Here is a 60,433-nt window from a genome sequence, read left to right on the forward strand (position 1 = left end):
AATCTATGGTCATAGAATTAAGCTGCTTACAGTGGCATTTGGATTTCAAATCTTTCAGATCTTTCACCAGGGGAGGAAGAGAAAGGAACTACTATACTCACTGAATATTGCAGGATCCAAGTGATATAATATGTTCAGCCAGTTTCTAACAGTGATGGCAGCTGAGTCAATAAATTATTGTCACCTAAATCCAAGGGAAAGTAGTCAACAGAGTTTATGAAAATGGGGCACTTTGTATTTCCCTGAGTTTTGCATGTCAGGCTGTATTACAGTTATCCTTTATTAGTAAGCATCTTCCTAATTCATCAAGAGCTCACCTGGTGTAAGAAGCATGGTGAAAGCACAAGTCTATCTTAAGGAATAATGTTTCATATAGAAAATACTTGGGAGTCAAGAAGGACTCACATGAGGCTGTTATATAGATATATATTTAATATAATATGTGTGATTGTGGTTACAGATACATATTTGGTGCTTTATTTATCCAGAAGCATGAGTCACATAAGTACATAATGTATTGAATACAAAATTCTAAAGATAAACACAATTGTTGTTGAATTTAAAATGTATGGGATAAATGCTTACAAATGGATTTATAAACCTTTCACTTCTACTTCATTCTCCTGGCTGTGTCTTCTGAAGATGAGTTGCTAGGTGCAACATTAAGAAGATAGCTCCTTCAAATCCTGACACTATATGACACAGAAAGAACTTTTGGCAAATATTTATTCAGCTTACTTGTCTCCAGTGGCAAATTTCTCAGCATTTCTCTTTGTTTTGTCTATGCCTTAGCCTGTACGTTTTTCTAGAAAGGAAGTTAAATGCTTTTAATGTATTAATTATTACATAATTGAAGTTAGACCCAAATATGTTAAATATTTCCTCTTGCAAAGGGAGAAGAGGAATGGAGAAACAGGGGTAAGGTGGGGAGGAAAAAATACCTCAGGTGAGAGAACAAGTAACTTGCAAGAGGCTTATTAAACTGTATGTAAATGTTGACGAGGCTGATTTGTAGTTTCTCTACTAGAAAAATAATAAGATCTATTATTAAACCGTGAGTTGAGAATAATATTCCAAATGTTTGTTGTTGTCGTTGTTGTTGTTGCCTATTACTCTCTGCTGTAAGTTTCCATTCAAAGCCAAGAGTGTTTTCTCAATTGGAAGAGTTGATCTTTTTAGATTCGGGATGGGTAAGTGATGCTGGGAAAGCCTTTCTTTAAATATTAATTGCTCTTGTTTGCCTTAGAATCTATTTGGTGAAAAGTGTGTTTAACATAACAGTAGCTGCTAAATTGTTAACTAAAGAGCCTTGTGCAAAGCAAGTGTTCAATACATCCTTGTCTGATAGAATGAAGAGACTATAAACCAGAGAGGTTTAATAGCAATTGAGCCAGGATAAACCAAGATGCACCAAACTTTATGTCCAAAACCTACATAGAGTTGCCTAGTCCTTGCATTTGGATGCTTGGATGTTGGAAATTGCATTTTCCATTCTCTGCTTTCTGGCACATGCAGCCAAATATGGACAGGAGACCCTCAATATTTATCCACTTTTCTGGTCAAGGCTTTCTAGGATGTTAAAATCAAATTTTACATCTAGCTGCATTGCAAGTCAGGAAGTACTTTCCTGCAAATATGGAAGATGACAAAAGCCAGTTTCAACCAAGATGAGCTGCTCTTAAATATTTCCTAGCAAAGGGATTAATTTCATAGGTCTGGGCACTTACTTTTTAACCACTTCCCTTCTCCCTTTCCTTTTCTTTTCATGACCATTCCCTCCTAAACTTGCTAAATTCCCAGGAAAAAGGAGAAATGACCTGCTAGGGGGAACAGTTTCAATAATGAAATCATTTCTCTGAAATATAACTGGCTTTTTCAATGATTCTCAAATTTGTTATTGGATAGGCAGTTTGGTAAACCTAGAAGGGAATGCTTATTAGTTTATCTATTTATTTGTTAATGGCCCAGTTTTTATTGAAATGTTTGCATGTCTGTTACTCTTTAGAAAATAATTAACAGCTCCATCCTATTCAAATGGCTTGTGTACAGAGCACACATCAACCAAATAAAATCCATGGCTTTGTAAAGGATAAAAATAAAAATAATTTCTTTCACCAAGTTCTCCTTGGCACTGAATTCTACTTAAAGCATAATTCATACAGTAGGGAATTGGAGTACATGGGGTATGGAGAGTAGGGCACAAAATGTTTCCATACATTTGACTTTATTGATTTGAAAGCAAAGTCACTGAAATGCCTCAGTTAGTTCTGCATTTTAAAAGGTGTATACCTGGAAGAAACAAAAAAAAAATGTGTACGTGTGTGCGTGTGTGTGTGTGTGTGTGTGTGTGTGTGTGTGTGTGTGGCGGGGAAGATGGAAGGTTATTCACATGCTTGAAGGCTATTCACACTGCTTTAACAAATAAACATGGAACATACCTCCTAATTAACTGTAGAGTTAATAGTCTGTCTCCTTGTCCTGATGTAATTTAGATCTTAATCTAACCCCAACTCTAAACTATATCAAACCCAGGCAGAAAAACTGAAGTTACAGGCAATCACCTGGGCTAATCTTAGTTTTTTTCTCAACAGTGAGAACCATATTCTCCTATTTCCATTGACCACAATTTGGTTCCACCACCTTTCTACATCCTCAATGCACTCCCAACTGTAGTTACATTTTCACAGGGGAGGAAAACTCCAGCACAACAGTGTTCTTGCATCAAGCTTCATGCTTTCCCAGACATTTATTTACTCAAGGGAACGTGGAGAGGAAGAGGAGGAGGGAGATGGAGTGATAAGTAGATGTTACACATGTTTTTCCTGGAAAGATCACCCCACTTTTTCTAATTTCCCAGAATTTAAAAAATGTATTTTATCTCTATTACCATGGAAATTACTAGTAACGGGATTTTTTTTTTCTCTTTTCTAAGTTTCCAAAAACTTTCAAAAGTGTTCAAAGAAATTTTCTAGAACAATTTTAATATGTTGGATTTCTCATTTGGGGCTGGAATGTTTGTATGCTTTTTAATTTTATTACTTCATATATTAGAAGAGTTTCTAATATGTGTATGAATACAATTTTAAATGTAAGATTATATAGATGTAGATACAGATAGATAGATATATGTAGATATATAGATATAATGTCACAATATCACTATAAGGCATTCCTTCTTCTATTCTTTCTATATCTCCACAGAACTGCTCTCATGGTGCCCTTTCCTGCCCTCTACCTCCCACATTCAGCTTATTAAAAGGTAAAAGCCCTTCTTATTTTCCACTGAAAAGTCTACCCACTTTCATAGGGTGTCCAGTCAATTTGTGAGTACAGTCCATTGGAGTCTTCATAACATCAGCCCTCTAGGTGAGATCTGTAATAGCTAGTTAATTATCTGGGAATTTTCAAACATTTGGATATTTCAAATAATGTGAATAAAATACTTGAATTTTAAATAATTGTTTCTTCAAATGTTTTCACATTAATGAAAAAATAATGCACCAAGATTTTGGATTTCTAGCTGTATGAGAGAGTAAAGGGTTGGCACTTTATTAACTTGGGGGCAATGTAGACAGATGTTGAAGCTGGTACTGGAAGTGCACTCTGGAAATTTTTGTCTGAGTTTCTCATCAATCCTACAGAATTGCATGCAATGAGAACGTCATGACTGCAATGTTGATCTGGCCTAGCTCTGGACTGCTTGATGAAGGAGTTTCTCTAAAGTGAGCAATACTGGCAAATATGAATGAATTCATACCACTAGCAATTGTTGGCAGAACACCCAGCCACTCTACCCATTTTCAGAATGTGAAATGGCAAGTATTCAGCAGGGCAAATTATCCTTGAAGTCACAAAAATAGGGAAAATCCAACAAGCACAGTCAGTGTTTACCTGAAGAATACAGTCTCATAGTTGCTTCACTTTCAACATTCTTAGGAAATAACCAAATAAATGAGCTACAAATATGGGAAACTAAGAGTGTGTGAATGAAAAAGAGCAACAGAAGGAGGAAATACAAGACTAGACAATGTAGTCTTCTACTTAACATTTCAGAATTTTATTAATCCTTTAAAAATCACCCTCTTTCTTTTGAGTTAATATCCTCATCTCGACTACCATCATACATGGTTTAGTTTGATTCTGTTACTAAATTCTGTGAATCATTATTTAAGCAAATCTACTAAATATTAGAAAAAATTCTAGCAAGACTTATAATCATGAAATACAGAATTAAAAGTTTAAACCTACCAAAACTCCTATGGCCTATCATTTAGCTGTGAATGAGGCATATCAGGAGTATAAATCTGCACTTTTGACTGTAAGTAAAATTTACTAATGCAGGAAGCAAAACAGTGAGGGAATACTGGGGTTGCTAAAAGGTTACTTTTTTTTTTTTTTTTTTTTGCAAAATGCAGTGTACCTTAAAAGTGTCTCACTTAGAAGGCCTCTACCTGTAGTCACATTTATTTTTCTAAAGACAATTTTGTGTTTTGAAGATAAATGTCATTAGTCTATGATAATAGCATGATAGGACAATTAGCCATTTTAAACTTGACCATATTTTCTCTTGTTAGTGTATAGCCGTCTTGATATTTAGGTGGGAGACTGCTCCAATCATTTTATATGATTGGATTTAGAAATTCATGAATTTTAAACACATAAGAATTTTAAATAATTTGAAAATGGAAACATTTGACCTATAGTCTAGGAGCATAAATACATTTATAAAATACTTCATTGTTCACCTTAGGTCATTGATTTAAAACAGAATTTGGTAACTATGGGCAGGCGGAGGGGGCCAGTGAGGAAGGTATAAAAGAGAAATCTATATGAATTGTGCTCAGATTGATTTTGTATAAACACAGTATATTCATGGTTGTATCTCTTATTAATAATACCCAGCTAACATGAAGGTGGTGCCAGGGAAGGATCAATATTTTAAATAACGTATTTGCTTAAAATACCATACAGTGGCTGCTTCATAAAAATCTTATAATCTTTTATTAACCAAGTTCAGAAATAATTAGAGGGGTGATCTCCCTGGATCAGAACTGAAACAAGTGAGATCAATTAAGCTCCTTTGAAATAGGTCTGTCCACACTTATATTCTGTTTTAGACCAATTTAGGTGGAAATCTATTACCTAAACCCACATTCACTGATATCATATTCTTGTCTTATATTTCTTTGCCTTAGGCAGGATTTGTCTGTGATTCTGACTGGGTCTGACTACAAACTGAAGATATCTTAATTAATAACAGGGCAGGAAGAATTGAGTAGGGAAACAAGGCCTTTGGACGGTAGATAAGTATCCAAATCTATGTGGGCAAAAAGAGTAAGCAACGTCCCCTGGGATTTTTCCATGTGGGTATCATTGAGCAAAGCTGCTGTGGGAAGATATGTAGATTAATGGGAAATGCAGGGTTATTATGGAGGAAATAACTCACAGGATGATTTCATAGCCTGGCTAGATTACTACTTGATTAACTCCTGATAAAACTCAGAGCGCACAAAGCGAGGCAGAGAATCCTTTTCCATCAGGGCATGGATTCTTTTCTGGGCCATGTCAAAGCTGCTCAGGGAAGGTTCCACCAGGTTCTTCATTGTGATGTCCTTAGTGAAGTGGTCAATATTCACCTGTGGGCCAGGAAACAGGGTCACTACATAAGCCTAGGTTATAGAATTTGACGAGGCATGAAGAAGGAGGTAGAATTTCTTGTCAATAAAACATAAGAGGGGAGGAAAGTCATTAAAAAGTGAGACATGTCACTTCTCACTTCATAGGCAATGGGTTAAGACAGCTGATGTTCCAACAGATGCATCCAACCGGTATTAGACACCCACCAGGTGTCAGACCTCCCATAGAAGCTAACACACACATTACTTATTTAATCCTTGACAACAATCCTGAGAATGATTCTTCTCTTTTATAGAAAAAAATACGTGTATGCAGAAGGTTAAGAGGCTTCCCCAAGATCACAGAACTGATATGTGTATTTGAATCTAGAGAATCAGAATTTGAATCCAGGTATCCTGGTGCCTTTTTTTTTTTCTTTTCTTTTCTTTTTTTTTCAGATAGAGTCTAGCTCTGTCACTCAGGCTGGAGTGCAGTGGTGCCATCTTGGCTAACTGCAACCCCTGCCTTCCGGGTTCAACTGATTTTCCTGCCAGAGCCTCCCGAGTAGCTGGGATTACAGGCATGTGCCACCACACTGGGTTAATTTTTGTATTTTTGGTAGAGACGGGGTTTGCCATGTTGGCCAGGCTGGTCTCGAACTTCTGACCTCAGGTGATCTGCCTGCCTCGGCCTCCCAGAGTGCTGGGATTACAGGTGTGAGCCACCGCATCCGGCCCTGGTGCCTAATTTTAAAATTCTAACACAATATTGGGTTTCACATCTAGTGGAGGAATTGAACAGAGAGAAGTAAATTCTCACTGGGGATCCAGGACCTTTTTCATGGCTCCAGAAGAACAAGAAAACTTGTTCTTTCCAAAAACAAACCAGGAAACAGTCATTCTGACAGAATAAGAATGAAAACAGCTAAGAGCAATTAACATTTATTGAGTGCTCGGTCTGTGCCAGGCACTTTGCAAGGATGAACTCATTTAATCTTATAACTCTATGAGGTATAATAGATGCTGTCATCTACGTTTTACAGTTGAGGAAACAGATGCACAGAAATGTTACATGATTTACTCAAGGTTCATCAATGGTAGAGAGAAGATTCAGAAACCCAGTGATGTGGCTCTAGTAGACTCCAGCACTGGGATGCGCTGTGGCTTACATGTCCTGAGTGCAGGGCCTGTACATTGCAACCATACTAGGGTCTATGTGAATGGTTCCCCTGGAGTTGTGCAAGGTACAGCCTGTTTGAACTTGGCTAACTATGAGTTTAAAGGAATCTTTATACTCCAAGTTGTAAGATTTAATGATTCTTAAGGATTTTGAGTGTAAAAGAGACAGAAATAGAATCCAAATCAGCCTATGGTTGTGAATTGAAATGTTGATAAAGGTTATGGGTCTCTCCTGGGCTGTTAGAGGTTCTTGGTACTGAATAGAGTTCTTTGGGCTCAGAGAATTATGAAGCAGCTATTAGTTAGAGTTGGAGACAAAATGCATGATTCCCTGAGGAGCCAGGACAGAACAGACAGCAGGAATGAACTGTGCTTCAAAGTCCAGGATGAAGGGCGTTGAGCTACAGTAAGATTTTCCAGAGGTGAAAGGGGTCAGTGTACTTTATGTAGGCCTGGTGGAAGACCAGACTGTCAGAATTGGGATCAGCGTCAGAGCCGATGAAGTCCAATGTCTGCCTTTAAATGTGAAGACCTCAAAGAGCTCAGATTACATGCCCACAAACAGCTAGTGCGAATTAGAGGTGAGACTGTAACATAGATTTCTCTGTTCTCAGTCTATTTTCTTCCCACCACACTGAAAGCAATGCTTCTTCCTTCTCTTATATTAAATATATATCTGCATTGAGCTGAGTAAACAGGCTTATTCCAAATGATTGAGGTTCTAAAAATTATAAAAGTAGCTCCTAATCTTATTTTTTAAAGGAGTGATGCATTTTAAAACCTCTAGGACATAGTATCCACCGGCAAATAGCAGCTATTTCTCTTATTATTTTTATGTGCTTAAGCCTTCTTTAATGAGTCATTCTGATACATATTTATCTGTTTAGTTATCCAGAAAAAATATTATTTCATTAATTTGAAATATAGTCAAATGATAATTTGCAATGTATAAATTATCTACTTATTGACCTCCACATGGCCATTTCTCTTGTTTAAATTTAGTTCCAGTTCTTATCATTGTATCTCTCAGTCAGTGTCTTGTATTAAAGAGTTGAGGTGAGTATTCAGAGAAACAAAACTCAGATTACTATTTGCCTGGGTAATTAATCTAGGTCTTATATAGGTCAATTTCACCAAAATTAAATAGTAAATATTTACGTCAAAATACAAAATTTGGAGAATTTTTTAAGTAATAAAGGCTATGATTTAACATACTTCAGGTGCACGTACATATATACAAGATGTTTACAGTTAGAAGAACTGAGGATTAGAGAGCTATAGCTAGAGACTTGCCCGAAGTCCCACATCTAAGAATGTCTGAAGTTGGATATTTTCATGCTTTCCTCTCAAAAATATTTCTTGAATGCTTTTCATGTGCTAGGAGTAGGATTCACATTCTCTCTAATGCCCAGCTCAGGATCATTATTCTACATAATCCTGGGATGCCTGTATTTGGGGTCTAATGTATCCTATTGTAACCTTGCATAAGCATAGATCATTTAGAATGAAGGGCGAGGCTATTTTAATTATAGTCTTGCCACTAGTCACCACAATTTATTTGTAACTCAGCGAGCCATGGTATTATTTATTTTAAAATTATATTTTAGATTAATGTCTCATATTTTCATAATAACCAATAATGTCTTCCCAGAGCTCAGAGTAACTAACAGTTATCTGAGTGGGGTTTCTACCATTTGTAGGTATTTCGGCAAATCCTAGAATTCTGTGAAGAGGAAGTCAAGTGATAGGAAGGTAAGTTGGAGAATCCTTTGAAATGGGGAAATGCATGTCCAATTTAATATTAAATTAATCTTCTTGTCAGTATATACAGAGAAATAACATGCTGACAGAAGAAAGGATGGCCCAGCACAAATGATAACAGAAGTAGGGTAGAGCTAACATATGTGCTTAGGGTGGAGGTTGAGGAGAAGAAGGGGTGATCTGGAGAGAATTTCAAGATCAATATCCACATCAAAGCTAAATCTAGCTTCTTTCTAGGACCTTTTCATTTTTGTGGCTTTGACCCACAGTACTCTACATTCGCATACTCCTAACCTCCAACCCTGTGTCACGGAGGAGGCACATCTACTAGTACCAAGGTACATAATTTGTCCATCCACTCAAACACATTTAGGGTAACTCATAACTAAAGAAATACATATCTAATGGTGGAACTCCAGGAATCTAGAGTGTCTGCGGTAGAAAAGGGATATTTGGGAGTTTTTTTCTCTCAAACATCTTAAGTAGATTGCTGCCTACTCACAAGGCTTGCCCAGATCACCTCTGTGCTTGACTCCAAACCTTGATGAAACATTCAATTTCCTGACTGGATTAAAAGAAACAAGTGAAATTAGAGCAACCTGACCAAACTCTGATGAACAGGGCTTGCTGTGGCCATCCTGAATTCCACAATAGGCTTTCAATGTGGTTTTATAAATAACAAAGAAAAAAGCAGATCAACTTCCCCAAAGTTTCTTTGAAATCAACAAAAATCTGGGCTTTAGTAGTCTGTCAGTGGTATATTGGCTTTCAACATCTCTAGCACCGCTTTCTTGTTATATTTTGATTTTCATGAGTAAATGTACCATTGTCCCAACTACAGTGTAAATGACAAAGTCCAAGTGGGAAAATAAAGGATAAAGAAGAGTAGAGAGGGCAAAAAAGAGAGGTGTTTAAAGGAAAGAATAGGAATGGGAAAAGAAAAAGGAACAAAGAAAAGTTGTAGAAATACTCATTAGGCATTAATGAGTTCAGACACTGAGATACTGGTTGATATAGTTTGGCTGTGTCCCCACCCAAATCTCACCTTAAATCGTAATAATTCCCACATGTCAAGGGCAGGAACAGGTTGCAATAATTGAATCATGGGGGTAGTTTCCCTTACACTGTTCTCGTGATAGTGAGTGAGTTCTCAAAAGAGCTGATGGTTTTATAAGGGGCTTTCCCCTTCACTCCACTCTTATCCTCTCTCCTGCCACCCTGTTAAGTGGTGCCTTCTATCTTGATTGTAAGCTTCCTGAGACCTCCCCAGCCATGCACAACTGTGAGTCAATTAAACATCTTTCCTTTATAACTTACCAAGTCTTAGGTATTTCTTCACAGCAGTGTGAGAAAGGAATAATACACTGGATGAATATCACGGAATGCTTGGGACCAGAAATGTTTCAGATCTTGAATTTTTTTGAGATTTTGAAATATTTGCATATACATAATGAGATAAGATATCTTAATATGAGACCCAAGTCTAAACACAAAGTTCATTTATGTGTCATATATACCTATAAATATAACGTGAAGATAATTTTATGTGATATTTTTAATAATTTTGTTCATAAAAAAGTTCTGGCTGTATTTTGACTGAGACCTATCACATGAGGTCAGTGGAATTTTCCACTTGTGACATCATGGTGCTGAAAAAGTTTCAAACTTTGAGGCATTTTGGATTTTGAATTTTCAGATCAGAGACGTTCAACCTGTATAAATTTTTATACCCACTATTTAATTTAATCCTGACAACATCTCCATAAAGTAGTCTCCATTATTCTTATTTTCACAAAGGAAGAAATGAGACTCAACAACTCATGCAAGATTTCACATTGGTATGATCCCCACTGGAGGTTACATGCTAGTGAGGTGAGACCCATAAAACTGGAAAGCGGTCTGAACAGGATTCATGTTCATATATACTTGACCATATTGCTCTGTCTTTGTACTCAGTGGGTGCTTAATAAGGTGGCTGACTCACAAATAGGACTAGCCTTTGGCTCCCAACGGGAGGTCTGTGTCTCAGATGTAAATCCTTCCTGAGAGCTAATGAGCTGCCCTTAACTGACCCACCTACCCACAGACCAACCTCTTTAGGAGCCTCCGTTTGAATGAATTCTTCATATATTTGCTTTGCCTTCTCAGCCATCTTGGCAGGGGACTTGATCTTCTTGTAATCCTCACAGGCAATCCAGAACTCAAGGTTTTCCTCACTGAATTCAGACTTCAGGAAACTTTTGAAACTGGCAAGTCCATCTAGAAAGAAAAAAAAGTCAGTTGGAGAAATGTATTAATTTACTTAACAAGGCCGGGCGCGGTGGCTCACGCCTGTAATCCCAGCACTTTGGGAGGCCGAGGCGGGCGGATCACAAGGTCAGGAGATCGAGACCATGGTGAAACCCCGTCTCTGCTAAAAATACAAAAAATGAGCCGGGCGCGGTGGCGGGCGCCTGTAGTTCCAGCTACTCGGGAGGCTGAGGCAGGAGAATGGCGTGAACCCGGGAGGCGGAGCTTGCAGTGAGCCAGGATAGCACCACTGCACTCCAGCTTGGGCGACAGAGCGAGACTCTGTCTCAAAAAAAAAAAAAAAAAAAAAAAAAAAAAAAAAAAAATTTACTTAACAAATGGCATACCCTTCTATATAGCCTAGTCTTACTTAACGTTGTTCTGTCATTTACGTAAGAATCTTACAAATGTTAACTCATTTAATTTTCCTTAAAAACCTAAGAGGCAGGTGCTATCAATATCCCATTCCCTAAATGAGGTCAGAAAGATCAAATGACTTTCCCATAAATAACCAGCTGCTAAGTGGCAGAGCCAGAATTCAAACCCAGGAAAGTCTGACTCAAGAGTTCGTGCATTTTTTCCATTATTCTAAGCTACTTCTCAAGAGGTGCATAATTCAGCTTCTTGGAAAAGAAACTGTCCAGTAATGACTGCCCGCTTTCTACTGCACTTGGACTGGGAGAAAAATACAAGGCCAACACAAATGTTATATCCGCGAGAGAAAGGGAAAGGGCTTACCAATACTATTCTATGAACAAAGTTTTAGCTCATTCATGTCTAGCTTCCTTTACTCCTTCATTCGAATGCAGAAGGAATGAGATAGAGATGGAAGACAGACAGCAGAGAATACAGAGCTCAAGCCCTGCTCATCATGCAGAGCCATATGGAACTCTAGAACTAGATAGAGAGATTTACCACATTGTCTTTCCAAACAGTCAAATGCAATGTCTATTTAAGTGACAAATGTTTACCTATTTACGTATCAAGGAACACTATTAACACTAATGCCATTCTGGATACTTAACAAACTACCAAGGAGAAAATAATACATTTAAAACTTGGCTGGTCTATATAAGTAATGTTAATGTTAAGTATCACTATGAACTACTTACAATTCTTTATTTTCTCTTTGTACAGATGATTTTTGTTTAACTATTATGTTCCAAGCACTATGATAAGTCACAATGATAAGTAAAATAGACATGGTTCCTGTCCTAATGGAGATTATAGATTCTGGAAAAAGTAGAAAGAAAATGAAGAAACAGAAGAAACATTTACACAATGAAAGGAAAACTGTATGAAAGGTAGCAACAGAGTCAAAGGAGAGTCCTGGCTTTATTTTAGGCTAAGGGAAAGCAAGGAAGTAACATTCAATTTGAGACCCAAAGGATGAGTGGGAAAGGGCCAGATGAAGTTACCCCATGTAGTGTACTTACCATGTCCATCAATTATACATCAGGTTTTTTTAACATGTTGAACTTAATATGATTATAGCTATTATGATTCTGTTTCCGGTGTACAATTGCTCATGTAGGATAGACTTTAGTTTATAATTTTAAAACTATATCTATATATAATATATAGATATAGTCCATATAGATATAGCCTATTATATATAGATATAGTTTTTAGTTGTAAACTAAAACTATAAGACTAAAATTATAAAATTATAAAACTATGTATATGTAAGCATTCTTGGGCCTGATCCAATATTTCCTTCTCCTTAATGCTGAATATATATACGTATTATTCAGCATATATTACACACACACACACATAAAAAATATATATATATATTTATATATATATGTATATATATATATATACACACACACACACCAAAATTCTAAACAATGTATAGGGAGAGAATTCATGTTCATTTAATATCTAAGAAAAGTAAAGATTTCAAATGAGAGAAAATACTCTAATTTTCCAGAGGCTGTGTCAAAATCACAGACCTACCCTCAGTAACACGTTTCGAATGTCGCTTTGCCCCCCCGGGCAGAAGGCAGGATTATTGTCACCAGTACTTTAAAGTCTAGTTTTCTCTAATTTGCCCCCACCTGGAGACACTTCTGCAATACATTAGTTGTGCTTAGGGATCATATTTACATTCTGAATTCATTTCCTTTGGCCTAATTTCCATTTATTCTTTTTCCCTATTCTTTTTATAGGCTCTAAATTTGTATTTATTAGTCATTGCCAATACATTGATTTCACACAAGCATAAAATGTATGCAATGATAAAAACAAAGACACTATATATAGTTTTCCATTTTCAATTTACCTCCTGTATAATTTTACTGTTCTCATACCCTTCACAGTACCCTGAAACCATACCCAATTTTAAAGAAAAGAAATGGCTAGGATGATCATTAACTTGTATTAGGGTCACCATCAATTTCAGGATCCAAACAAGATACTTTGCAATTTGATCCCTTCTTCCTGTACTTACCTTAAATACATTTTCAATCGATTAACAATACAAATATATCTAGGAGCAATGGTAGGTATAAAAAACAATTTTCAACACTTGTGAAAAGAAAGGAAAAGAAAAAAAAAGAAAAAACCACAATTTTTTTTCTAGAAACTTGGCCTTAAGAATTACTTTAAAACCATTTGATAACCTGTTAACTGGATAAAATCAGGTGTATTTTCTCTCTCTTCTAATATTTCCTACTATATTTCCAGCACTATTTGTCTTAACTTAGTGACACGAGAGTTAATGTAAGTGCTAAAAGAAAAATATAAGACTTGTTTCTCTCTCTGTCATGGTAAAATGTCCATTGTTTCTTAAACAAAAGGTGTCAGATAGTCTCTGTTAAAATGAAAACATTCTCAGGCACGTTTTAGCTTCCAGGAAATGAAGTCTTACGAGCTCCCACACAATAAGGTCTAAGACGGTGGAGGCAAAAATAATTCCACAGACTAACTCTGTGACAAATTTATTCTCATTAGCCCCATATCCCCACAACTTCTCTCTGAATCACCCATTCTGCATCTTTGGAAAGCGTAGAGACAAAATCTCAGTCCTCCCAAACATTCTTATTTGTGACCCGGGGATGTATGTCGGGATTCCGCAGAAATGTTCACATTTACTGTCTTTCCAGGGAATAAGCTTGCAAAATAACTTTCCTGTGCAGCAAGTCCATTTCCTGGATACTAATTTCATAACTTTCATTAAATTCCACAATATTCCTTTAACCTTTTTGTTCATGTATGACTCATAAAATAGCTTTACATTGCGTTGGTCTGTAAGATGTGTAAAGCTATTCCTTCTCTAAATCTGTGCCCCTGGCTTTTGGGCACTCTCTAGAGGGTCCCTCTAAAGCCACCCCTGAGACACCTTCTCCTCTTTAGCCTCTGGTTGTCTGTCAGTTCCTTCCTCAGCCATTCTCTGTGTTTAGTTCCTATCACCCCTGCGGACATCCTATTGGGTCAAAGTCAAACACAATCCAGGCCAAATGTCTCTATTCTGCAAAGAACACCCATTTCTTCTTTGCCCTACCACCATTCCTCTACCCACTCCAGTAAAGCCTCAGCACACCTCCCCGACAGATCACCACATTCTTCCCTGCTAGGCTTGCACGGAACCTCTCAACCCACCTCTCCAGGCATCCACTATCTAGAAAGCCAATGAAACCCACATGATTATCTGGTCTTAGGGAAACGCTCTGGGTTGTAATCTACATTGCAATTCCAGAGTTTGCCCTAATGAATGGTGTCACTTTTGACATCCATGTAAACTAGCAGCCAGCTCTACCTAAGAACAAGATGAAAATACCTATAAAATCCCTTTGAAAATTAAAGGAGCATTAGACAAATCCAAGTCAGTTTGCTATAAAGGAAAAAAAAATTAAAAACTAGATTAATGCAAATCTCTTCAACCAGGGGGAATAAAAATGAAGTCATTGATAGTTGATAAGCACCATTTCTAACTTATTGGTTCAAAATTATATTATTGCAATAACTTGAGCAAGTCATCAAATCTCTCTGAGACTCTGTTGCATCATCTGTGAAATAGAGATACTAATGCAACCTATCTGATGGGGTTGTGCTAAGAAATAAATGATTCATATAAAGTTTTTACATGGTACCCGACATAATTATCATTATGTAGCTCAATACATGTTGGCGTTCATTATCGTTATTCATTACAAATTTAAAATTAATATTTTAATTAATTAAAAGCCCAACTCCAATGTTGCCTCATCTGTGAGGTAGTCTTTACCTAATACCATTGACTTGCTCTTGAGGATTTTTATCATTATGAGAGAATCAGTCACTTTCTGTTCTTTTGTTGGGATTGTTTGCTTCTATATCTTTTCCATGAGGCTGTTCATTCTTCGAGTTCAAGGTTTGAGTTTCACCTGTTTGCTCCTCTTTTGCATCCCACCTCCCAGTCTAAATCTGCACACCTAACATTTAATAGAGGTTCCCACAGAAATAAGACACATTCAGGGAAGCATTTCCTTCCAAGTGACAGAGTCAAACAACACTAACTTTAAAAAAAGTAATTTATGGATTTTGCTGTTATTATAGCATTTTATTTCATGGGCAAGTTGCCTAATCCCCCTTAATCTCAATTTCATTTTCTGAAAACTAGGGATTGTGATGGCACTCAAATCCTAAAATTATTGCAATCATTAAATTAACTAACATATGCAAAGTGCTTAGAACAGTGCTTGGCACATGATGAATAATAAGTGTTAGCTATTGCTTTTATTATTATAATAATTACTTTCAAGGAAATTATGGTTGCCCATGAGGAAGATAATGACAAAAATGAGCCAGAAATGAGAAGGAAGAAAACCAAAGAGAAAGAAGCAAAAGGGTAGTGCAAAGATAGAAACAAAAAGATGTGTCTGGATCCAGGCTCCTTCAATCCCCATGGACAAATAAATCGCAAGGGTGTCTCAGGGAGAGCTCTGACCTTCTGGAACTCCTCGGGAAGGGAGATTCACATAAAAACTTTGCTGCCTTTGGCTTGTTTCATTCTTCTCTGCTCTTAAAAATGGTTATGTGGGGAACTATTAAATGTCACTGTCTTATTTAAACTCCCATGTGCAATCTATTTTTGTGTTTGAAGAACAACACACTGTTTATACACCCCACGTGCCTACAAAATGAAAACAGATGGTGCCACCTAAAGAATTGAAGGCAAAACATGTAGGAAGTTGATGTACTTTCAGAACATACTCACATATACTGGATGACTAAAATTTACTTTAAAAATGAAGGAAGGTGAGAAGAATCTTGTTAGAAGAGATTGAGTAGCAACTTAACTGTCTTATAATTTTTAGAAGCTTGGTACCAATTAACTTCATTTTCACTCAGTAAAAATTAAGAAAGATGTGAAAATAAGGAATTCTTGGTGAACTATTTAACATACCAACTGTGAAAGTCAATATCGTACATTAACATCACAATGCCAAATTTCCCTTATAAATTGACAAAGATGCTACTACTCCTCAAGGTTAAATGGTTTAAATTTATCAAATCAAACATGCAAAAACAGATTGTGAAGTGGTTTGTCTTTATTTGTTTTTATAGCAACAGGGTCTCTCTCTGTGGCCCAGGCTGGAGTGCAGTGGTATGATCCTGGGCTCAAGCCATCTTCCTGTCTCACACCTGGCTAATTTTCTTTTCTTTTCATTTCTTTTCTTTTTGAGATGGGGTCTTTTTATGTTGCCCAAACTGGTCTCAAACTCCTGGCTTCAAGCAATCCTCCTGCTGCAGTCTTCCAAAGTGCTAGGATTACAGGTATGAGCCACTGCACTTGGCCCCAATTGTGCAGTTTTAGATACATATATGTCCCAAATGTATCTTTCTTCATTACCTGTTTTGCATCAGCCACAGCTAATGTTGGGTAATTTCTGATTATAGACTACTAGTTTTTGTGGATTCAAATAAGAACTTCCCATAAGAACTGATTTGTCTGCTAACTCTCAGGTTTATTGACAATAGCAATAAATACCTGTGCTCAGAGTACTAGTATTCATAATTTATCAATAGGTCAACTGTCAATCTGCTATTGGCCAAGAAACCACTGGGACAAGATAATAAGTCCATTAATAAACATAAATATTATTCTACTAGTTGACCTTGTGGGATTTCTAGGTCCAAGAAGCAAAATGAATTAGTTCATTCACTTATTCACTACATAAATATTCACCAAACCTCTTACATGTGTCAGGGCAGGGTACTTTGTTTAGCATAAGAAAAAAAGAGAGATAATCAGAAATGAATAAGCTAGAGAAAGTTCCAAATTAGAGACTGTGGTGTTCTGTCTCCAAAAATAAAAGATTAATTGTATTGCAGGTAAGCAAAAAAGCTTATGACACCAAAAGCAAGACATAAGGAATGTTCATATACAATTCAACATATATTCTTTGTCATCTATTCTGTGCCCACTAATCATAATGGTCTTGTGAAAAATATTTTGTAAATCCTTATTTTTGCAAAGCATGTAACAAAGTTCTATATTCCATTCTTGTTATAAAGATGGAGAAATATAGGTGGGGTATTTTAAATTGACTCATACTTTTAGAGTGAATTATTCAACAAATATTTGTTTTCCCTATACTATATACTTCCTGTTGTGAAACTATCTACATGAAAAAGACTAACTCTTGCCCGTTGGTGAGTTTATAACCTATCATAGAAGGGAGCCAACTATGAACAGAACACAAGGCAACAAGTATTAAGTGGCATAAAAGATGTGTGGACAAATGACTTTGGAAGTTCAGAGGGTGGATAAATTGTTCTGGATGGTCAAGGAACACTAGGCATTTCTTATTTGAATTATCTATTATAGGAGAGGGAGAATTTGAAGAGAGAGAGATATGAGTAAAAGATATTCCAGTCAAGGGGACTATATGGAGAAATCCTGTATGGAACAGAGAACTGTTCAATTTGCCTACAAACCAGCCATATAGTCGTGGTGATCTTGAACATCAGAAATTTGAACTTGGTACTGTAAGTCATGGGAATCAGTAAGGATTTTGGATTGGGGAAAGGCACCTAGTTCTTATTGATGCACTGGTATTAGCTTGGAAAAGAGTCTGCACTGATCATCACCTTTGTCATTTCTTGAATGAAGATGTAAGAAGCATGGTGCCAGAAGAGGAAACTGAGACTGGGGGAGATAACAACCCATGTCAGGTCACAAGAGCAGTTGACTGTATAATAGTTTGAACTAGGATGACTTGAACTCATGACTTGTTAGCGATCTTTATACTGCTATATCTGATCTTTATTAATTTATTATGAAGCTAAGTCAGAAAACGTAGTTTCTCTATTTTACTGATGAGAATGTTGAGGAGGTCAAGCCATGTGTTCCGGCTCACGCAAGTAAGCAGGACAGATGGGAACACAATTGCAATCATGAGTCTTCAGAACACCTTATGTTCACATTCCCCCATAGTGCCACAGACCCTCCTTTTCTTGTGAACTGGATAATCACATACCCGCAGCCCCCTTCCCTTATTGATACCACCTTCAAAAATTGAAGAAGTGTCAAAATTGGGGAAGAAGAACACAGGTAACACAAAAGTGTTTTTTGTTTCTGTCCCAAACTTGACCTTTATTTAAAAAAAAAAAGGAAACTTACAGTTGTTCTGCAGGAGTTTGTCCAGGGAATCACGCCACTGCAGGGCCTCGTCCAGCGAGGGTCTACATCAATTATAAGGAGAGAAAAGGGGTATGGCATAAGTAGGCATTGAAGCACATGTACCAGCAATAACTACTTCCTGTTTCTCTCAGATGGAAATGACATGACTGCTGGTCTATCCTCAGGATAAGGAAGTTTGAGTTATTTTCTCTCTAACAATTGGGTTTGATGAGCTGGGTTTGCTTTCATACATCTTTATTGCATATCTTCATCTTCTTTGAACATTTTGGTTAGGTCTTTCCCTTTTTAAAAGTAGAGTTTGTTTGACATTAAGTTGTGTCTTGACATTCTTTTTTAAAATATTCTCTCTTTTTTTTTTTTTGGTTTTCTTTCTATTTTGATTCATTCCTATTTTCTCCTGGTTTTCTTGAATTGATATTCTTATATATCCCATGAAAGTTGTTACAATTGTGGTCTTTTTTCCAAATATAACTTCATGAAATCTAGTTGTCCCATTACAGAGATTGAACTCCTGTTTTCTGCCTCACCAATACTGCATGTTAACCAACTAACTGAATCAGCAGGGGGCATTGGGGTTCCATATCCACATCCCAAAGCCGTCTAATTAAGGCTAGTGGAAGATATGAGTGTATAATACTTTCCTTATGTTGGGATTGTGATCATAGCAAATTTATATGTTAAAAAACGTAGGTGCATTTTTCCTACCCACTTAGAACAGGATCAGACTTTTTAAAAAAGATTTACTCTGTCTAATTAAAAAAAAGTGGTTAATATATCCTGAATTGGAATGTTACACACAAATGTTCGAGATGCTGACTCAAAAGGAGAAGGTTATAGCCAACATATAATTTCTCCTTAGGCTGTTTCTATTTTAACATTTATGTATGCAGAAACCCTGCAGCTATTTCATCTCAACCACCAATTTTTCTCTCACAGCAGGATGTGTCAAGTGGAGCTGGTATTGTCTGGGAAAAATGGCTGACTGCACACTCTTCGGCTCACCCGGCTCGAACTCTTGCATTATGATGTGAATTCTTCGTTGTCAAAGCAAAACAGACTGACAAAGCATTTACTAGAATAGTAAGGCCAATTCAGGTGTTTTTCCTAAACTGGAATTTCCTTAGCTCTTAATTTGTTTATCAATTGGCCAGGCAATCAAAAAAAATTCCTACTTCTAGTTTTTATACAATGATATTTCGGGGCGGGTTAGTTATTCAGATTAGTAGCTTTGGTTGATATGACAGTTGCTTGTTCTACTTTTCATTTTGCTGTCCCAGATGCAGAATCAGCCTCACTTTATTTATGTAAGGAATCCAAGACGGCAGTAGGTTTGGGCTAAAGTATTATGAATAATCCCTTTACTTCTCTATTCCTCACTGCAGAACATGCATAGGTTTTGAGTCCTGATTATATGATTTTTCATAAAATTTTATGTGTTCACTCTTTGCAAGTTAAACTTGCCAAATTGAGGGTAACAAACCTGGTGAAATAATCTTGGGTGGTTTCTGTTTTCCTGGCTAGAAACACAGGCATCATAGATGGAAAACATACTAATGCCTCAGAAATTTATTTCTGACACATGAGCTACCCATCCCTCTTCCCATTTCCTCTGGCTAGTATAAAGAATCACACGAAGAAAAAAAATGGCAGGAACAGGGTGATTATAAGTATGTCTCTATAGCATTCTGGTTCATTGTATTTCTAACCAGAAGAGGACCTGTCTACTAGAGGTCAATAACTCATCTTGGCTCTTTTATATTACTGCAGGTGGAGAACTGTTTTATGTGCATATTATTTCATACCTACATGTTTAGCACAAGGTCTTACACATCTTATATTCTTCACTATAGTAGGTTCAATGTTTTGCACATAATAGACACCCACCAAGTCCCTATTCATTGTTCACAGAAGCGGCAGGATATTAAATTATTAGACGAAAGAAAGTAGCTCAGAGCAAGAGGAAGGCTGGTTTACTCACAGGATCTCCTGATTTTATAAATATTCTCATTAAATGAAATCACTTTCCTGCCCCACTTTTCCTCTGGTTAGTATAGAGGAGCAAAGGAAGAAGAAATGACATGAGCAGGTGCACCAAACTTAAGCATGTTATCCAATCTGATTTGTCCCAAATGGTCTTGTTGGAACCAGGCTAATGGTCAATAACAGCAGCACATCACAGCCAAGATTAAATTCCTGAAAAGGAAATGTGCAGAGCCTGCTTAGGGGTGAAATTGGTTCAAATTGATTTAAGGGCACAGTCAAGTAGGACACATCCCCCACAGCATGAAGCCCAGTGTTTTGATTACCAGCCTAGGAGTTAACAGAGGTTCATCCTGTCCTTATTCTCAGAATTTGCGAGTCCTCATTAGGTCTGACTTCATTGGAAACAAGATAGATGCAGATCTAAATGGCCAATAAATGTCCTGGTTTGCAAGGTCATAGCTGACCACAGAGGATGGGTATGGAGTTTCTGTGTGTGGGAGTGTGGGGGAGAGAGAGGAAGCTATTTCAAATGAAACTCAAAATAAACATTTATAGAGATGATTAACCACATGTTTTATAATGCCTAGTGTAAATGCCACCTGGCCCAGGAAGTGGCCATCTCTGCTGGAAGCACTGTCTCTCTTTTTGCTCTACTCTTACTGCTTTTACTCACTGAATCTCTCACATGGCAATGATGCACTCACTGTGAAAGGGTATAGGTTGTCATGCACAGAGAACTTTTCCCATTCCACCCTATCCCATGGTGTATCAATCCACCTTGCAATAAATGTGTGTCAGACTAATAAGTAAATGAATGACGGTTTTGTCCTGAGTTAGCCTGGTTTATGAAAGCCACAAATAACCCCAAACTCAGATTTTAATGACCAGTCCCATGAACCATTATTACTGCTATTGGCAATGCTGGCACTTACTAGCTATAACCTCAAGTGCCTGTGGTGGGTTTTTTGTTTGTTTTTGGTTTTTGTTTTGTTTTGATTTTTAATCTGTGCAGTGCCTGGCACATACTTAAATGTCTTAAAAATGTTCTTACACATTGATGCTCTTAACAAGGAAAAGAAAATTCAAGTTATTTACTGTGAATTAGATGTCCCCTCTCCCTTCCTGCCTGACAGTGCAGGCTGCTCATGACCAGGCTCAAGTTTATGAGCATTTATTGAGCCCTTACCTGATACCCAGTGGTGACCTGGCCACCATGGTTGGGCATACAGACTTAAGAACAAGTAAAACATGTCACTTTTTGACATCCATATGCAGACCTAAAATTGTGCATAGATCCTTAGTCTTCACAACTAGGCTCACTCTAACCAGGTGAGCGTATGCAGGACAACTTTCTGTAACTGTTTGCCACTAGCACAGGCTAGGTACTGTTTATGTGTGGAGGTCATTCTTTAGTATAAAATGATCACTACAACAATAAACCAGAAAAAGGGGTTAAAAACTGCTGACATAGGCAGGGGAAAGGGGGACATTTATAATATAAAATAAACTACATGAATATCTATATCAGCTCCTAACATTTTACAATTGATGATATTGTAAGCCATGATAACAGTTATCACAAACTAAACCTATGTGGTTGATTAATGTTCTCTATTGTTTCTTGGGAGGACCTACAGCAGAGCCTTAAAGAATGCTCACATCCAGAGGGTGAGCAACAGTGGGAGCACTTAGAGAAAGAGAAGGCAGGAGGGGAATGCAAGACTAGAAGTCAAAGAAGAGAGTTTTAAGAGTAGGTCAACTGGGCCGGGCGCGGTGGCTCACGCCTGTAATCCCAGCACTTTGTGAGGCTGAGGCGGGTGGATCACCTGAGGTTGGGAGTTCGAGACCAGCCTGACCAACATGGAGAAACCCGTCTCTGGTAAAAAGTACAAAATTAGCCGGGTGTGGTGGCGCATGTCTGTAATCCCAGCTACTCGGAAGGCTGAGGCAGGAGAATCGCTTGAACCCAGGAGGCAGAGGTTGCAGTGAGCCGAGATCGCGCCATTGCACTCCAGCCTGGGTGAAACAGTGAACTCCGTCTCAAAAAAAAAAAAAAAAAAAAAGAGTAGGTCAACTGGTGAGCCATCAAATGCTGCAGACAAGTCACAGATGGGGCCTTAGTTCGGGTGAGGTAGTAAGGTCAAAGCTGGATAATAAGGAGATACAGAAAAGACTGAAAGCCATGAGTACAGACTTCTCTTTCTACAGTTAACCAATAAAAGTAAGAGAAAGGTAGAGAAGCAGAAAGAGAGAAAGGCGGGGAGAGAATTTTTCAGCATGGGACGTGGGTACCTGTTTGCTCCTAGGGAAAAAGGGTCCACAGAGCAAAAGGGCAACTAAAAGTGCAAAAAGGGGAACAGAGCTGTCTTTAGGGGCTAGGAATATAAGCACTTATTTCTGTTTTTCTCAATGGTCCATTTTTTTAAAAAAATGAGAACTCAAAACTACATGTTAAAAAATAGAAAATGCTTTTTAAAAAACAGATTATACTGATGTCAGTAACCCAAAGAATATGAGAGGGGTTAAAAATACCTCCAATCAAGAGAAGAATTATTTTCCCCTCTGAAAGAAGAACGTGAGTTAAAAATACAGAGAAATTTTAAAGTGAGAGAAGAGACAGAGAGATGGAGCTGATGCGGAACACAGTATTTCCTGTCAGATAAATGGCATAGAAAGTTGCCAAACATGAGGAGGTGGGATGGGGTTTATGGATTCAGAAAAGAGTGGGAAACTTTTTTACTGGTCACTGTTGAAAATGCAATGGACACAGAATTATTCTCTAGGGAGATGAAGGAATTTTCCAAAACAATTTAGGCTTCTGGAGGAAGAAAGAGGATGGAAGACAAGAGAAGTAAATAATCCAATAAATGGTCAGCCCCAGGGTTTCTTCCAAAACAGCTTCTCTCTGAATCCCTTTTAACCCCAACAGTTTAAGGGTCTACGTGAATGATAAAGTAGAGATTTAAAGCAGGAAATGTAGTACTCTATTTTTTTAAAGTTAATTCCAACAGATCAATAAATTGTCACGTTGTTTACTTCAAAATAGATGTTTTGATCTGTTGCTGCTATGAAATGTGGTTCTTATTCTCCACTACCGCTCGGTGCCTGCTGCTCCACACTGAATTACCTTCTCCTTTTCAAATGCAGAAAACTCAATTATGCCTCATTTCCTGTTTAGAATCACTTTGAAGTAATAAAAACAAATGGAAAAAGATTAAAAAAAGAAAAAGAATAACTCATCTCTTTATCTCCCAATCAATCCAGCTACATTAAGTTGAGGTCATTTGGACAAAGGATAGGCTGGCCAATTTACACAAATATTCCATTTAAAAAGAGAAATGGAGGTTAAAGAGACTAATATATTTTTACCACACTTCTGTGATATCCTCAAAGCTCTAAGATAGCAGAGTGAAGGAATTTGAATGCCTTGGCCTTTTCTTCTTCCCATTTTCCTTTCTTGATTTTCCTGGGTATCTCTGTTTTAATGGGAAGATGGAGTGTATCTGTCTAGGTAGCGACAGCCTCTGCAGCTAGCAGGGATGATAACGAACAATGGGAATGCTGGGAGTCATGTTCCTGAGTGAAAACAGGGCCAACGCACACCGTAAGACCTGGATTCACTGCCATAGCATCATGACTCTTTAGAAGTAATAGCTCCCTAGGATGCCTGAATTGACAGGAGGAATATGTAGGGAGAGGAGAATGGGGATGAGGGAGGACTGCAGAAATCCAATCAAGAATATGAATTTATGAATTGGGAAAAATACCTGGTGTACATTAAATAGAAATAGCTAGTCAAGTGTTCATTCTTCACGTAAGTAACAGACTTTGTTCCTCTGTTAGACCTTGAGGGGCACCATCTTGGAGAAGAAATGATAAGGCTGAAATTGTCTGCCTTGTCCTTATATCTTCCTGAGGGAAATGTTCTCACATCCTCCTGCTGAGGAAGCAGCTTTAGATGGTTCATCAGCAGGTAAGCATCCAGGGCTCATAATTAACTGGATCAGGAGTGGTTACCAAGGCAGTAAATGAGCAGGTATTTTTACCACACTGCAGTAGTGGCTGGTATCATTTTATAAGTATGGTCTGTCTGTTTTATAAGTATGTCTGTCTCTCAAAAATAAGGCAGAGTCTTATCTTTTATTTTTTAAGTATTCTGCCTGTATTCAATAAGATGCTCCAGACATGAGATAGTTAAGAAAAAAAAAGAGCTTATTTGTAAACCAATGCTCTGAGGGCTCTTATGATCCTCAATGAGTAATTGAATGGGGGTAATTCTACAGATGAGGAATGGTGCTAAACACTTGAAAAATAGCCATCCTCTGGAGGAAATGAGTGGAATCCATATTCATGACTCACTTATGGGTCTTGGCTGGTTTCTCCGGCTTCTCATTGTAGGGAATGACAATGTCACCAACTGAGTCTGGCTTCTGGAGGAGAATTCCCAACTTGATCTTAATCTCCTTGGCCCTGAAAGAAGAGACACAGGGGAAATGAGGACACCACATGTGCATACAGATTTTAAAAAAAGATTTCTTCCTGTGTCAGAGAAACAAAAATGAACAAAATCCCATTTCACTTGTGTTTTTCTTGTGGCAGAAAGAATACTAATGCAGAAATTAGAATATGTAAGTTCTAATAAATAGCATTTACCAAGCTCTTAGTATGTCCTTCATTAATTTGCACTACATTTTAATCCTCATTATTGCTTTATATGTGTTCTCTCATTTTATATCTGCAGATACTATAGTATTATTTCCATTTTGTAGATGAGGTCACCGAATGAAAGGAGTTTAAATAACTTAAGATAACCAGCCAGTATTTGGTGGAGACAGATGTGAGCCCAAGCTGTCTGATGCTAGAGTTCCCAGGTAGAACTCCTCATGCATTGCCTGCTAGTCTTCTGAGGGCTCTGGTCCTCACTATTATTAGATATATGACATTTGGAAAAAATCATCACTTTTTACTGCCAGACTTCAGTTCCCTCATCTGTAAAATAATGAAGTTATTCATCATTTTAGATGTTTTTTGAGCCATTTCCAGCTATAAGATTAAATAATTCTACTTGATTATTTATTTCTCCATAAAATTTTTGTTTCCAACTCCTTATCCATTGTTCCCTATGGCTGTCTATCTTATGTGCAGTGAACCTTGATAAATGAGTTCTAATTGCCAAACGACAAACTACAGCAGAATTTACTACTTCTTTGTATCTTCAGTATTTTAGTGAGTAGATATGGTCAGAATTCTGGGTACTCCTCCATCACAGGATGCAACTATTTTCATGCTCAGCTTTAAAACTAACCTAATCTATCCATCACTTTATCATAATTCTAAACTGGAAAAGCACCAGGCAAATCTTAAATATTAATCCATAGGACAAGCTGTTGAATATTGGGAGACCCAAAAAGCTACCCTTTCCCGGTCACCTTAGCACTTGCTTACCCATGCTTTTAAGAGATGGTTCATCATATTGCATTATGGTCATTGACTTACATTTCTATTTCTCAACTTGGATATGAGAACTTTTTGATGGTAGGAATTTAGTCTTAAATACCTTTTAACCCCTGTGCCTAGCACAATGCTTGGCAACATAGTAGACATTTAAAAATATTTGCCAAAGTGAACTAAAACATCTTGATTTTGTTCCTTACAAATCTGCTAACATTTACCTCTCAGTCAATGCTAATCATAACCAAAGTCTTAAAAAGATGTGGTGAAGTTCACATGGTGGCCAAATAGGATTTTACTATTGTATACATACTTTCCTCATTTGTTCACAGGGATTGTTCACTTACTGATTTACTCATTGGTCATGTTTACTGTGTCGGGCAGTATGCAGTAAATATACAAACACCATTAGGTTTGCTCCTTGCTTTCAAGGTACTTTTAGCCTGGAGAGGTCTTAGATGTGGAAACAGTCACAAACAGGTGCTTAAAGACAGACTGTCCAGAAAGCAGCAGGGCTCTGGCAGAGGAGCACAAGTGTCCACAAGGGCAAATCAGGGGGAACTTCTCAGAGGAGGCAAAGGAGGCAAAAGAGGAGGCAGTGATGAGGCAATTTAAGTAAATGCCTAAGATTCGCAGTTATGGATATTAGGAAGAAAAATGTAAGGAGACCTACTTTGGTAACTTATAAAAACCCCACAAATACCTAATTATCATAACATATTTTCCTTTAGGCTAGTAAATATGGTTTTGAAAACTATGTTTTAGGAGTAGTCATCTCTACAGCGTCATTTCCTTTTCATTTCATTCTGCTTTCATTCTTTCCCTAAGACCCTCTCACTGACTAAAGCCAACTCAGGTCCCACAGTACCTCAGATCAAGCTCAGCATGACATCAGGGTAAAAATTGGGACTGTTCTGCAGAGGGAGCTTATATAACACTGTGAATTAGATTAAGTGTCACTTTAATTCCAGGCGTCGCAAATTACTTAAATTATCTAATGTTTAGTTCTTTTGCCTAGAAATTGGGACTGATAAAATAGTATATCCTAAGACTTGTTGAGATGATTAAATATATGAATGCATATGAGTCACTTAGCACAGCATTTGGCATAGAATACGGCTTCTTCAAAGTTAGTTCTAACTACACAATCATTTTTCCAACCCACCACCCATGTTCCCTAGCTTCGAACATTACATTGAAACATACAAAAAATTCCCTGCAAGTTACTAAGGAGTTACTACACCCACAACCTTCTATATTCTACCTCTGGGGACAAGAATTGCCAATTTTATATTTATCTGAAAAATGAAGAAAACATTAAGTGGGGAGGAGAAATGCATGCAATATTTTTGGCTGCCCTCTGCTGGCTAACGTGCAGTATTACAGTCAGAGATACAAGGTGCACTAGGACACAATATTCCACCCAGTCCGTGAAAAACTTCAGCCATAATCACGTCCTCCTGGCTCCATAGGTCCCTCCCTTCCTGTACATCTGTGGAATGCATGCTGCAACTCTTTGCAGTTTCAGCCTTGACCCAATAGTCCACTCACCAATATTTAGATGACAATGATGTAATGAAAGTCTCTCATGTTTAGGTTTCTGTTCGGTTGGTCCTTTTGGTTTTAACTTTATCCCCCCTCTCAACTTTATTTACATTTTTTTTCTATCTCTTGCTCCATTTGAACTTTTTGCTTTTGTAAAAGGCAGAAACATATTTGTGTTTGATTTCCTGATGCAAGAATAATAATTGGAGATTAAGGGATAATTAGAACAAAGAAATTGAAAGTATGTAAAAGAGTTATTAGTTACTTAATTCATTGATTCCTTACTGATTTACTCATTGGTCATGTTTACTGTGTCTGGCAGTATGCAGTAAATATACAAACATCATTAGGTTTGCTCCTTGCTTTCAAGGTGCTTTTAACCTGGAGAGGTCTTACATGTGGAAACAATCACAAACAGGTACTTAAGGACAGACTGTCCAGAGAGCAGCAGAGCTCTGGTGGAGGAGCACCAGTGTCCACAAGGGCAAATCAGGGGAACTTCTCAGAGGAGGCAAAGGTGGAACTAGAGAATGAGTAGCAGTCAGTCAGTTGAGCTAGAAAAGAATGACCTTTCCAGACAGAAGGGTGGGTGCGTGTTATTTGAAGGGATGTAAAAGTAGTCTGTACTGCAAAAGGGTGAAATGTGAGAGAGCAGAAAGCCAATTAAATGAACTTACTCTGTCTCCCTTCTAGATAGAGGGATGGATGTTGGTGGGACCTCTATACAGGACCTAGCTTGCAGTAAAGTTGGTATGAAAACAAACAAGAGATAAAACTATAGAAAGGTGCCTTTCAAAGACTCTGTATGTAAAGAAGTGGCATCCTATCATATGAACTCAATGTATCTCACATTTTCTTTTACTATTTCAGGATGCACCTTCTGTGAAAACACCATTTATAAATGGTAGTTACATGCTCAAGACATGCCACAAAATCCTTTTAAAACCAGGATGAATCAGAGCCCTACTACTATTTTATCTATATCACTGCTTAAATAGAGTATTTCTGTGGAATGATCTAGAAATCAACTATCATTTACAACATTGCCTAGAGAAAATCATATTCCATTTCCTCAGAGCAGACAAACATACCAGAACATCAGGTTACTCTTTTCCTCATATTTGCCCTGGAGATGTAAGGGAGAAAAGATATTCAGTGCTTTGGAAAACACTTCTTTCTACGGCTTCAATTTCTGGCTTGGTATAGGCTCAAGTATAGAGCATTACAAAGTTAAGAGTATTTAAGTTGTGAAGTCCATTAAATTTAATTAAGAGTTCGTTATTCAGGGAATGAATAGTATTATTGCATTTCTGCTCATACAACAGTAAAGTTTAAAGGCCGAGGAGTTAACAAATGCTGAAGTTCAAACCACTTTAAACATTGCACTCTTTTCACAAGACTAAATAATGTTAGATTTGTTTCTCTTCTCAAGAATTCCTGGAATATTATTTCATTCCCCTTTCCCTTTCCTCCCTACCATAGCCTCACAAACATATGAAAATGAAACAAACCAAATGAAAAATTCAAACAAAACAATAGCGCCAGCCTACCAAACTATTTTCCCTTTATAGATAAACTTGAATGTATCTGACATTAACTTAACATCAAAAACAACACTATCCAGAGAAGATAATTTTCTAACTTGTTTACAATTTCATGCTCGGTCTCAGGCTCTCTTTGACTGCACCCTAGACATTTTTTCCTGGCCACATTACGTTAATGCTAGTTAACAAGAAGCTATTTTTATCTCCTCTCATCTCTCCTCCTCCTGTTATTCTGTTGTTTTACAAAGAAAAACTTGTTTTGAAATAAAATCAATTGAAAATGCTTGAGTAAAAGTTTAATTAAAGGCTCAGAGGAAGATAATTCTTTGTCTAGATGACTCACACTAGTGATTTCAAACTGAAAATTATTTGAATAATTGTGGGGCTGTGCAATTTTAAATCTGCTCCCTGTGTGGGTATGCTGCCTGGCTGGGAAGTCAAAATTCAAAAGGCCACGGACCACCTCAGTCCTTCCTGCTAGTGCGTGAATTTAGTGGGTTATCACCTTAAGATGCATAAGTGTGGAAAACAGGCACAAGCAATCACTAAAAACAGAAACATAGTTAAATTTTGAGAAATATATTCCACCAGAATGTGTGAAGAACCAATTATATATAAAGTCTTATACTAGGTGTTTCAAGGGTTACCGAGTTGTTTCTCACTTCAGAGCCACTTGGAACAATTGAATATAAAACACATACATGTAAACTGTATAGCAGATATTTTTCCAGTCATTGATGAAGGTAGGTGGAGTATAAAAACAAAAGAACACAGGCCGGGCACAGTCACTCATGCCTGTAATCCCAGCACTTTGGGAGGCTGAGGTTGGATCATGAGGTCAGGCATTCAAGACCAGCCTGGCCAAGACAGTGAAACCCCATCTCTACTGAAAATACAAAAAAAGTAGCCAAGCGTGGTGGCAGGTGCCTGTAATCCCAGCTACTCGGGAAGCTGAGGCAGAGAATTGCTTGAACCCAGGAGGCGGAGGTTGCAGTAAGCCAAGATCGTGCCACTGCACTCCAGCCTGGACAACAGAGTGAGACTCTGTCTCTAAATGAATAAATAAAAGAACATAGACTCTAACCTCAAGGAGCCCTAACTTCCCAATGTGCAATGGGAGACACTATATACCTAAAAACTGCTCCTAATATATTCTCAGAGCCCTCTGAATTTTTCATTCATGGCATTTTTTGATTTGCATTTCTATCTCCATATGTATATGTATATGCGAATATTGTCTATCGTTCCCATTAAAGTGTCAGGTCCCCAAGAGCAGAGTGAACATCTGTTTAGTTCACAATTACAGCTTCAGCACTTAGCACAGAGCCTGGCATTTAATAGCATTCAATAAAGATTTGCCATGTAAATTGATGATTGAGCAAATGAATGAATGAACTGAATTGCTAGGTTATAGTAAAGCTGCATTTTGGGGTGGAGTAGGTGAAATATTGGAGTGCAGCTTAGAATGAGTCACTGAGGACTAAGATGTCTCTAATTTGCTAACTGGACAGAGGTAACACCATTAAGTGACTATAAGCACTATAAAGTAAGTGAATTCAATTTCTGTCCTTGAAAGAGATTGAGAATGGTCAAGTGGGGCATTTAGTTCCTCATATTATATAGGACATATGCTAATGAGAAGAGGCAGGGAGGATAATTGCAATCACTAGCAATCTGAAAAGAATCAATTATGAGACCATAATTTTTCAGGATATAAAAGAAACAGAAGTAGCCCTGGGGCATAGGTTATTCCTGTGGTTGAAAGACTTTTAGCAATCACAAACAGGTTTCGCTGTAGACGCCAGACATATGTCAGGAAAGAGAAGGAAGAAGAGACGGAGGAAAGTTGAGAAGCATAAGGCAAGATTTTTACAACACATTTCCAAAAGAGGTGTCCTAACAGGGGATAATCCCTTTTAAATTCAGTGCAATTTAAATCCGCGTCTCAGATGCCCCCTGCTGGCCGTGGGAAGGCGTGAGCTTTAGCAAAGAACTAAGCAGAGAGCAGATCGGTTCCTTCTGAAGAAACACAACGAAGCTTCTTTCCACGGACTAAAAAGAACATGTCTGGAACAGATACCCAGGAAAGATAAACACAAGCTTCTAAAACACTCACTAGTCGTCGATGTCTACAGCCGAGAGTAAGGCATTTGCCGGATTGGAGACCAGAGGAGAGGAGCTCCTCTGAGTTCCCTGCAGCTGAGAACTAATCTCAGAGGCAGAACCCAGCAGAAACTGACAGAGAGAAAGGGGCCCAGAGGGTCCCTGCGCGGGCCCGTCAAGAGGGATGCATTTTGTTGAAAGCTGGAAAAGCCTTCTCCCTGGCTGCTCATTTAAAACTTTAGATCAGTGGAGTTTGCTCCTCGTAGGTGGCTCCGAGACAGGGTAATGGATGATCTTGAAAACCCTTAGGGGAAGTATAAGAGTATGATAGTGGAAAGTCAGCTCAGTTCTGGGACTGAAATCTTCAACTTCCCAGGAACCTCAGCATGGCCCCGAAAATCAAGATGGACTCTTAACTGCAGGGAAAGGCAGTGCCGGGTGATTGTGGTGGAAAGAATCTATCGTTTTGGCATCTACCATCTACCCTTTTTCTGAATTAACCTATTTCAATTTGAACTACAGAAAATTCACTCATTGTTTGTGCTTTAACAGCATATGAAAGAGTTTAGTAATGCAGTGTGATATCATGTTAAACATATTTATTTTCTTACTTGATTTATATAATTAATATATAATACATGATGGAAAATGACTCTATGGTTAGTTAATATGAAATACTCCTCAGGTGCTCCAAATGATAAAAAGGTGAAGAAAAATGCTAACGAATGTATGGTAGTAGTAGTATTAATTTGTTATGATATGACTTCAGAAATGACAGCTCTGTTTCTAAACACAAGTGAGTCATTCCCTAGCAGTGTTTTAGGCTTTCGCTCATACTAGTAATTACATAATAAGCCCCTTCAAACTATAAGATGGCTGAAAAGATGAAACTGACAATGTCATTTGTGTCAAATATATTCACAGAAAAAACGTTTATCTATTATACCCTTTCAACTCTTGATATGTTCGAACGTTTCCCTTCAGCAGATTGTCTTAATAACAACTCTTTTCATTTTTGTGTTCAAGCTGTTACCTCAACTGCCCCAGGTTAACTCATTGTCAGTAAGGGACCATCACAAGTAACCTGCAGTAACAGACTAGGAAGTCTCCCAGGGTTCTTGTTTAAATAAGCTGACTTAATTTCTTAGGACCATGGTGGACACGGAAAAGCCTGTGCAGGCCGGGTGCGGTGGCTCACGCCTGTAATCCCAAAACTTTGGGAGGGCAAGGCAGGTGGATCACCTGAGGTCGGGAGTTCGAGACCAGCCTGACCAATATGGTGAAACTCTGTCTCTACTAAAAATACAAAATTAGCCATGTGTGGTGGTGCATGCCTGCAATCCCAGCTACTCAGGAGTCCGAGGCAGGAGAATCCCTTGAACCCAGGAGACGGAGGTTGCAGTGAGCCGAGATCATGCCATTGCACCCCAGTCTGGGCAAGAAGAGAGAAACTCCATCTCAAAAAAAAAAAAGAAAGAAAGAAAGAAAAGAAAAGAAAAAGAAAACCCTGTGCAGCTTCTCCTTTTGTTCATTTATTTATTCAACAAATTTAAAGTATGTTTACTGAACGCCTACCACATGCTGTACACTATGTTTTGATATTTTCAATGAAATAAAAAAAGATAAGGTCCTCTCATTGACTTTATGTTTAAATTGGGCAAGACAGATACAAAACAAGAAATGAAAAACAATGAAATAAGACATTTTAGCTGGTTGTAATCACTACAGTATGACATTATGTACGTCATAGTTAATTCAGCTACTTGCCCTAATCAAGCATTCACATCTCAATGGTGGTCAGCAAGCTCTTTAGAAAGACCATGCTCCAAAGGCGGCTGCTGTAGCTGCCTCAGCTATCCCTATCGAGATCGACATCAGATGCTCTGCCAACTAGCAGAACGCGTGCTAGAAGTGAGTGTTTACACGTAGGCTTCTTCATTAGATAATGGGCTCTCTCCAGTCACAATAATAATATTCAAGTCATTGGGACTGGTGACACTATTGTGGAAACCCTCACCTATTCCATAGAAAGGTTTTAAAAATGTAATTTGCTCTTAACCCTTAGAGATGGCACCTGTGGCTTGATTCCCACATAGTCCTCTATCCAGACATTGATGCTAAGATTTCTTGTTGCCTGATACCAACTAAAGAATCCCAGCTTAGAATATTATTGTATCTGAGCAAACCTTTCATACAAGGTGTAGTCAGGGCAGAAATAACTAGGACTTTATTGAGATTATAGAATAAGTCACACAAACATTTTACATGAGCTTATTAATAAGTATTTGTCCAAAAAGTATGGCACAGTTGGATTTCATTATACGTAGGGTGGTCTTGCTTTCATAAACCTGGCCCTACTCGTTGGGCATCCTCTTGCTCAGTCACCTGGGGGAGAAACAGACTTTATCTCCCCAGATCCCTGATATATCCAAGTGTGGAGGACCACATGAGGTCACCAGACTTTCATTTAATCATACAGTTCCTGAATCCAGGTGCAAGGACTCCACCCATGATCACGCAGTCACCCCTCTCAATGGCAAACAGGCAGAAAACAAGCGATCTGTAGCAACTCCTAAAGATAATAATAATAGCTGAAATACATATTAATGTATCAGGTGTTAATTCATGTGTTTCTCCACATGTAATTTTTCCTCTTTAAAGACTGTAGCCAGGCATTTCATGCTTTCTTGCCCCTGAGGGAGTTGTGTTGTGACGTCAAAGGCAAATGATAATTGACAAGAGTATCCCATTTTCGTATTTGTTTTCCAGAACCCCCAAATCACTGAGATACGCCAGCTTGTTTCCAGAGAGAAAGACTGAAAGACTACTGTATTTGATGAGTGGTAAAGAAAGAAACAGAAAGCCTGAGCGTGGTGGCTCATGCCTGTAATCCCAGCACTTTAGGAGGCCGAGGCAGGTGAATCACCTGAGGTCAGGAATTCAAGACCAGCCTGGACAACATGGTGAAACCCCACGTTTCTTTTAAAAATACAAAAAAAAAAAAAAAAGCCAGGCGTGATGGTACATGCCTGTAGTCCCAGCTACTGGGGAAGCTGAGGCACAGGAATAGCTTGAACTCAGGAGGCGGAGGTTGCAGTGAACTGAGATGGTGCCACTGCACTTGGGCCTAGAAAACAAAAGGGAGACTCTTGTCTCAAAAAAATTTTTAAAAAACCTAAAAATTTAAAAATAAGTAAATAAATAAGTAAAAGAAGTAGAAAAATAGGGAAAAGAGAGAGAATCCCTGATAAAATGTCAGAGGACAGGGATTTAGGGTTCAGTAACTAATCAAATCCTCATCTTCTCTAGCCACATACACCTTTTCAGGAGTCCATGGAGGTGGTAGGCACACAGAAGGGGACAACTATGTGGTACCCCTAATGAGACTTGATCCTAAGCACCAAGATTCCTACCCTTAGCCAAGATGATACCTAAACCCACACAAGGAGCTCTAGCTTCAAGAGATTATGAAGCTTCAAACAAGAAACTGATGAATAATGATGCATTTACAAATTTTCAAAACCCAGCCAGCTATAAGTGTGAAAGGCCCCTACCCCAACACACGTATATACACACACACGAAGATTGCTTAAACTTAAACAGGAAGTGTTCAGGAGAATTTACCATAAAATGATGATGAAACCATGGAAATTGTGAACAATAAATGTGGTGAAGTTTCCACTACAGAAGAAAAGTCATCAAGAAAAGACTAGCAACCAGTTGTTTTGGATAACTAAGTCATATGACCACCTGGATCTGTCCAAGCAATATCATAAGATACTTTCCAGATCCCCATTCCATTACTACAGTCACAAGTGACATGTTGAATTGTGTTAAATCTTTCCCACACTTGGCAGAGAAAGTGTCCAACTCCCAACCATAGCAAAAATCCTGCCTCAGATTATATAACTGGAAGTTTGTAAAGCAAATACTATACATGTTAAAAAGACTGTTCCTAGAGAGAAAGTCAAGTGAAATATTGAACTCTTAGAAAATCCATTTAATACCAAAACTAAACTCTGTTTTCTTAAAGCAAGAGACAGAATAACATAGTGGTAAAGGGCATGGATATTGGAGCCAAACTGCCCAGATTCATCTTACTACATGTGTGACTTTTGGCAAGTTTTAAAACCTTACCTTGCCTTAGTTTTCTCATCTGTAAAATGAAGATAATAATGGTATCTATATCATAAAGTTCTTGTGATTAAGTGAGTTACTATATATGAAACACTAATATTAGTGCCTAGCACATGTACTACGGCACTCCATAAGGGGCAAGGTTTATTATTATTATTACTTACAGAAAGTCCTGTGCCAACAAAGGAAAATATCCAGCTTATTATCAGAAAAAAAATGACAGCTGTCAACATAGAACGTAACATAGAGCATAACAATTGGAAATAGAGGGAAAAAACCACAACAGTACAACAGCAAAAGATTTGCCCTTGACTAAACCCTATTATCAACTCAGTCAGTACTTTTCTGGGTGATCTTGAATATGTTATTTGAGCTCTCTTGTTTTCTGTCAAAAAAGAAAAGGAAAAGAAAGAGAAAGGGAGGAAGGAAATCAGTTTAGTGAGAAAACCTCTAATAGCTCCTCCAGCTATAAAAAATTACGATTTCAAGAGTATCACATTTAATATATTTACTATATAAATGAGAACAATCAAGGACCTGAGGTGTTCAATGCCTTGTGAATGGCACCATGTATTCCTTTTTACTCAACCCTTCTTCCCAATATCCCATTTTATGTAACTATAATATTCTCCTTACTCTCACAATTTATAAACTCTCCAATCTACATTATTTAGACTGTCTTCTTTATTGTCAATAGCTAATCTCTCACAAGTGTTTTTCTGTCTTCCCAGAAAATCCTTTTATTTTTATTTTTTGAGACGGTCTCACTCTGTCGCCCAGGCTGGAGTGCGGTGGCATGATCTTGGCTCACTGCAGCCTCCACCTCCTGGGCTCAACCAATTCTTCCAACTTTTGTATGAATATTTTTTGTAGATATGGCATTTCACCATGTTTCCCAGTCTGGTCTCAAACGCCTGAACTCAGATGATCCACCCACCTCCGCCTCCTAAAGTGCTGGGATTACAGGCGTGAACCACTGCACCCAGCCAAGGAAATCCTGTTAAATGTGCCCTTGCTTCTTCATACCTACATTTACCACCTTTCTCCAGGTCTGAATTACTGTAACATCCCACCTGCCCATTTCCTTCTTCCTACTGCAGTGCCTTCAGCACTCCCTATCAGACCAGCCTTGCAGAGACAATTTCCTCCTCACCTCTAATGGTTCTCTGTATTAACCACAGTAGTTCTCAACTTCAGTGTGCACCCAAATCACTTGGAGGTCTGGTTAAAACACAGACACTGGGCTTCACCCCAAAGTTTCTTTTTTCCCATCGTTTTTGGGTGTATAAATGTATGAGTTTTAACACATGGATTATTGCTACAGTTAGGATACCGAACAGTTCTGTTACCCCCAGAAATTCCCTCATGCTGCCCCTTTATAACAAAGCCCTTACCCTGTCCTTATCCCTAGCAACCACTGATCTGCTCTCCGTCCTTACAGTTTTGTTTTTTCTCATATACATAAGATCATATGGTATGCAACCTTTGCCTCTGGCTTTTCTTCATTCAGGAGGTCTGAGGTGGGGCTGGAGGATTCACATCTCTGTTTCAGGACCACACTTTGAGAACCGCTGATCTACCGTATCTACTTCAAACATCACTTTCTTCCTTCTAATATCCTCCATTGCTAACCTTATTTCCCATTATTCTCCACAACCACGTGTACACCTACTCCTGTTGGCCTCCTCAGTATCTCCCAAGCACACCATCTTTTTCTCCCTCCACCTCTATGCCAGTTTAATACTCCAGGACCAGAACAAGTCTCACTCTTTTCTTGAAACCTCTGTAACTACTCCATCCCAGACTGTTTTATCACTTTTCTATTATAAAATCACAAAACAGAGGCAAATTTAAGGGACCTCAGAGAGCTTTTAATTTGCACCTCCCCATTTTAAAAGTGGAAAAACTGAGATTTACAGAAATTAAAAGACGTTGCCAAGTTCTCATGGCCAATAAGTTACAGAGCAAAGAACAGAACGCATTTCTTCTTCTAAAGTTATGGATAGCACGTTTTCAAGCAATGACTCTAGCTTTTTGTAATGTATACCTAAGAGTCCCATATGTATGTACTTCCAGTGAGATAGCAAGCTCCATGAGGATGGGCGCCATGTCTTACTTCCTTGGTCTCCCCAAAGCATCTTAAAAATAACTAAGTATTGTAAAGTTGCTTTAATTCTCAGGATGACATAGATGATAAGACCACAGGTCCACACTGCTTGGGTTTATATTCCAGCTCTTACTTACCAACAGAGTGACACTGGGCAAATTACTAAAATTCCAACCCTTCATTTTTCTATGTAAAAATGGTGATAATAGAATTTCTAACTCATAGATATGTTGTGATGTTAAAGTATGCATTAAGAGGTTTAACATGGAACTTGGTGTATAGTATTATCAATACTCAATAAATGTTACCTATTTTTATTATTGTCACTATCATATTTCTCCTATCCCTATCATCGTATCTCGCATATATGTGTTGATTAATATATGTTAATTGAATTGATGAATGGATAGGCTAGCCTAGGACAGGATGGGATAGGATAGGCTCAACAAAGGTCTATTTGACTAATATTCAAGGTAAACTCCTTTCAGAAGATCTCCACCTCATAATGCAACCAATTCTGATAGCAAAGAGAAGATACACTGCTGGCCTCTTCATTGGGAACTCCTGTGGAGTGACAAAGAAAGCCAGTGTGGAGACCTCCACTGCTGCCTAGTTCAGCTCAATTACATTGTAATATCACCCCCCTGGTGCTGTAATTTTACTTTAGTTTTAAAAAGAGTATTGTTTTTCCCAAGCACTGGCCATTCCCTACTCAAGGATTCCCGTGGAAATTGAGATATTTCCCATGCTTTTCTGGGCTGTCTCTGACATGCTCATCCCTCAGAGTAGGCTACTGGGGGTAAGGAAGGAGACAGTGGAGGGACAAGACCAATAGGACAGAAACAGTTTATTTCCCTTTGACCTTAAATTCCCCCATCTTATTCCAAATGTTGTTGGCAGGATGGCCGGACTTCTGGCAATTCATTTTGGAAGCCAGATAATGAATAGTGGGAAAATTGTCCTCAAGTCAAGGAAGACAGGCATTTATGGTTTATTTTGGTTTCCAAAGGTGGAGGGGTCAGAAGGGATTCCCACGAGAGCTCCTCTGAACCCTGCAGTCATCCAAAGCCTTGGAGTGTCTCCATGTCCTTCTGCTTTGAATTATACAGAGGGGCTTTATAGACTGAAAGTTTCTTATTGTACATGGCTCTATTTTAAACTCATTTTATATATCATGAAAATGTAAATGAAAGTGGTAGTAAAAGGTATTGGAGAAGGAGGGAGGGAAAGAAGAGAAAGGTAAAGTTAATTGAGATCTTAATAAACATTAACATGTATTACATCACTTAATAAAACTACAGTTCCCAGAACTTTAATGTGTCCTCTCACAATACATTTACATAAAAGATACAAATTCATTACTGCAAACAACAATACTTAGTCAACATTTATCTTTGCCAGCTTTTTAAAAGAGTTTGCTGAGGAAAATAATAACATAACAATGAGGAATAAGAGGACTGTTTCTGAAACATAGAATTAGATCTCAAACCATTTCTTCTTTCTCCCCCCAAAATTTAACAGCCACTTATTATTCCCAAGATTTCTATTTTCAGGAACAATCTGTTTACTGATTCATGCATTCAATTCATTTCTGTATTCATTTACTTGTCAGATTTTAACAAAGCAACCACCAAATTTGTCAGGCACTGTACTAGATGCTATGGGGTTGTTTTACAAAATTAATAAGCAATTATTCCTGACCTCACATTGCTTTCATTTTACAAAGGAGACATGTATAGATGCTTTTATTGAGATGCAGCTGTGATATGGTAGAGCCCTTGGTTTTTGAATTAACACACCTGAAGTTAAGCTCAGGGTTATGGAGTGTATTTTCTGTCCTTGGGCCAGACATTTAACTTATTTGCTGGTAAAATAATAATGTTGATAATACCTACCTTGGAAGACTATGCTAAGAATTAAATTAGATAATATCAAATACACAGACAAGTTGACTCTGAGGAAAATTGAGTAAAAGTGATATAAAATACAAGAATAATTGAAAAGTTCTTTAAGAGTTTATAGAATGAAGGGATAGTTTCTCTCTGAGGGAGATCTTGCTGGCACCTTGCATGTCAGAGAAGGAAATGGTATTGGTTTGCATCCCAAAGCAGACACCCTCTTCCTGTCTTTCTCCCATCTCTCCAGAGATTCCTTCCAATGTTTAATATGGAAGTTCACATTTCCCTAATAAGTTTTCTGAAACTTTCAAATAAGTTTTCGGGTTCCATGCAAACCACATTCCCGGAAACTTCTCCTCAGCATTCTTAGAATATTCCTTCCTTTTCATCCCGATGAGCCATGCAGTCTGCCCCGTTGTTCTTGCACATTGAGGACTAAAGAATAGAAACTCCCCTAAATTGTGTAGTTACTGGAACAGGAGTCACTAAGTTAGAGATCTGGGCTTAATGGAGCAACAAAGTCTAGGAACCAAGCAAAAGGTCACCCTGTTGCCACAAGACAACAGGGTGTCTTTGGGCTGAGTACACTTTTCTAGACTGTAGACATGAATCATTTTAAACAGATAGAAATGTAATTTTATGTACTTCAAATGCAAGTCACAGGTGACAGGAGATCATCAGTTATAAAACATATCACCAAGGGGGAAAAAAAGAGCCCTGAGAACTTGGAGAAGCCACAGAGAGTGCTAGGAACCTTTACTGACCACCCCATCCCTCCAAAAAAATAGGGGAAGAACAATGTCTGTTAAATGAAAAAGTATCTAGGTCACAGAAGAAGGGTTAGCAAGGCATAGAAACAGAAATAAAAGGAGAAAGGGGAACAAGTCAGATGGTCAAAGTTACATCCCCACATCGCCCTCCGTGGTGGCAGAAGGGACTTCTCAGAAGTGATAAAGTTAAGGATCTTGAAGTGGGAATTTATCCTGGATTATCTAAGTTGTCCCAAAGTAATTACAAGAATCCTTGTAAGAAGAAGGCAGCAGGGTCAAGTCTGAAGGCAATGTGACAATGAAAGCAGAAAGAAAGATTTAAAAATGCTATACTGCTGGCTGTAACATGAGTCAAGGAATGCAAGTGGCTTCTAGATGTTAGAAAAGGCAAATAAATCAATTTTCCCCAGAACCTCCAGGAAGAATGCAGCCCTAGGGATCCATTCTCGATTTCTGACTTTCAGAACTGTATGAGAATGAATTCATGTTGCTTTAAGTGACTAAGCTTGTGACAACTGTTATAGCAGCAAATATGAAACTACTACACCTCACTTAGCTTTTGTTTTTTAAACTTAGTTAACTATAGAAAATAGACTTAAAACCAGTCAGACTGTTCTCTGATCCTCATTCTACCATTCTGTTTTCAGTTAATAGATAATCCTAATTCTTTTAACTTCTTTTGAATTATCTGTTTCCCAGCCTTATCTAATCTTCCTCTCCTGAACCAGCTATTTGTTCCAATATTGCTCCTTCTCTACTAAACCCAAAAGCTCAAACCAGACAAGACAGTGTCCTAGTCTTTATACACACACACACACACGCACGCACACACACACACACACGCATGCACACACACACACACACGCATGCACACACACACACACGCATGCACACACACACACACGCATGCACACACACACACACACGCACACACACACACACACACACACGCAGAGGGGTGTGGGTGGGCTTCATTTTTATGGCCATGTTACCTATGAATTATTCCCTGGAGTCTTGCATATTGGAGTCATAGCTGTTTTTGAAATCAAATTAATAACTAACAACTATAAAATTGTCCAGGAAGATCAGGGCTTTTGACTTGAAATCATCTAAAAATTCCTACAAGACAAGGTGAGAGTTCAGAAGAATGAACCCATCACTGGCTACAAATACCTTCCCTTTCACATAATCATATTCCATCAAGCGTCCAGTTATCCTCTCAACCCCCCAGGCTCAACTTGGTTATCTGTGATCCTCCCTTCTCTCCTTCCTCCTGTCATCCAGTTGTCTCATTTACTTTCTTATGTTCCTTGCAAGGGGCCCTTTCATGGGAGTCCCATTCTTACACCTCTGTAGGGAACTGAAGATAACTCCTGATGCTTTCCAGTCCCCTGTTCTAGATCCATTCTGAGGTTGGGCTGCAAGGCTGTCGCAACCTGAAGATAACTAAGGAAAAGCAAACATTAAGAGAAACCACACATTTCTCAGTTAACTGCATGGTTCACTCAACACATGCAATGCATAAACTTATTTAGTGCTCACAATAATCCTGTGAGGGAGGTATTACTGTGACCTCATAGAGAACTTAGATGATTTGCTCAAATTCACCAAGTAAAGGATAGAGGTATAATTCAACCTGAGGTCTCATGTCAGCATATGGGCTTTTAATTATTATCATGCAATATCACCTCTCTCATGTTGCTCAGGTATTCTAACTGGCAGTTATATGCATCTGGCAAATAGAAATAGAGAAAAAAAAAGTCTTTTTTTTTTTTTTTTCTGAGACAGAGTCTCGCTCTGTCACCCAGGCTAGAGTGCAGTAGCGTGCAACCTCTACCTCCACGTTCAAGCAGTTATCCTGCCTCAGCCTCCTGAGTAGCTGGGATTACAGGTGCCTACCACCACACCTGGCTGATTTTTGTATTTTCAGTAGAGGCGGGGTTTCACCATGTTGGTCAGGCTGGTCTCGGACTCCTTGCCTCATGATCTGCCCACCTCGGCCTCCCAAAGTGCTGGGATTACAGGCATGAGCCACTGTGCCCAGCCCCATTTCTTTTTAAAGATTGCAGTGTAGTAACCAAAACTTTGTGAAAGATGTGCTAACGGAAGAATAAATATCTTAAAAGCAAAGACAGACAAAATTATGAATATATGACCAAAATTCCTAAATAAAAGTTTATCTGATAAAATAAAATGAAGATTAAATGTAAATCTAGAGGCCTTGCATAAGCTCAAACTCACAACTATGTGACCTTGGACAAGTCCCCAAAACAGTTTGGACTTGTTTTCTCATCTAGACAAGAAGAAATTGGGCTGGGCGTGGTGGCTCCCGCCTGTAATCCCAGCACTTTGGGAGGCCGAGGTGGGCGGATCACGAGGTCAGAAGATCGAGACTATCCCGGCTAATAGGGTAAAACCCCGTTTCTGCTAAAAATGCAAAAAAAAAAATTAGGCGGGCATGGTGGCGGGCACCTGTAGTCCCAGCTACTCGGGAGGTTGAGGCAGGAGAATGGCATGAACCCAGGAGGCGGAGCTTGCAGTGAGACGAGATTGCGCCACTGGACTCCAGCCTGGGCGACAGATGGAGACTCCGTCTCAGAAGAAAAAAAAAAAAAAAAAAGGAAGGAATTGGTTTGTTACCCTGAATCAATTCTCAGTCTGTGATTCTAAACTGGTCATATTAGAGAAAGGGGAAAAAATTCACATCCCATATAAGGAGCAGAATCTATCAATTCCATTCAATAGACTTTTATTACATGCCTCTGTGTGATCAAAATTGTGCTAGGCACTCATTCCTAGTCTGTCATAATTGTCAACTGTCTTTGGTATTCTTTTCTTTTTCATGCTCTTGAGCCAGAATCCATTTAATAAAATCTTTTCCATAAGTAGCTAATGGCAGTTACGTATCCCTTTCCCTCAGCTGCACTCCAGCCATCTGCACTCACATTTCAGCATAATTACAAACATCAGGGCCCCATCTGGACCAGGAAGGGAGATAAAAACTGAGCTATACTTAGTGGATCCAGAAGATAACGGATTAGAGGGAAATTTTTAAAAATAAAATAAAAGTTATTTTAACTCTTAGATTAGCATTTGAGAAAACCTTATTTGCATTTTTCTCAATCTTGCCAGCTAAATGAGAACGGCTATGGCCCCCTAGTCACCTATATTGGTTTTTTGTCCAAGGTTCCCGGTTCATAATTCCCATAGCCCTTGTTACAGTCTTTTGTGATAATGGGTGTGTTAGGCCTTAGGAAACAGAATCTCTTTCCAGCCTTCCTTTCACCTACCACAGGCAGGACTCTAGTCTTCTCCCACCTTTGTGACTGTGGGTCTTAAGACACTCCCCTGAGAGGTCCCGCCTCATACCCTGGCATAAGAAACACTTCTTATAAAAGCCCAAGAGAAGTGGGTTCAGGGAGCTTCCGGATAGCTGGACACCTGGAGGTTCCCAGAGGGTGGCACACCAGGGAGGGCATGGGAACTCCGCGCCCCCTCCCCCATGCCTCACCCTAGAGTCTCTTCCTCTGTATCCCTTCCAATATCCTTTATAATAAACCAGTAAACGTTAAGTGTTCCCCTGAGTTCTGTGAGCCACTCCAGCAAATTAGTCGAACCCAAAGAGGGGTCCTGAGAACCTTAACTTGAAGTCAGTTTGTCAGAAGTTCCAGAGGTGCAAACTTACCACTGGTAGGGGGAGCGGTCTTGTGGGACTGAGCCCTCAACCTGGGATTTGACACTATCTCTGCGTAGATAGTGCTGGAATTGAACTGGAGGACACTCAGCTGGTGTCCAGTGCTTGATGTGTGGGAGTTTTTCCAGAAGTCGCAGGAGTCGTCTTGATGATTGTTGTGGTGGTGTGAGAGCAGACGGAAAACACAGCTTGAGGAGAGTTTTTCTGACATAGTATGAAACTGCAGCTGCACTGCACTCAGTTGCTAAAAGCCAGAGTTATCAATGGAGTTTAGAAATGGTGGTAGATCTGACTCCTGAGGAGCTGGTTCATTGGATATGTAAGGAAATACAAACTAAGAAGAGGTATGCTAAGCATACAATCCCCTGGTCATTGTTATCTTTAATAACTAAATTCAAAGTGCTGGGTTAGATCTCAGTGTTGGACCAAGTTTAGGTATGAGTTTGTCTGTGCTTTAGCCACTATCCTGAAAGGCACCCACAAAAGGAAAAATTATGCAGAACAACAGAACTACCTGTGAGCCCTCTGGTAACCCAAAAGATAGTCAACAGGGAGAGGGCACAACCCAGGAACTACTGAAACCAGGGAATATAGTGTGAAGGAGTTCCTTCATTTTGTAGATTGGTATCATCAGCTTCCTGAAGAACCTTTACTAAAATGGATTTGGGGTCGATTCTGGACCCACAGCTCATGATGAGATAATCACAAAAGGTAAAACAGGATCCAGAGACACAGGTGGTTATTCCTGAGGGAAGAGGCAACCTGGTGAACTAGAGAAAAGCTACTGTGGCTGGGCGTGGTGGCTCACGCCTGTAATCCCAGCACTTTGGGAGGCCGAGCTGGGCAGATCATGAGGTCAAGAGATCAAGACCATCCTGGCCAATGAGGTGAAACCCTGTCTCTATTAAAAATTCAAAAATTAGCTGGGCATGGTGACACACGCCCATAGTCTCAGTTAGTTGGGAGGCTGAGGCAGGAGAATCACTTAAACCCGGGAGGCAGAGGTTGCAGTGAGCCGAGATCACACAACTGCATACCAGCCTGGCAACAGAGCAAGACTCCGTGTCAAACAAAAAAGAAAAAAGCTACTGTAAGGTTGTAAGGTCTGTCTGTCCCAAGAAAATGAACTGTTCCTTTCCCCACATAAATGACATCTAGAACAGCCCAGATGAAGCAGCTGCTCTGCTTAGAGTGAGAGCCATGTGGGACTGTCTGGTGATAATCAGGTTATTCACTCACTGAATATGCCTGGGTTCCCAGGACATGGTAAATGCTGTGGGTAAGAAAGCACCATTTGCATGGGCACTCCATATAATCTTACTGTGGCAAAAGTAAACGACAATCTAGGAAGATTTATTGAATTTGCTATCTTGGCTTTCCCTCATGGGTTGTACATATACTAATAAAAATGATATGAGTAGTTAACAAGAGGACGGCAAAGGGCAGAAGGAAGAGTCAAGGAACTCATCCCAACTCTTCCCAACAAGGTAAAAATGTTTAAAATATTAAGACATTAGGTGATTAAATGGAGCAAAACAAACAGAAAAATAAAGAGATGTAAAATGGGACTCATGAAAGCATGATAAAATCTTTAGATGGTTATTATGAAGTGCAATGAATACAGCAAACATTGATGGGGTTAAAACAAGGGTCTTAATACAACACTGTCAAAGTTTGTGGGAGTCAAAGTGATCTCTGGTGATTAAAGAGCCCTAACCAAGTCCTTCCATCTACCCCAGTTAGGAGAAGTTTAAAAAGCCAGAAGACTAAGATTACAAGGAGAAATATGACCTCCAATTGCTTGGAGCAAAAGTGAGACCACTCAATTGAGATAAAGATTGACAAAGGGGTCAGGGTCTCCAGGCTCGACCCCCTTGTGGGAACCCAAAGCCTTTTGCTATGAGTGGGTAAATGGTCAGAGAGTGGAGAAGAAAGTTTCCAGAGCTCCTAGAAACAGGAGTCTTATGCACCGTGGTACCAAAACCCACTGGTAATGTCCTCACTTAGGCTACAATGAAATTGAGAGAACAGAAAAATTTGAGATTTGATAGAATTGAAATTTGATAGAATTATGAGAATATTTGAATGCGATAGAATTAGGAAAGTTGGAATGTTTAAGCAGGCTCTGTGTGAAGTGGTTATATTATGGGGATCAACATTGTATCTGACTGGAGAGTATTTCCCCTACCTAGTATTGTAACACAGAAGACATGTAAATCTGCTTTCCAAACAATGCTAATTGAACATGCTAAATTAGAACCAATAAGATTGCTCAAGCCCAAGCAATATAGAGTAGAGGCTGAATGCACAGAGACTTTGTTTGAAAGCCCTATACAGAGCATAGACTAAGGCTTATAGCAAAAGCCTTTGAGTGCCTCCCCATGACAACTATGAGGACTTTGGACTACAGAATTTCCATTTGAGGGTCAATTATTAGCTTGCTATTGGACATTAATTGAAACTGCCTCTATAACTGAAGGGCATAAAATAATCTTGAAACCTGAAATACCCATGGTGTCTTGGTGATATCAGAGAAACACTCTAACAGGGATGGAAATGCCTGGAAAAGTTCCATAGTAAAATGAACAGGATCTTACACAGGATCATACTACCTGGAGAATGCAAGGAGAAGATACCAGCAGGGAGCCCCTTTTACCCTAGGACTGACTGTGGAACTGTGTGAGGAGCTGCCAAACTCTATCATCATTTAGACAATACCCTATAACTAACCCAAAATACTAACAGAGTTATTTGGTTTGTGGACAGTAGTTCCAAGGTGTATGGACAGCATCCTGTTGGAAAACTGTCACTCCTATCAAAGAAGATAAAAATAGGTGAGCCCAGTGGGCTGAATTGCATGTTGTTTTCCTAGCAATGATGGAATAATTTAACAATGATTAAAGCCTCTGTGTTTCAGTTTTTACTGACTCATGGGCAGTGGCCAATTGCCTGGCCATATGGTCAGTGGAAGCCTAGCCCATTAAAGGGATGCCCACATGGGGCACAGCTCTATGGAAACTACTATGGGAATTCAAGGGGTTCATTAAAGTACAACATGCTGATGGCCATCAGAAGTCCCTTTCAGGTTTGAAAGGTGATTGGATCAATACATATATATATCCCTGTGTGCTCTCCTGTGGTGGCCACCTGGGTCCATGAAATGAGTGGATGTGGGAGTACTACAGCAAGGCAGAGATGGACTAAATCTGGACATACTCTTCTTGCACACTCTGAAAAACAAAATGCCAGTAAGAACTGTCCGGTTTGTCAGCAAAAGAGACAGAGACTGCCAATGGCTGTGGCGGATTCCCTGGTGGTAAGGGCATGGACATAGCTGGCAAGTGAGACTGATGCCAGTAGCCTTGGAGGGCTACAAATGGGTCTTGACAGGAATAGCCACTGACCCTAGAGAGCGTTTCACTTATGAAGTGTCAGATGCAAATGCTCAAAATGCTATTAAAAAAAAAAAAAAAGAAGATAGTGCAGCAATTTGGGTAGCCAGCCATCATTTATTCAGACCAAGGAACACACTGTATAGCCTGTAATGTCCAACAATGAGCAGATAGATATCCTCCTCAGAGTAACAGTTTAATGGAGAAGTGAAACAAGTAACTGAAACATTGGTTGTCTAAAATGGGAGCAGTGAAGGCGTGAAGGGCTGGCTTACTACCTTCATGAGTGCGTTTCTTACTATGCCATAGTCTAACCCCGGTCTCTGGCCATAAACTCCTGGCACAAAGTTGCTAAAACTCTTCTAATTTCCTGACTGATAAGGGTGCTAGGAACGTCTTTTGTTCTAATACTTGGTTTTTGACCTTGGTTCTTTACACAGAGCTCCTAAATCCCTTGGAAATTCCTGGGTAAGAGGACTGTGTTTTGCTCTAATGAGGCAACTCTTGGTGGCCTCCTGGATAAGGGTTGGTCACTAGAAAAAAACAAACCATGATTAGAAGCTTGGAGCTTTCAACAAAGCTTCCTCTGGGGAGAAAAGAGGGGCTGGAGATTGAGTTAATAATCAATTATACTAAGTAATGAAGCCCCCATAAAAATCTCTAAAATGCAGGGTTCAGAGAGCTTCTGGGTTGGTGAACAAGAATGCATCAAGGGGCTGGGAGGGTGCTGTACCCGAAGAAGTCACAGAGGCTCTGTGCCCCTTCCCATATACCTTGCTCTGTGTACCTCCTCATCTGGTTGTTCAACTGTATCCTTTGCAATTGTATCTTTTGCAATAGCCCTTATGATAAATCAGTAAAAGTAAAAATGTTTTCCTGTGTCTTATGAGACATTATATAAATTATTGAAGCTAAAGAAGGGATTACAGGAAACCCCAATTTATAGCTGAACTTGCAACTGGCATCTGAAGTAGGGGGCAGTCTTGTGGGGCTGAGCCCTTAACCTGTGGGATATGATGTTAACTCCAAGTAGATAGCGTCAGAGTTGAATTGAATTGTAGAACACAAGGTGCCTACAAAAAGCTGGAGAATTTCTTGGTGGGGAAAATCCACACATTGGGTGTCAGAAGTGAAGTGTTGTGTGAGGAGAGAAAAAAAGTTTGTTTTTCCCACTTACTGTAAAATCCAAACTATGAAGATAGAAAATACCTATTTGCCTAAGGTGGAAAAACTTCCCATCAATCTACATTCATCTTTGTGAAAGAAAAAATGTTTCTTCCTACCAGGCCCAGCTACACTTTCAGTTTGTGTGCACAAATCTCTGATTTCAACAAAAAATGCATCTTTTATCCAAGTCATAAACAATATTGAGGGTACATGTGTGTAAGTGTGTGTGCATGCACATGCATGTGTGTGTTCAAATGACATCTTGTTTTGCACTTCGGTGATTCAGAAGCAAGATTTAAGACTCTGGAAGCTTGTCATCCAGAAAGCATCAGACCACCAGATCCTCTGGGAAAGTCTTCAGTGTGACCTGCATTGTTGACCTTGTCCCAAGTACACAGGTTATGTGGTCTCACACTCCCATTCACTGGATATCTCTCATAAACTATCATTTAAAATAACTTGCCAAAATACAGGAAGCTATTTTTTAATGGAACATCTTGATTCTTTCTAAACTTCCTGAATCCCATAGACAAGTGCCTCATCAAGAAACAGATGTTCGGCACAAGAAAATATCAAGAAGTGGAAGCTTGACCAAAACAGCTCCACACACTTTGCTAATAATAACAAACACTTGCGAAGGAGAGCCCTTCACATTTTTACAAGTACTTTATTTTGTGTTGCTTTTCTTCTTCTGACTCTAATATGATAGTTCCAATGTCTTTCTAGAATGTAGAGTTTTAAGTCTCTAAATGATCTGTTCAGATGGGCTAGGTGCTGTTTTGAGCAGTGCCTGGGGAAACAGGAAGGAAAACATGGAGAATATAGAATAAAGGTCTTAGCCTCACTTACTATTCATGAAACCAACATGATCATCAAGTATCTACTGTCCAAAGTATTCAAAAGCTGCTTGGCCAATTCCTTTAAACATTGAAATATTTTCTTTTTGAAGGAGAAAAAAAAATCAGGTTGTTATTTTACCTAGGCATGGCAACTGAATGGAACGCCTTGCAAATAAATACTCTGGACTTTTCAGGAGCTCTACAGTCAGGGTAAATAAGCCTAAAAACACACATGGATTAGCTGTGTTGATAATGCATGCATCCTATAATTAGGTTGACCACACCTACAGATTTTCCAGGAAAGACCCAATTTCTAATGCCTAGTCTGGAGGCAAACTATATGTGCCTAACCTGGTTGGAATTTGCAGTTGCTGAGCATATACACGCCTGACATGGATTTATGCAGTCAGCAGTCTTCATAGCACTTCCAAGAATTGTCAGTACTCCATGATCTACCCAGATGGCAGATGAAAATTGGTTAATTATGTAAAGGCCTAGAAACCCTGACATACCCTTCTCATCCCATCCTCTAAGATGAAAACTTTTCCACTGTTAAGGCAAATGACAAGTTTACCTCTAAGCAGCATAAGGGCAGGAGTGGGCCACCCTTTCCCACTGGAGAAAATGTAGTGTTGTATAAATGTAGTCAGTGGTGTCACACCCCCGAAGTCAGATGCGTCTGTGTTTACTTTTTTATCTTGCCCTCAATGACCTTACACACTTGAAGAAGAAAAAATGAAGTTACTGTAAATGAAGTTCAAGCATCATACACTGTTAGATTCAGATTCTAATTCATCCTCAAATTGTACAAGAAACTTTTTCTTCATAGAATTCACCAAAATAAAACAGAATCACTTTCCACTGCATATTAATATATACTTTTCACAAATTGGGAGTATATTCTGAACTTATCACAAGTCTTTTAAAGAAATATGGGGTTCTTAATTGAGTCCATTGAGATTTTTAAAAATTATGGGAAGAAAATTGCACATATTTAATTGATTGCTTTTTTTTTGTTTTGTTTTGAGAGAAGTCTCACTCTTATCCCCCAAGTTTGAGTGCAATGGCTCAATCTCAGCTCATTGCAATCTCTTCCTCCCGGGTTCAAATTATTCTCCTGCCTCTGCCTCACAAGTAGGGGGGATTAAGTCGCCTGCCAACACGCCCGGATAATTTTTGCATATTTTAGTAGAGACGGGGTTTCACTATATTGGCCAGGCTGCTCTCGAACTCCTGACCTCAGGTGATCCGCCTGCCTCGGCCTCCCAAAGTGCTGAGATTACAGGCATGAGCGACTGTGCCCGGCCGATTGCTTCTTTTAAGCTACATTTGGAAGTTTGTTTCCCAGGCCTTCCTATATGACTTAGATGAGATACGAATTTAGAATAAAAATGGATTATTTCTCAAAATTCATGGTGTCCCAATTCAGAATAAGTAGGTGTTGGAGCTAGAAGGAGTATAAAGGACCATATAATTGATCACGTCTTATTACAAATGTAATAGTGATACTTGGAGAGGGGAACTGGCACATGACTTATCCTCCACCGGGTAGTAGAAGCCAGTGTTACAGCTCAGATGCCTGTATTCCCCATCTAGTACCTTTCCCACATGTTATATAGCCTCTTAGGCTTGTGTCTAAAAAGACTGTGTTTTACGAATAAATTGCAAAGAAAGAACAATGAGATCACTTGGACTCGGGAAGGGGGACATCACACACCGGGGCCTATCATGGGGAGGGGGGAGGGGGGAGGGATTGCATTGGGAGTTATACGTGATGTAAATGACGAGTCGTTGGGTGCTGATGAGTTGATGGGTGCAGCACAGCAACGTGGCACAAGTATACATATGTAACAAACCTGCACGTTATGCACATGTACCCTAGAACTTAAAGTATAATAATAATAAAAATAAATAAATAAATAAATTAAAAAAAAAAAGAATAAACAGGAAGGCTATTGACCAAGAGAGATATAAGATTAAGAAGTCTCAATGTGTGAACATTTTGGGGTCATAATACAAAAAATCCAATTGAGAAAAGAGCATTGAAAATATTTTGATTCTTACTGGATATTCAGTGAATTATAGAATTATTGTTAATTTTTAAGTATGATCATGGTTTTTAATGAGTCTTTATTGTTTTGTAAAGAGTTGATATGTTTTGTAAGAAGAAATATATGTTGATAATTAAAAAGACAAAAAACAGGCTGGGCGCGGTGGCTCACGCCTGTGATCCCAGCACTTTGGGAGGCCAAGGTGGGCGGATCACGAGGTCAGGATATCCAGACAATCCTGGCTAACACGGTGAAACCTCGTCTCTACTAAAAATACAAAAAAATTAGCTGGGCGTGGTGGCGGGCGCCTGTAGTGCCAGCTACTGGGGAGGCTGAGGCAGGAGAATGGCGTGAACCCGGGAGGTGAAGTTTGCAGTGAGCCGAGATCCGGCCACTGCACTCCAGCCTGGGCGACAGAGTGAGACTCCATTAAAAAAAAAAAAAAAGTCAAAAAACAGTAGATGTTGGCACAGATGTGGTAAAAAGGGAACACTTTTACACTGCTGGTGGGAATATAAATTAGTACAACCTCTATGGAAAACAGTATGGGGAGTCCTTAAAGAACTAAAAGTAGAAGGCTGGGCGCGGTGCCTCAAGCCTGTAATCCCAGCACTTTGGGAGGCCGAGACGGGCGGATCACGAGGTCAGGAGATCAAGACCATCCTGGCTAACACGGTGAAACCCCGTCTCTACTAAAAAATACAAAAAACTAGCCGGGCGAGGCGGCGGGCGCCTGTAGTCCCAGCTACTCGGGAGGCTGAGGCAGGAGAATGGCGTGAACCCGGGAGGCGGAGCTTGCAGTGAGCGAAGATCCCGCCACTGCACTCCAGCCTGGGCGACAGAGCGAGACTCCGTCTCAAAAAAAAAAAAAAAAAAAAAAAAAAAAAAAAGAACTAAAAGTAGAACTACCATTTGATCCAGCAATCCCAATCCAGTGTCCGCCCAAAGGAAAAGAAGTCATTATATGAAGACATATGCACATGCATGTTTACAGCAACACAATTTGCAGTTGCAAAGATATAGAACTAACCTACATGCCCATCAACCAGCAAGTGGATAAAGAAAATGTGCTATACATACACCATGTTGTATATTAGAATGGAATAATGTCTTTTGCAGCAATTTGGGTGGAGCTGGAGGCTATCATTCTAAGTGAAGTAACTCAGGAATGGAAAACCAGATATTGTATATTCTCACTTATAAGTGGGAGCTAAGCTATTAGGATGCAAAGGAATAAGAGTGATATAATGGACTGTGGGGAATCAAGGGGTAAGGGTGAAAGGGGATGAGGGATAAAAGACTGCCTATAGGCTACAGTAAGCAGTGCTTGGGTGAAGGGTGCACTGCAATCTCAGAAATCACCACTAAAGAACTTATTCATGTAACCAAACACCAACTGTACCCCAAAAACTACGGAAACAAAAGTAACAATAATAATTTTAAGACTATATATGTTGAAAAAATACGGGTAAAGTATTTTTAAAATACTGTACTATTTTATAAATTTATCTTTATTATTTTTAAAAAGATGAGGTTATGATGAGGAAGGATAAAAAGAAGTAAGTTTTATCAAAGGCTTTGGCACATAATTGACTGACTTAATTATGTTTTCTTCACTGCCTACAAAGGGGAAAAGAAAGATAAAAGGAAAATAATTATTTAACAGGGGTCCTTCTACTAAAAACTAGTCACCTTACATATAATATTTCATTTATTTCTTTTAGCACAAGATCAATATCCTCATTCACAAATGAGAAAATGAAGTTCAGAGAGGTTTGGTGACTTCCCAAAGTTCACACAGTAAGGAAGAAATAGAAGTGAAGTTATGACCACTGTTCTTTCTACCCCACACATTACAGTTCAAGGGCTGGTCTTGAGGTCGGGGTGAAATTGTGAGCTCACATCCTTCCTTACTCTGCACATGTTCTTTCCTGTTCCTGAATCCTGTAATCGTAAGAGTAACTTTCTCCAATGTTTAGAAACAATCATGCTTTTACGGTCTTTATCCTCTGGGTGACTCAGCCTTCAAAGTAGTGCAGATACAATGTTATCTGAGAACTGATTAGAACTTTAAAGGAGGAAAGAGATAGGAAACTGTTATCTTCTGGCCTCCAGCCATATTCTGGTTCCTGTTACTAATTATTGATCCTGACTGAATTAATTAAAATTTAGCCCCTTTGCTCTCTGGTCAGCAGTACAGACAAAAACCATTAACACTGGCTCCGGAGACATAAATAAACTCTCTCCCTAGATATCATCTATCCCATAATATTGTGTAGTCCTTGCTAGAGAAGGAGAAACAAATTAGATAACCTTTCAGGGATGTTTCAAAATGTAAGATTCTGGGATCTAAAAGTGTTATGAATTGATATGTGGTGATTCAGCATAACCCAGACTAAATGAAAGAAAGAATAGAAAGGGGCAACTAGCTGGAATACAGAATGTAATTCACTAAAGAAGCTTCCACAGTAACTGCATGAGGAACAGCCCAGGCAGTACAATTTCCTAGAGCTCACCTACGGGATACCATCATTACAGCTAAAAGAAGACTCACCTCTTTAACAAGGCTTTCCTCCTTATAGACATGCAGACAGTCTCCTTCACTTTTCTTTTTCTCCTAATCCCCACTCCCCTTCTCCCATAGCAGACACCTGTCTGTATCTAGCAACACACACTCTTTTTCCCATTATGGCCTAAAATGTCACTACTGATACTGTTCTTGGTCTCCCCAATACCCCAGGAAAGCAGAGAAAACACCAAGCTGTCCTGGAAGTGCTCCTGTCTCTATTTGCTGTAAATTCATTCATGCATTCCTTCAACAAAATGTTTATTTGGTGCCCACCATGCCAAATAAAGTCTATCTTTTTAGTAATTGAATCATTCAGGCAAAGGGGATGACCATCTTACCCCTGAATAAATCTCTTCCATCCTCAGAGTTGGGAACAGATGAGCACTGGGGAAGTTCCCAGAGAACCATATGCAGGGCGTGCTGCCCAGGAGGTTAACTGGTTAGAAACTCAGTGGTTTCCCTCCTTGCTGGCCTCTGAGAGATAATATAGGTTGTACATAGACGTCATAACATCAGCCAGTTTGGCTACACCCTCCCATCTCTGGGTCTCTGCACATACAGGCCTGTCCCCTTGTCCTACATGGCCTTCCTTCTCTCTCCTCTTCCTGTCTAGACCTGGTTAACTCCTCTGTCCTCTTAGACTTTGTTCAAGCATCATCCTTGAACCTTATAAATTCTTCCCTGCCCACCAAAAGCTCTAGGGGCCCCGCCTACTACCCCAACTTCTGTGCTTCTTAGCACTTTATGGATATATTCCTTCATAGTGGATTGCAACACTGAGCATTAATTTTTTTCTTATTTATTTCCCTAACTGGGCTTCAATTTCCATGGGAGCAGGGCATGGGTCTTTCATCCATATGCCTAAGGCAAGTATACAGGTTTGAAAGGCAATCTAGAGAAATCATTGATATTGTTTCATCAGTAGGAATCAAAATAAATGGGTTTCTTAGTGATCTCCCTCCACATTTTATGAAATAGTTCATTCACTTTCTTAACATTCTAAAGTTTCACTGCAATGTTTTCAAGACGTCTCTAGAATATCAGCTACAGTAAGCTTGAAATTCATACTTATTCTCAGCAAGCATGATCCTAAACCCAACCAAAGGCTCTGCTAGGACCTCTCTCAGGCTTCTTTGATGGTCCTCAATTCACTCCAATTGAGCTATCAGTTGTTCAAATTAATTGCCAGTCTTTAATTCACTTGGTGCTTGCCTTTTCTCTACAATTAGCCCAAGGATGTGCTCATGCCTTTGGAAAAGGCTGTATTTATTAATCCTGAAAACCCAGAAACCTTGACTCACTCTAGTGCTTTTAAAGGTTGAATAGCCTCAGAAGATTAGTTCATTAGTAGTCCTGCTTATTAGCTGCCTTTCTATTCTAAATTGTCCACACTTGACCCACATAAATCAGAGAACATGGGGAAAAATGATTGTTTTGTAAAATAAAAATACATTTTAAAACCAAAATTTTTTAAAACGAAAAATTTAAAATAAATTTAAAAATAATAAATGTTTGAAAACTACCTTTCCCATTTACTTCCTATTGCTTCTGAAATTCCTAGCATTGACACACCCTTGAGATGGCCAAAAGCCCCTGTGTGAACTGTGGATTAAGCACATTATACCCTTAGCAACCTTTTTAGTCTGAAACAGAAAGCAGATCTGTGCCAGTCACCCAGAGTAGCAAAGGGCTTGTAGCTCTTTAAAATATGAATAACTGCACTGGTTCCTTTATATGATGATGATATTTAGATTTTTGAGACCTATTGTTCATTAAAATTTTAAGTAGGCCTCACATACTTTTATATATTTAAAGAGACAAAAAACTTTTGGGCAATGAATAACTATAAGCACACAGTTTTAAGCCTAACATTCAAAGCTGTAATCATAACATAAAGCAACCAGTTCAATTATTAGTATTTTCAGTTTTTTAAATAACCCTCTTTTTTCAGAGACGGGGTCTCACTCCATCACCCAGGCTGGAGTGCAATGGTGGCAATCACAGCTCACTATAGCCTCAGACTCCTCGGCTCAAGCAATTCTCTCACCTCAGCTCCTGAATAGCTGGCACTACAGGTGCTATCCACTGTGCCTGGCTAATATTTGTGGTGTTTTTGTTGTTGTGGTTGTCTGTCTTTTTGCTTTTTGTTTTTTTAGAGACAGGGTCTCCCTGTGTTGCCCAGGCCGGCCTTAAACTCCTGGCCTCAAGTGATCCTCCCACCTTGGCCTCCCAAAGTGCTGGGATTACAGGCAGGAGTAATGTGCCTGGCCAATAGTAACACTTTTTGTTTCATAATACATTCATCTTTTCCCAAAGAGGACTATTTACTTTAAAATGTAAACTTGTTTAGAGAAATTCAACAGACTCTGAAAATAAAATAAAATTTCAAAAGAAGCCTAAAATTCAAACTTGAAAATCATGGGCAAAAATAAGATCTTCAATTGATGCAACTCTTTTCTTTTTCATTGACAGTATAAGATTCTCACCCATGTAGTACAGGTTTCAATATGCCGAGGGCAGAAAATGTGTGCTTATGGTTATTCATTGCCCAAATGTTTGGATTATTTGCCTCTTCAAACATATAAAAGTATGTGAGGCCTGCTTAAAATTTCAATAAGCAATAGTCTTAAAATCTAAATAAATAAAGAATATTTTATTCAAATATATCAAAGTTGACTTTGGCTGAAAGTTTCCCTAAACATGCAGAAAGGAATATTTTTTAGGATTAGATTTCTCCTTACATGTCATGAAAAAGTGAGTCTTTGTTAATTGTTAAAATGTTCTTACCTTATGTGGCAGATTTTGGATATCCTCACCCATTATATATATTCCACCTTTTAATCTTATGGAAAAAAACTTCTCTTTTTGTTGTTAAAAAAAAGTTTATTTTGTATTCTTTGCTGATAAAGAGTTGCTGTCAAAAACAATTCCCTTTACAGGAAGCAAATTATTCTCATAATTGCTTTCTTACAAATCAGCATTAGAATCACTGAGCAGGTTGCTTCTGCCATGGCCCAGTGGTTTCAGCACAGGGCTGGGTCCTTGATTATTTTTCATTATTTGATTCTTCATTCCTCCCAAACTTTATTTTTATTTTACATTAATTAATTAATTGATTTTTAGAGATAGGCTCTTGCTCTGTTACCCAGGTTGGAGTACAGTGGTGCAGTATGACTCACTGCAGCCTCAAACTTCTGTCCTCAAGGGATCCTCCTGCCTTAGCCTCCCAAAGTGTGAGGATTATAGGCATGAGCCACCATACCCCACCTGGTCTCAAACTTTTATAGAAACATAGGAAAATTTTCCTTTAATCACATCTCTTAGTAGTCATTGAGACTAAGCGTACCTCACTTCGTTTACATTATGTTAGAACTGGAAAACATATTAGAGAACAATGAATCCAACTTTTACCTATTAAATTAGCAAATTGAGTCCTGGGAAAGTGAAATAACTTGCTCAGGGACACAAATTCAGATAACGACAAAACTGAGTCTGCACCTTACTCCTTAACTAGTACTGTTTCCACTATGATAAATAATGATATGCTATTCAGATTTTTGTAAACTGAATTTCGTTTCTAATGCCATATAGAAGTTAGAACTGAACTCTTCAGCAGAGCTTTTCATTTAAAACAGATTTTTCATAATGCGTGTTTTTTGCCCTAATTTATTTTTTATGAATTTTAAAATATTTTTGCCTAAGCATTGAAGCATATCCATGTTCCTTTTGTGGCTTGGAGAGAAGAAATGCAAAGGCAGGAGCCTGTGTGGGGGAGGAAGGTGGGAGTCAGAGAATAGAGCCATGGAAGGCAGATTTGGAAGCATTTATTCAAGTATCATCTTCCCCTTAGAATAGACAGTGTTAAACCCTTTCCATGGGTACATGCTAACAGCTTCACAGCTCCACAATTCCATTTCTCCAAAACATTCTTCTCAGGCAGCATTGTAATTAGAAATTACAATGACCCTGTCTACATTCAGAACAGATTATGAAATAACATGTAACAGCGCACAATAATTGCAGTATTCTACCACATTCCAATAAATAAAAGACTCAGTGAATCTATGAGGAAAAAAGCTCACTCCTTTACCACTCACCACTCTTTAATATTCTACATGAACATTAGTTATATCCTGGTGCATTAGAATTTACTGTGCATTAAAAGATAAAGTGATCCAATATTAATATTGCTAGTGAATCAGATATAACATAGTAATAGGAATCATTGAAAGAAATGTACCATCCATATATCTCAGTGAATATTATGTACATTTATGAGAACACATAAAGCAAAATAATGAACATGGCAAATTTCAACAGAAATGTTATTGATTTCTCACCAAATGCCAAGCAATGTGTCATAGAATCACAAAATGCTTGGCAAACTGATGTTACAATCATTCTAAAGTCAATTGTTTGCCAATTAATAAGGTAAGATTTATTCACTACATAAGAGTACACAATTTCAAACAATAAGTAGGCACAGAAGGCACAGAAAATGCTCCCTATTTTTTAGGCTTTCTATATAGTAAGTAAGAGGAAAGAACAGGCTAATAGCAATAAATAGTATCCACCCTTAAAACCTATCCTCTTCCCCGGGATTGGTACAATGGACAATATTGATCCCCTAGTTACAATCTAACTACTACAACTTAACAGCTACAAGTTTCTTTTATGTAAATTTAAAAACAATAATAACATTCTATGCTTTTATTTAATTATCAATATGTAAGTATGCACAAGGTCATTAGGTAAACTATATTTCTTACTATCAATCATAATTTAAATAAAGTTTTAAAGTCATTAATTCAAAGAGTAAGTCTCCCTGGAGGTTTCATATTCAGTTACTAGATAGTATTGTTGGGAGAAAAAATTATATGCTACAATGTTATGTCCTTAAAAATTATTTTTAGGTTATTTCTAGAGTGGAAGTCATCAAAAAGAAGACCTGAACTTGTACGAGACAGAAGTCATAGATGGCCCAGTAAACAATAAAATCTTCTGAGACAAACATTGCTAATGGCTTTAGGGATGAACATCTGTGCAAGGATCTTCTTTATTTACTTTAAATAACAAGGGATCAAACCCAATTTAACCAAATACATTCTTAATAAAAAGAGAAGCATCCCTACTTGGTTAAGTTTTCTAACAAGTAAGATATTTGTTCTTCTATTTGCTTAGCCTAGATATCTAGGATTCTCCAGAATATTGTCCAGCCTAGGGGAAACCAGGGTGCCTCAAAGATTTTGATGCATTTATCTGAAAAAGAATGCTAGCTAATAAATAACCCCTGTGTCCCAAGGGCTTTTTCTCTGTCTAGCCATCTAGCTACTTCTATCTAATGAGGTCAGAGAACAAAGAACAATGGGAAATTTCCTCTTCCTCACTGCAAACTTGCCTCCCTCTCCCAGTCCCTGTACATTAATAAAAACTAACATTTATACAGTCCTACTAGGTGCCAGACATGGTTCTGAGTGCTTCATATACAATTAATTCATTCAATCCTCATAACCAGCCTGTGAGGTAGAGAACGCTTAGTATCTCCATTTTACAGATAAGGAAACTGAGCTATATCAAGGTTAAATAAATTGCCCCAAGCCACACAAATAGTAAGTAGTAGAGCCAGGATTCTAATCTAGACAGTTTGATGTTGGAATCTATACCCTTAACCATACAGTTTTTACTCTAAATAAGCACTTATAGAATAGGCGTCTCCTTGAAGGAAATGATGTTCTGGATATTAAATGATGTATGAAATACTCTACATTGTATTAATCTCCTAGCTTGGATCTTCCAAAGTCTCTATATTGTTTACAGAGAAGAGATAATACCCAGTCTACAGTCAAGCACCTGTTTCACCTCAGCTCAGCCACAAACTACAATACCTCTATTACCTCTGGACAGCCTCCCTTGAGTAAAGCTTCTCCAAATCTGCATCTCTTAAACCAAAATAACTTGGTTCTCACCTTTCCAGGCATGAGTGGGGCAAAGCTGCAAGTCCTTTGCACATTTTGGCAGGTGGCTTAGCTCCTCCGCTTTAAGTACAACTTCTTAACAGCAGAGCCAGTCTTTGAAAACTTCAAAACTGTCCGGGACGCCTTTCCTTCTGAGGTATATATAGAAGCTCTTTCCCAGCCCTCTGTTGCTCTTCCAGCCAATCCAGAGCCTTAGAGGAAACTGCAGGCTGGAGAGCAGCAGCAGTGGGGCCTGAGGTGGAGGAGGGAATCCTTTCTCTGCTGCAGGCACTGCTGTGGCATAAGGCTTTCATCTGCTCGTATCACAACACACTCTTGCTGACCGGCCAGGGCGGGGTTAGGCCCTAAACTGTGCACAGGTCATTGGTCGTTTGAACTCCTAATCTCAGGCCAATCACAGGGAAGATGTGAGCTTCCTGTGAAGCAAAGTGCCTTGGACCACTTCAGATCTGTCAAAGTCATAGATTCTGAGGACTGTAAGGGCTCCTGGAGATCGTTTAGCCCAACTTGTTTCACAGTGAAGGAAATTGAAATCTAGGGAATTCAAGGAATGTGTACGTGAGTACTTACCATGTGCCAGGCACTCAGCTGGATCCTAGGAATTCAGAGAAGAAAGAGAAAGCTCCCTGCCCTCAAGACCCCAAAACACATTATAAGTGAGTGATGGAGGCCAGGCTGGGATGTTGTGAGCCTTCAGGGAGCACCAGGCAAGGTTTTCTGGAGCTGAGAGA

General features: G+C 38.8%; 1 protein-coding gene across 1 annotated transcript; it reads right to left on the bottom strand.

The window, feature by feature from the left end:
* Positions 1–410: 410 nt before the first annotated feature.
* On the bottom strand, positions 411–59,892 carry LOC105492943 (regulator of G protein signaling 5). The gene is made up of 5 exons (XM_011760334.2): positions 59,694–59,892; positions 24,820–24,930; positions 18,457–18,518; positions 10,648–10,814; positions 411–5,636 (listed from the first exon to the last, which is right to left on the bottom strand). The coding sequence occupies exons 1-5, from the start codon at positions 59,735–59,737 to the stop codon at positions 5,475–5,477; spliced, it is 546 nt and encodes a 181-aa protein (XP_011758636.1). The 5' UTR covers positions 59,738–59,892; the 3' UTR covers positions 411–5,474.
* Between the last annotated feature and the right edge of the window lie 541 nt (positions 59,893–60,433).

Source organism: Macaca nemestrina, chromosome 1, assembly GCF_043159975.1.
Source record: "Macaca nemestrina isolate mMacNem1 chromosome 1, mMacNem.hap1, whole genome shotgun sequence".
In the NCBI taxonomy this organism is placed as follows: domain Eukaryota; kingdom Metazoa; phylum Chordata; class Mammalia; order Primates; family Cercopithecidae; genus Macaca; species Macaca nemestrina.

Coding starts and splice junctions, on each gene's coding strand:
- LOC105492943 (XM_011760334.2), bottom strand. CDS start 59,737: ATGTGCAAAGGACTTGCAGCTTTGCCCCACTCATGCCTGGAAAG. Junction 18,519..24,819: donor AAACCAGCCAAGACCCATAA/GTGAGTCATGAA, acceptor TAATTGATGTAG/ACCCTCGCTGGACGAGGCCC. Junction 5,637..10,647: donor AAACGGAGGCTCCTAAAGAG/GTTGGTCTGTGG, acceptor CCTGGCCCACAG/GTGAATATTGACCACTTCAC.